This window comes from Camellia sinensis, chromosome 14 (assembly GCF_055761805.1).
Source record: "Camellia sinensis isolate YWXY chromosome 14, ASM5576180v1, whole genome shotgun sequence".
Classification (NCBI taxonomy): domain Eukaryota; kingdom Viridiplantae; phylum Streptophyta; class Magnoliopsida; order Ericales; family Theaceae; genus Camellia; species Camellia sinensis.
Genome location: NC_138974.1, coordinates 130,846,874 through 130,918,245, shown reverse-complemented (window position 1 = coordinate 130,918,245; position 71,372 = coordinate 130,846,874). Strand labels below are relative to the sequence as shown.

At 38.9% G+C, this 71,372-nt stretch overlaps 4 protein-coding genes across 10 annotated transcripts in view; 1 reads left to right on the top strand and 3 right to left on the bottom strand.

The window, feature by feature from the left end:
- LOC114286322 (homeobox protein LUMINIDEPENDENS) overlaps positions 1 to 971 on the bottom strand; it is a 17,079-nt gene extending 16,108 nt beyond the window's left edge. Inside the window, exon 1 of one of the 2 annotated variants that reach the window (XM_028229474.2) lies at positions 579 to 971. In XM_028229474.2, coding sequence (XP_028085275.2) covers positions 579 to 752 — 174 coding nt within the window. In that variant the 5' untranslated portion in view covers positions 753 to 971. The remainder of the gene's footprint in view (positions 1 to 578) is intronic. The other variant, XM_028229473.2, reaches the window with a different exon arrangement.
- Positions 972 to 43,533: 42,562 nt separating this feature from the next.
- On the top strand, positions 43,534 to 51,212 carry LOC114286324 (cullin-1). Of its 4 annotated transcripts, none has more exons than XM_028229475.2 (20): positions 43,534 to 43,880; positions 44,511 to 44,675; positions 44,847 to 44,946; positions 45,282 to 45,467; positions 45,634 to 45,681; positions 45,813 to 46,016; positions 46,133 to 46,210; positions 47,027 to 47,116; positions 47,216 to 47,296; positions 47,424 to 47,483; positions 48,188 to 48,217; positions 48,304 to 48,390; positions 48,475 to 48,624; positions 48,719 to 48,774; positions 49,021 to 49,141; positions 49,228 to 49,389; positions 49,522 to 49,665; positions 49,746 to 49,964; positions 50,064 to 50,231; positions 50,871 to 51,212. In XM_028229475.2, the coding sequence occupies exons 2-20, from the start codon at positions 44,539 to 44,541 to the stop codon at positions 50,970 to 50,972; spliced, it is 2,223 nt and encodes a 740-aa protein (XP_028085276.2). In that variant the 5' UTR covers positions 43,534 to 43,880; positions 44,511 to 44,538; the 3' UTR covers positions 50,973 to 51,212. The 4 variants fall into 4 exon arrangements, with proteins under 4 accessions (XP_028085276.2, XP_082760338.1, XP_028085278.2 ...); XM_082904212.1 differs by having other exon boundaries at positions 43,584 to 43,910; XM_028229477.2 differs by having other exon boundaries at positions 43,586 to 43,849.
- A 1,177-nt stretch (positions 51,213 to 52,389) lies between these two features.
- LOC114286290 (cysteine-tryptophan domain-containing zinc finger protein 3-like) lies at positions 52,390 to 67,486 on the bottom strand. 2 transcript variants are annotated; one of them, XM_082904209.1, is made up of 11 exons: positions 67,182 to 67,486; positions 65,755 to 67,079; positions 64,483 to 64,928; positions 62,548 to 64,391; positions 62,302 to 62,462; positions 61,388 to 61,548; positions 60,845 to 60,990; positions 60,377 to 60,537; positions 53,504 to 53,950; positions 53,314 to 53,381; positions 52,390 to 52,613 (listed from the first exon to the last, which is right to left on the bottom strand). In XM_082904209.1, the coding sequence occupies exons 2-7, from the start codon at positions 67,074 to 67,076 to the stop codon at positions 60,971 to 60,973; spliced, it is 3,954 nt and encodes a 1,317-aa protein (XP_082760335.1). In that variant the 5' UTR covers positions 67,077 to 67,079; positions 67,182 to 67,486; the 3' UTR covers positions 52,390 to 52,613; positions 53,314 to 53,381; positions 53,504 to 53,950; positions 60,377 to 60,537; positions 60,845 to 60,970. The 2 variants fall into 2 exon arrangements, with proteins under 2 accessions (XP_082760335.1, XP_028085244.2); XM_028229443.2 differs by lacking the exon at positions 60,845 to 60,990.
- A 39-nt stretch (positions 67,487 to 67,525) lies between these two features.
- Positions 67,526 to 70,750, bottom strand: LOC145806678 (cysteine-tryptophan domain-containing zinc finger protein 7-like). 2 transcript variants are annotated; one of them, XM_082904211.1, is made up of 3 exons: positions 70,172 to 70,721; positions 67,952 to 68,024; positions 67,526 to 67,655 (listed from the first exon to the last, which is right to left on the bottom strand). In XM_082904211.1, the coding sequence occupies exons 1-3, from the start codon at positions 70,328 to 70,330 to the stop codon at positions 67,627 to 67,629; spliced, it is 261 nt and encodes an 86-aa protein (XP_082760337.1). In that variant the 5' UTR covers positions 70,331 to 70,721; the 3' UTR covers positions 67,526 to 67,626. The 2 variants fall into 2 exon arrangements, with proteins under 2 accessions (XP_082760337.1, XP_082760336.1); XM_082904210.1 differs by having other exon boundaries at positions 67,564 to 67,847; positions 70,172 to 70,750.
- Positions 70,751 to 71,372: the final 622 nt, after the last annotated feature.

The following is a 71,372-nucleotide window of genomic DNA, read 5'->3' as shown; positions in this document are numbered from 1 at the left end:
ATTGGATCAATTTCTCAAAAAGCATCTAGTGTTGATTATTGCCTTTGCTGATGTGGCAAACTTGGCAAAGCCAAATTTTGGCTAAAGATTTGGCACTGGTGGGGCGCTTTTGGCTCACATTTACAGCACATTACTTAAAGATTTCGAATTTGACATCCACTTGTCAACCAACCACACAAGTTTCCATGCCACATATACAAGAAGTTTGAATTTGGCAAAATTTGCAATTCCCTCTTCAGCAGCCACCCAAACATGCTACATTACAACTCTGTTTATTGTCTTTCCTCAACATCTAAACAAATTGGGATCCAAGTTCAGAAATTTAATAAAGCAGCAGACAATTTTTGGTGCCAAAAAAAATAAAATAAAATAACTTTCCAATCAGGCGAACGAAGATAGTACATCAATTTGGCTTAATCAAGGTGAGTTCTTCAATTCTCAGAAACAAAACCAACATGACCCATTGAAATTCGACATTACCTTCTTTCGTTTCCTTTCCCTTTCCCACTGTTTCCCACCAATCAAACAGATGTCAAAAAGGACGCAAAAAAAAAGATCGAAACAAAAAAAAAACGCACCATTTCTTGAGAGAGAGGATTGACACCGGTGAGTTTACATTGGGTGAAAACGATGTTCTGGAGCTGATCGATCTGGCTATGGAAAAGCTCTTGCTGCGAGTCCAACAAGCCCTGAAACGACGGCGTGGAACCGCAAACGGCCAGTTCCAATTGGTTCTCCTTCAAGACCTCCATTGTCAATTGAATCTTCCGAGCCCAGCAATGAAAGATCAAAACAATCCTCCCATTAGAATTCCAAAGTCTATACAAATCTCTGACGCATTCGGAGTTATAACTAGGGCTAGGGTTTCGAATTGAGCAGAGAGAGAGAGAGAGAGAGAGAGAGATGTTTGGTTTGGGGGGCTATTCGAGAAGAGAGTGCCCGGAACGGTCGAAACCGGAAAGCCCAACAGCAATGACCCAATCAAAAGACGGCCCATTCACAGTTTTTTACACCCAAACCGGTCCATCTAACAATTTTTTTTTCAAAAAAAATTACACTCGTCTTCGTTAAATTTTGAAAATAAAAATACATTAAACTCCTTTTAACATAATGATATTAACTTTCCTGCCACTAATTATAACATTAAAATACATTAAACTCCTTTTAACATAATGATATTAACTTTCCTGCCACTAATTATAACATTAATGGAGTTAGCAAAAATAGTGAAATTACATTTTTACCCCCAATCCATTTGTCCAGTTTATGTATGTTTCTTGTTTTTGTTTTTTAATAATTTTTTAAACGATGTGTAAAAGAACTATGTTTCGTTTCAAAAAATTGCAACAAATTTATATTTTTCAAAATATTATAAACATTTGATTATTTTCAAAATAAATTTTTGTCAACTTCTTGCCTCCTCTATTCCATCCTACGGTTACATCAACTTTATAGTAACTCGCCAAATATATTATATTAATTTGAATATGTCTAGAAAATTGTACATGTTAACTAAGGGGTGGTTTGGGATGATCTAAATAAGTGTATTTTTTGACTTTTTATGAAATATAGGTTAAATATGAGTTGGGTTTGAAGTAATGTGATAGAGAGGTGATGTGACTTAAATAAAATAAGATAATGACTTTTTGACTTTTTGACTTTTTGATTTTTTAGTTTATGACAAACAAGGCTTAAGTAATTGGATATGTTATATAAGTGCACTTTTTGACCTTTTAATTAAAAAATTAGAGAAATATATATATATATATATATATTTGGGATAATTATTAACTTTTTACGAAAAGATATGTAATAAAATACTATAGTAAAATTAAAATGACTATTTTACCCTTTTAACTTTTTGACTTTTTGGATAGTTGAATTCAAAAAATTTCTCTAGTGACTTCCCCCACAAGCTACCCTTGAATAGTATAGACTTTTTAGTTTTTTTAATATTTTTTTGATTTTTTAGCTTTTTTAGTTTATCCAAGCCAAGCCTAAATTTATTATTTTGACAATGTTACCCCTCAATACATTTATGCTTTCAATTTTTCAAATTTCTCAGAGAAAAATTTGAAAATAAATAATTTGTAATAAATATATCTAAATTTATATATATATATATATATATATAGTAAATGAATAAAAACTACGACCAGACACTATTTAAGTTTTCCTTAGGGAATTGATAGGGTTTAAGTTATGTTTGTTTGACATGATTAAGGGATTATATTAGAAAACATGAAGCTTATAATTTTTTTTCTTTTTTGCTAATTTGGCGTAGTTCATATTTATTGCTGAGTATCAAATTTGTTTTTTCAACTTATAATTCAAAATATGTAGGGCATGTTTCGTAACGTTTACGTTTTCAGTTTATATTTACCAAAAGTTTATAAATTGATTTTTGTTTACTTTTTGTGTTTTTAGAAAAATATAAACTACAAACACATTTGGTTTAAACAAAATGTTTTAAAAAATTTAAAAATATAAAAAAGAGTGAGAAATGACAAGTGATGGCGGATGGTGGGTGGAGACGAGTGATGGCGGCGGAAGACGGTGGAGAAAAATGATGGCGGGTGGTGGTGGCGGAAGACAGTGGTGGAAAACGGTAGCAAGTGGGTGGTGGTGGTGGGTGGGTGGGTGACGGTGGCGGGTGGTGGGTGGTAGCGAGTGGATGGTGGCGGTGGTGGCGGGTGGTGGGTGGTGGCAGGTGGGTGGCAGATGGTGGGTGGTGGCGGGTGGGTGGGTAATAGTAGCGAGTGATAGGTGGTAGCGAGTGGGTGGTGGTGATGGTGGCGGATGGCAGGTGGGTGGCGGTTGCGGGTAGGTGTCGAGTGGTGGATGGGTGGGTGGGTGGGTGGGTGACGGTAGCGGGTGGTGGGTGGTAACGAGTGGGTGGTGGTGGTGGTAGCGGGTGGTGGTGGCAAGTGGGTGGCGGATGTCGGGTGGTGGTGGGTGGTAGGTGGCGGATGGGAGTGGTGGTGGGTGGTGACGGGTAGGTGGCGGGTGGTGGGTGGTAGCGAGGGGGTGGTGGTAGTGGTGGTGGGTGGTTGGTGGTGGTGGTGGCAGGTGGGTGGTGGTGGTGGTGGTGGTGGCTGGTGGTGGCGAGTGGCGGATGGTGGTGGCAGGTGGCTGGTGAGTGGTGGTGGCGGACGGTGGATGGTAGTGGCGGGTGGTGGCGAGTGGGTGACAGATGGGTGGTGAGTGATGGTGGTTGGTAGGCGGATGGTGGATGGTGGTGGTGGTGGTGGTGGCGGCGGGTGATGGTGGTGGTGGTGGTGGCGGGTGGATGGTGAATGGTGGTAGCAGGTGATGGTGGGTGGTGGTGGCGGAAGACGGTGGTAGAAAATGGTGGCGGGTGGTGGCTAGTGTTTGGTGGTAAAAAAAAAAAACTCAAAACGTAAACTCATTTTTTGAGTTTACATTTTTTGGCCAAATTTATAAACTGAGACCATTGATTTATAAATCAAAAATTTATCAAACAAGTTTTTATTTGAATTTTTTAAATTTTTATAAATATAAACTGAAAACGTAAGTGTTACCAAACCGCATCGTAGTATAACTATTATCACTCTGTTAGTAATATGAATAATACTCCCACCTGGAATTATTTTTTTAATTTACAGATATATATTTGATACATTGGATGTCCAGGTCAAACAAAACAAAACAAGCAAGCTAATGCCAATTTTAGAAGCATTCCTACGTAGCCAGCAAGCAATCCTTTAAGGGCATGTTTGATTGGAAGGATTAAAGTATGGGATTAGAATTATTAATCCGTGGGCCCAACCATCCTATGTTTGTTTTGACATTTGGTTTAGGACTATTAATCCAATGGATAATTAATCCAACAAATTTGTAGGATAATTAGTAATGGGGTAGGGGTGGGATAGTTAATACCACACTAATTTGATAGGATTATTAATACCTCACTATTAGTATTGTGAATCAAACATGGCCTAAAATTATTTAATTATTGATCACACTCTAATAAAATATAATACAATAATCTTGTGATATAAAGAAACACATATAAAATATGTTGTGAAATTTAGTATATAATAAAAAAATGAGCCCCACAGAATTTACTCATCTTATTTTTTGTCATGAAATAAATGTGGCTATAAAAAAATGAAAAAGAAAGATTGAGATGAGTCATGAATTTACAGCAAGGCAGTGAATACTTTAAATATTTCGATAAGAGAAAAGATAGGGATCATGAAAAAACTTTCATGAAACTGGTCATGAAAAATTTATAACCCTTGGATTACCTTGATTAGTGTGTGGTGTTTATTTTAAGTATAATCCAAGGGTCATAAATCTTTCATGATCATTTTCATGAAAGTTTTTTCATGATACCTACCATTGCTCTTTCGATAATTTAAGTATAATGTTAAAATTACTAAGAATGTAAATAATTTATTCACAATCAAACATTTATCTCTAACACAATTGATTTCACTATTTATAATTATATGCTTATAATTTATATATTATTGTATTCGTTGTTATTATCAATGTTTTTAGTATAGTTCATGTACAATGAAAATTGTGATACTCTTTTTTATTTTTGATTCAACCTTAGAGAAGAAAAATAATGAATTGTATAATTGAAAGAGAACAAATGGATGACAAAAAATACAAAAAAAAAAAAGTGTTATCTAATGGAACAATATTTTAATATAATCTATTTTAAAAAAAAAATTAATAAACTAAAGATAAACTAAAAATATTTTTGCAATGTATTAATTTTTTTGCATAAAGCTAACAAACTAGAAAAAAAAAAAAATCCAATTTACATACAATATTATGCATGCGAACATATATGATGCTTGACAATTAAGATATATTTCCTTTAATTAATTTATGTTCATGGTGCAACGTAGGAGTGCAGTCTACAGTTATTTGTGTATTATGTTTATTTTATATTTTTATATTATTTCTCCACAAAAAAAAAAAAGTTAACTATATATTTTTTCTTTATTTCTTATTTGTTTTTTAGATACTCTTAATTGTAATACCATGTTGTGGGGATATATTTTCTGAGTACCAACACGTGGCAAGGTGACGCCGACGTGTCAGCCGAGGTGCCACGTGTCCTGATCGTAACGCCGAGATGATCTCGACAAAGCCGATGTTATCTCCGAAGATATCGGAATCCGAGATAAAACAAATAAAGGATAAGAGTCCTAAGACGAAGAGGGGACTTGACCAAGATAAGGATAAAGCTCTTAGGGAGTTTATCTTTATCTCTTAAAGAGTCCAAAGTAAGCACTAAATTGGAGTTCATAGAAGTCATACTTCTAGTAGGACTTGGATTGAGTATATTATAAAAGAGAGGCACCCCCGTGGGTCTAAGGTATGCAATTTGTGTTTTGAGTATTAAGTTTTGCACTTGATTATCTTTGAGAGATATACTGACTTGATCGTCGGAGTGCCCCCGGGCGGAAGAACCACCGCCGGAGCCTTTTCTTTCTGTTTCAGGTTGCTGAAGCCATCTATTCTGCCTGTGCTCTCCAGTTGATCACTAAGCAGGCAGTGTGGTCAGATTTTCACCCACACAATTTGGCGCCGTCTGTAGGAACGAAGGAAGAATAGATGGCCAGTAACGGATAGCAGGAAAATATTGGGGATAACGCTCCCGCTGGGAGTGGCAGACCAATTGACCTTGACATTGAAGGAGACAACCACAATACAGAAGCCCGTGACCAGGGTCACAGAGAGAAAGACGTCATCCAGGAAGGCGACACGTCAAAAAGGACAGACCAAGGAAAGTACTACAATGAAGATAACCTCCAGGTATGGAGGGACAGATGCCTACGGAGGGATGAGGAAGTAAAAGAATTGGCAAACAAGTTGGCAGACCTTCAGTCAGTCGTCAACTTCATGATGCAGAATAATGTTATGCAGCCACCATACCCGCTGCAAGATACACCGATGCCAGCAACCAACGCCCAGAAGGGCGGAAGAAAAACAATCGCCGACGTCCCTCAGCATACCAGGAGCGGAAGGCATTCTCACCGGCCTTCCAGAGAAGTCGGGCGAGAAGAACCGAGACAAGAAGAGTCCCGAAAGACGCACCACACGAAGAATCCAGAGCCCAAAGAACATCGGCATGTTCAAAGGCAAGCACTCTGCTTTGACACAACCCATGGAGAAAGATCCAAACGGGCCCACCACGAGGACGAAAGCAGTGTAACAAAAAGACTAAAATCCATAGACAGCCGAGCTCTAGGGAGGAGTAAAGAAGACCTGAGGGACTACCTAAAAAGGAGGCAGCAGAATGTTGAAGCCGAGGTAAACTCCCCAGTAAAACCGAAGACAGCCTTCTCGGTGGAACTGAACAAATTTGAACCACCAAAGAGATTCAGTATGCCGAGGTTTCAAATTTATGATGGCAAGTCAGACCCAAACTTTCATGTTGGACTATACCTGAATTCAATGGCGTTATATAGTGGGAACGAGCCGTTGCTCTGCAAAGTATTCCCTTCATCCTTTGGGGAAATTGCATCTGATTGGTTCCATAAATTACCAAAGGGAAGCATAAAGACATGGAAAGGCCTGGCCGGGATGTTTGTGGCCAGGTTCGTGACCAACAAGCTACAACCCCGGAGGGTTGATGCTTTGATGGCTCTAAGAATCACCAAGGAAGAAGGCCTTAGGGCCTATGTGAAGAGGTACTACGAGGTATTCAACCGAATACCCGAATGCAACCAAGAGGTAGCAGTCGTGTCTTTCAAGAACGCCCTGAAAGATGACTGCCCGCTACGGAAGTCTTTGGCAAAAACATTGCCAAAAAGCATGGAAGAACTCATGGCAAGAATCGAGAAGTATGCCAGAGCCGAAGAAGATACATCGGAAAACAAAGAGATAAAGCAAGAAAAGGGAAACGGCTCGCCGAAGTGAAGCCGAGGCAACAATGGGCCGACCAAACAAGAAACAGAGTTGAGAAATAAACAGGCGGTAACGACGGTATTCCGGATCCCAATCCATAAAGTCTTAGATCAGATTCGAAATCAACCTTATTTCAGGGCTCCGACAAGAGCACCAGGGGAATTCATGGGCAGGAACGTTGGTAGACGTTGTGCCTACCACAATGAAGAAGGGCACCCAACTCAAGGTTGCAGAGCCTTGAAAGCACATTTGGAGGACCTGGTAAGACAAGGCCTTCTAAGGGACCTGGTCGATGAGGCCAGGACAAGGGAAAAACAGGCAAGGTTGCCTCAAGCACCAGCAGCACCGTCTCCCCCAGCACAACTACCACAAGCAGGAGGACCGAGGGTAGTTAATGTGATCCACTCAAGGGTCAACGAAAACGACGTCAGAGGAGAGACCCAGAGGGTAAGACATTTACAGCATATCTACCAAGTCGGGGAGAAGAGACATCGGCCAGAAGAATGCCAAGGGCCGATGATAGCCTTTACTGAAGCCGACCTCGAATTGGTCCAACATCCGCATAATGATGCCTTGGTAGTATCCCTCCAGGTTGGGGAGTGCCAAGTGAAACGCATCCTAATAGATCAAGGCAGCTCCTGTGACATCATGTATGTCAGATGTTACAAGGAGCTGGCCCTTCACCCTGATGACTTAGAACAATCCAGCGGCCCGATGGTCGGCTTTAATGGAACGCCGACATGGCCACTGGGCGCAACAAGCTTGGAGGTACAAGCCGGCACTAAGATGATCCAGACGGAATTTCTGGTAATTGACACGCCCTCACCATACAACATCATCTTGGGAAGGTCGTGGTTGCATGCAATGGAGGCAGTTCCCTCAACGTTGCATCAACTACTGCGGTTCCCAACAGATCATGGGATTGAAGAAGTCAGAGGGGATCAACTGCAAGCAAAAAATTGCTCCATGACAGCAATGAAATCCACCTGTAGTATACGGGAGCCAAGGAAAGCAGAAGTTGAAGATGAGGACATGGAGGTCCTAGAAGACGTCGGGAAGGAACCAGCCGAAAAGAGCGAAGAGGCGCTAAAAAAAGTTTTCGTCCAAGAGGACGACGAAGAGCGTTTCTTTCTTCTCGGCTCAAGCTTAGCTAGAGAAGAAGAGAAAGAACTGGAAGATTTTTTAAGGGCAAACATAGAGGTGTTCGCCTGGACACCTTATGAAATGTCAGGCATTGACCCCGAGGTCACTTACCACAAACTGAATGTCGACAGATCGGCAAAACCTGTGATTCAACGAGCCAGAAGACCGACGTTGATGCATGTCGAAGCAGTAGAAGAAGAGGTAGACAGACTCCTGGAGGCTAGGGCCATCCGAGAAGTTCAGTACCCAACATGGCTGTCCAACACAGTAGTAGTAAAAAAGAAGAATGGCAAATGGAGGGTTTGTGTAGACTTTACCAGCCTCAACAAAGCTTGCCCCAAAGACAGCTTTCCTCTGCCCAAAATCGACCAACTAGTAGACGCCACTTCAGGACATGAAAGGATGAGTTTTTTGGATGCATACAGAGGGTACCACCAGATTGCCATGTACCCTCCAGACGAGGAGAAGACCGCGTTCATCACCCCTAAAGGCCTGTACTGCTACAAGGTAATGCCTTTTGGGTTGAAAAACGCAGGAGCAACCTATCAGAGGTTAGTAACAAAGATGTTTAAGCACCTGATTGGCAAAACAGTAGAAGTCTACATCGACGACATGGTCGTGAAGACCAAGGAATCAAAGGGTCATCTTGCCGACCTAAAAGAGGTCTTTGACATACTCAAAAGATATCGGCTCCGACTCAACGCCTCAAAGTGCGCCTTTGGAGTTGGATCAGGTAAATTTTTAGGATATCTGGTAACAAGAAAGGGCATTGAGGCCAGCCCAGACCAAATCAAGGCCATCCTGGACTTACAGAGCCCGACATCGGCAAAGCAAGTTCAAGTGCTTACTGGAAGGGCCGCAGCCCTAAACAGATTCATCAGCAGAAGCTCAGATAAGTACAGACCCTTCTTCAACCTGGTGAAAAAAGCCACAGACTTCCTATGGACAGAAGAATGTGAAGCCGCCTTAACCAACCTAAAAAAGTACTTGACCACAACTCCGGTTCTTTCCAACCCAGCACCAGGGGAGGAACTGTTTTTGTACTTAGCGGTCTCAGAACACGCAGTCAGTGCAGTGCTAATCCGAGAGGAAAAATGTGAACAAAAGGCTGTTTATTATGTAAGTAAAACTTTGGCCGACGCAGAAACAAGATACCTACCACTGAAAAAATTAATGCTGGCCTTAGTAATATCTTCAAAGAAATTAAGCCATTACTTTCAGGCACACAAGATTGTGGTCCTAACAGAGCACCCACTGAAGTCCTTGTTGCAACAAGGAGACTTAACAGGAAGGATAGCAAAATGGGCAGTAACCCTGGGCCAGTTTGACCTGGAGTTTAGGCCGAGAACAGCAATAAAGAGCCAAGTTTTGGCCGACTTCGTCACAGAACTCACACCTGAAGCCGTCGCACATCGGGCTCCGTCGAGCCAAGATAAGCATTGTCCCAACAAGCAAAAAGAATCCCAGCCAAAGACAAAAAAGCAAGAGAAAGAGAAGCTCAGACCCTGCAGCATCTACATCGGCGATTCATTCAGACTATTCGTCGATGGAAGTTCAAACCGCCAGGGAGCAGGGGCAGGAGTACTGCTGATATCTCCAGATGGAGAAATAGTAGAACAGTCCATCCGTTTGGGGTTCAAAGCCTCCAACAATGAAGCAGAATATGAAGCATTAATTGCAGGGCTAAAGCTGGCAGCAGCAGTAGAGGCAGACGATGTAATTGTTTTTTGTGATTCACAACTCATTGTTAACCAGTCAACAGGAGAATTTGCAGCCAGAGACGAAAGAATGTCGGCATATGCAAAGGAAGTCATCAGACTGGCAGCCCTATTTCAGAACTGCAGATTACTCCAAGTTAGCCGAGATGACAACACCCACGCCGACGCGTTGGCTAACCTGGCCAGTTCAATTCAAACTGGAAGAACAAGGACAATTATGATCGACTACATGTCGGCCCCGAGCATAGATAAACAGAGCACCGAACAAGAAGCAATGTGCGTAGACTTGGGACCAAGCTGGATGGATGCAATCATTGCATTCCTAAAAGAGGGGAAGCTGCCAGAAAACCATAAGGAAGCACATAAAATCAGACTGAAGTCGGCCAGATTCAGCCTAACAGCAGAAGGCCATCTCTACAGAAGGTCCTTCACTGGGCCGCTTTTAAGGTGCGTACACCCTTTGCAGGTTGAAGATTTTCTTTACGAAATTCATGAAGGAATTTGTGGAAGCCATGCTGGGGGCAGATCATTAGCCCACAGGGCCATTACCCAGGGGTATTGGTGGCCCTATATGCAAAAGGATGCCGAAGCCTATGTGAAGAAGTGTGAACAATGCCAAAGGTTTGCACCTTTGATACATCAGCCAGCTGCTGACCTAAACCCAGTATCCAGCCCTTGGCCGTTTGCCCAATGGGGCATGGATCTGGTTGGACAACTTCCCCAGGCAACTGGACAGAGAAAATACTTGCTAGTAGCAACAGACTACTTTACAAAATGGATAGAGGCAGAACCTCTTGCCAAAATCCGAGATGTGGACGTCTAGAATTTTATATAGAGAAACATTATCACCAGATTTGTGATTCCAAGAGCAATAATTGCCGACAACGGAACACAGTTTGACAGCAAACTCATCAAGAACTTTTGTGCAAAATTCAAAATCAAGAATTATTTCTCAACACCAAGTTTTCCTCAAAGCAATGGGCAAGTAGAGGCATCCAACAAAGTAATACTGGATGGAATAAAGAAGAGGCTGCAGGCAGCAAAAGGAAAGTGGGTAGACGAGTTGCCCAACGTACTTTGGGCATATCGGACTACACCGAGAAGATCAACAGGAGAATCCCCCTTTGCCATGGCTTATGGCACAGAAGCAGTCATCCCATTGGAGATCGGCATCCCAGGGATCAGAACCCAGGGAGTAGATAATGGCACCAATGACGTACTCTTAGCCCGAGATCTGGATTTGTTGGAAGAACAAAGAGAGAAAGCTGCAATTCAGCTTGCAGTATACCAGCAATAGCTTGCCAGAGCTTACAACAAGAAGGTCAATCCAAGAGATTTTCAAGTCGGCGACCTAGTCCTGAGAAAAGTCGTCGGGAACAAGAAGGATCCCAGGGAAGGCAAGCTTGGCCCAAACTGGGAAGGACCCTACAGAATCACTTTAGTATTAGGCAATGGAGCTTATCGGCTTGAGGACAATGAGGGCAAAGCATTGCCCAGACCTTGGAATACTTGTAATTTGAAATTTTTCTATCATTAAATGTACATCATATTTTGGCCGATATCATCAATACAGTCTTTTCAGAATTCTTTCAACACAGATGATTGAGAAAGTTATGCATTGATGTTTATTGAAGACATAATTAATGTGAACCCAAGTCAAACTCAGGTTCACATTGGGGACCAAGAAAAGGCAGAGATTATTCCTTAACACTTATTGAAGTTAAGCCGAAATTATTCCTTAATTCACTTGTTGAAATTTGTAGCAATTTACAAGTTGAAATTAAACTAATTCCTTATCTTCACTTGTTGAAATTTGTAGCAATTTACAAGTTGAAGTTAAGCCGAGATTATTCCTTATCTTCACTTGTTGAAATTTGTAGCAATTTACAAGTTGAAGTTAAGCCGAGATTATTCCTTAATTCACTTGTTGAAATTTGTAGCAATTTACAAGTTGGAATTAAGCTGATTCCTTATCTTCACTTGTTGAAATTTGTAGCAATTTACAAGTTGAAGTTAAGCCGAGATTATTCCTTAATTCACTTGTTGAAATTTGTAGCAATTTACAAGTTGGAATTAAGCTGATTCCTTATATTCACTTGTTGAAATTTGTAACAATTTACAAGTTGAAGTTAAGCCAAAGTTATTGCTTAAGTTCTCATAGCAATATGCGGGTTGTTTAAACCCTAAGGAAGATGCTTAACACTTGTTGAAATTTGTAGCAATTTACAAGTTTATGTTATGCCGACATATGGTCACCAGCCGAGGTATACAGAAACTTACAAGTTGAAGTAAAGGCTAAGTATATGGTTTAAACACTTGTTGAAATTTATTTAACACTTAGAAAAGTTTACAGTATATGTTAACACTTGTTGAAATTTGTAGCAATTTACAAGTAAGTCAGACCGAAGTCCCTGTTTAATACTTGTTGAAACTTGAGAAGAAGCCTGCAAAGTTTACATTGAGTTGTATATGTTTTATACTTATTAAAATTTATGCAAGGTTTGCAGGTCAGTATCTTGCCGAAGTAAAAGTTTTGCAGCTATACCCGAAATATGTAGCCCCGAGAAGATTGCACAAAGGAAAATTTCTAAGTATAGAACTATGACAGAAGCAATCAACAGAACATCACAAGATTAAAAACATCTGTAAAAAGAACAGTTGCAGTTACATATTGAAAAGGCTACGTCAGCCATAAGAAGGAGTCTTACATTGTCTAGAAATTAAAAGAAAGTACAAAGTACAAAGAGCAGAAAAAGAAGAAAAAAGTACAAAAAGACGTTATCAAGACTCTTCAGTACTAGCAGCTGCGGGGAATGGGACCTCGGACGATTCTGGAAGAACCTCCTCGGCCACTTTTTCCGCTTGTATCTCGGCATCAATCTCTGCTAATGTGTTCTTAACACTTCTTTCTACCAAGAGAAGATCGGACGATAGCTGCTCAACAACAATTTCCTTGGCTGCCTCCTCAACCTCATCACCCTCCTCATCCAAGGTTAAGTCCGTAACTTGCTCAGGCGGTGGAAGGGACTTGGCTTCGACGGCATCCTTGGGTTTTCTCACCAAGGCTTCTTCATTGATCTGCTTATCTTCATCCTCGGCATCAGCCTCAGACTCTGATTCGCCTTCAGGTGGAGGTGGAGGAAATGGTAAAGGAATAGCGTCGGCCTGGTGCAATGGCGAGTCAGCAAGAAGATCAAGCTTCTTTATCAGGGACATCCAACCAAGAGAAAATCCCCTGTTGCATGCCTGCCTGACTTGAAGTTTATAATCCTCTGCGACGTCGGCCATACCCTGGGCATAGGCCTTTTCGTCGACCTCTTTGACTTCGGCCTCTTTGGTGGCCAGAGCTTGCTGAAGTTCTTTCTCCGCTTGGGCTTTCTTAGCCTCGGCCTCTCTTTTCTCAGCCTCAGCAACTTTTTTAACGGCCTCAGCGGATTCGGCCTTCTCAAGAGCTAAAGTTTGGGCCTTAGTAGCCGCCTCGGCCTGATCTTCCAATTTTTTCATCCTTGATTCAAGAGATTTGATCTCCTTCTTCATGGAAGATGCTTCCCTCTTCATATCAACCAATCTTTGCCGGTTTTCAAAAGATTGCATTGAAAATGAATGGGCGTGCTGAATGGGCGTGCTGAATGGCCTAAGGAAAAACAGAAGTGTTAGAAAATATTCTCAGTAAGAAACAGAAGGAAAAATCGCAAGAGCAAACAGGAACACTTACTGGAACGGAGTGTTGGAGCATGAGAGCGTAATTCTCATACTCGCTAAGCTTAGCATTTCGCTCCAAATCATTCGGAAGGAGAAGAGCAGTGCTGAGGGCGACACCAACGTTAATATCGTCGGCACTTTCACTAGCCATAATAGGCCTATCCTCCAGGGTTAGATCAGGGGCCCATGGAACGTCGGGCTTCTTGGATGCCGAGGTCGTCGCAGACGATGACCTTGGCCTCTTTGATTGTGTGGACCCTGAGGGTTGGGTTCCAACAGACCTCTTGGTGGAAGCAGAGGTTGATTTTTTGCTTTCTGCCAGCTGGGAGATAGGCAAAGCATCCTCAACCTCGGCGTCAGTAGCCTTGGGCTTGGGCTGAGCCTTTTTTACTCTCTTTGGCTTTGGTGGGAGCATCGCATGCGATGGTTCAGCATTAGCGTCGGTTGGAAGGTCGGCAAGAAGATCTTGAACGACAGGCCTTGGACGAACCATCTCAGCAGTCTTTACAAGTCTTCGTCGACGTTTACGTTCTGGAATAGGTATTAAGTAGGGGGCCGAAGTGGATGGAAGATCGGCTGGGTCAGAGGTGGATCCTTGATCTGTTCGGGATGAAGACGCAGTTACAGTTGTGGCAGTAGGAGGGGAAAGACTCTTTTTTTTCCTTCTCGGGACGTCGGGTAAAGTGGATTTATAAGTTGGAATAAAGTTCAGTAACAGGGGAGCCTTGCGCTTATGGATTGGAAGACCAAGAAGCTTCTTTAAATCTGGACCAAGGAAGAAGGATTGACGGAAGTTCTTTGGTGGTTGATGAAGACCTGCAGGACAAGCAAACAGACATTAGAAACAGACAAATTTTAAAGACTTAAATAAAAACAAAACACGTGAGAGGAACGGTTAGATATGCATGACAGCTCATGCACGTGGAAGAGTACGTTCGAAACCTTGTTCTCCGAAGACAACACATCGGTTGGAAGCGGATTATCTCGGCTAAACAGTTTCTCAGCCACAATGCAGAAAGAAATATCAATATAGGCTCCATCACCTCAGAATACCGAGGTAATAGCACCTAGGGGGCAGTTGTGGGGATATATTTTCTGAGTACCAACACGTGGCAAGGTGACGCCGACGTGTCAGCCGAGGTGCCACGTGTCCTGGTCGTAACGCCGAGGTGATCTCGACAAAGCCGATGTTATCTCCGAAGATATCGGAATCCGAGATAAAACAAATAAAGGACAAGAGTCCTAAAACGAAGAGGGGACTTAACCAAGATAAGGATAAAGCTCTTAGAGAGTTTATCTTTATCTCTTAAAGAGTCCAGAGTAAGCACTAAATTGGAGTTCATAGAAGTCATACTTCTAGTAGGACTTGGATTGAGTATATTATAAAAGAGAGGCACCCCGTGGGTCTAAGGTATGCAATTTATGTTTTGAGTATTAAGTTTTGCACTTGATTATCTTTGAGAGATATACTGACTTGATCGTCGGAGTGCCCCCGGGTGGAAGAACCACCGCCGGAGCCTTTTCTTTCTGTTTCAGGTTGCTGAAGCCATCTATTCTGCCTGTGCTCTCCAGTTGATCACTAAGCAGGCAATGTGGTCAGATTTTCACCCACACACATGTAATTATTCTAATCTAGGCATAGTTTGCCCTTCTCTTTTTTTCTTTTTTTAAAAGAAAAATATAGAGAAAGCACAAACAAATATTTATTCTAAGTTTTTTGTCCACACAAATAATTTTGTTTTAAGTAAAATATCATATTTATAGAGGAAAGCACAAACAATATTTTTTTGGGGTGAAGTGTTTAGTAATATAATTAGTTTTGTTTTAAGTAGTCTGATTGCTTATTATTTGTTTTTAATATATATGTATATATATATTGTATCCAAGTGGTGAGTAAAAAGGAAAAAATATGTTTGGGTTGGTTTTGAAAAGATTTGATTAAAAATATAAATAAATAAATAAAAAAGTGCTAACAAATTTTGGCTTTGTTCGGTAAACGGTTTGACATTTTAGCTATTAATCTGGGGCTAAAAAGTCTTATTTGGGTTGCATTTTTTAACTTTTATAAGATAAAAAATGAAATGATTATGATTTAGATGTAACATTTTTTCTTATTAACTTTTTAACTTATTTTATTTTTGTGTGACTATTTTAACTTGATAACTCCATGCCAAATGAGGGCTTTATATGATTTTTTTTAGCAAAAAATATATTTTTAATATTTATCTTCGTCAATATAGTTTCAATTTTAAAAAATATCAAATAAAGTGATTAATACTTTTTAATTTACATATTAAAGTGATTGGAATCTCACTTAATAATTTAGGGAGAATTATATATAAGTAGGAGTTGAGGAAAAAATTATCAATACATTGCATTCTCATAACTTTTCATTTGCACCCCACCATAGACACATTTGCACCCTTATATATTTGTAATTTTTTTTCCTAATTCTTGAAAGATTAACTCCCGATGGCAATTGATCGGAATACCCATGAGGGTGTTTATCACGCAAGAATATCGATTATCCGAAAGTTAGAAAGTATAAAATTTTTTGTTTTTCTTTTCAATGATTTCCAACCTTGCTGTTATACTCCTTGAATTTGTTTCATACAGCAACAGTCACCATGGTTCACCAAAAGATGTGTCTATAGATGTTTGAATTCAAACCATTAACTAACAGATGGTTTCAATATTCTTGCGGGGAAGATTTCTTTACAATTCAAGAGAGGAATGATCGAATGAAGTGAGTCACACCAAATTATGGTGTGGTCACTCCTTATTCTATCATCTCCCACTTGAACTCACCATAATAAGATGATAAACCTACGTTGAGCATTTTTAACCTTGGTACCAAAATTTGCCTCACGCCAACTTTTATCTACGAATTTACCTTATAAATTGACGTCCAATTGTGACTTGGCCATACGTGCGGACGTTTTTGCCACCAATCTGACTGCCCCCGTACGAATGTGTTCTCCCACCAACAACACACTCCAGATGACTTCAATTCGCTATATTTCAAATGAACGACATCAATTTTCAGTATTGGGTTCATAGTCCATACCCAATCACCATTGACGACTTCAACCACACACATTCTTCATGTGTCGACCTACGCTGAAATTATTGTTAAGTACTTCCTCTAAGGCCCATTCCTGAATGTTTTCCTTAACACACCTTATCAACGACTTTTTGCTAATTAAGCAGGCAACATCATCTAGTCAGCATGTTACATATCATGGACTTTACATCTCATACTAACTATGATGTCCGTATCTTGTCAGTTCCTCTATTTTATATAATTAGCTAAACCACCTAGTTAAGCATTTTTCAATCCCATATTAGCCACATATTCTTTGAATTTTTCCAGAGACAACCTTTTTTGGTCATAGGGTCAACCATAATTTCTTCTGAGAGTATATAATGGACTTTAATTTCTCTCATCTCCACTATATCTTGAATATAGTGATAATTAACATCAATATGTTTTCCTTTAGAGCTATTCGCTCCACTTTTGATTAACGAAATGGCGAACTGATTATCATAAAACATATTGACCGATCTGGCAAGTATACCTAATTGTAAACTGTCAAAAAATTGTTTTATCTAGACCATATTACTAACGGCTATGCTGCAAGCTATGCGTTCAGCTTCTATAGTGTACTTTGCAACACAACTCTATTTCTGACTTAACTAAGAAACTATCGTTCCACCAAACAAGAACACATGGCCACTAGTAGATTTTCTATCATCTACATCTCTTGCAAAATCTGTGTCAGTGTATCCTTTTATGTCTAGATCGCACAAACCAAAATATAATTTCAAATTCTTAGTGCCTTTTAAATAACTAAATATTCTTTTGACTGCTTGCCAATGTTCCTTACCTTGATTGGATTGAAACCTACTTACCAATCCGACTGCATGACAGATGTCATGTCTTATGCTTGCCATAGCATACATTAGGCTGCCTACTGCCTGAGCATATGGGACATTTCTCATTTCCTCAACGTCAGACTTAGTTTGAGGACTCATACTTTTACTAAGACTTTGTTCCTTGCAAACAGGCGTGCTTAAAGAATTAAAGTTATCCATATTAAATCTTTTGAACACCTTGTCCAGATATTTCTCTTGATCTAGATATAATAATTTTGAATTTCTATCTCTTGAAATTCTAATTCATAGAACATAGGTTGCAAGACCCATATCTTCTATTTCAAATCTAAATGCCAATAAAGTTTTGGTTTTTATGATCATATCTGAACAATTTTCTAATAACAATATGTCATCCACGTATAAAGACAATATTGCTAACTTGTCATCATTTTTCCAGATATAAACACAGTGATCTAATGGACTCACAACATAACCTATTTTTAACATGGCTTGGTGGAATTTCAAGTACCATTGTCTTCAAGATTGTTTGAGTCCATACAGAGATTTCTTCAACTTGTAGACTTTGTCCTCGTTGCCTTGGATTTGGAAACCATCAAGTTGCATCATATAAATTTCCTCCTTTAATTCTCCATTGAGAAAAGTTGTTTTAACATCTAATTAATGCAATTCCAAATCCATCCTAACTATTACCACCATTAAAATCCTTATTGAGGCAAATTTTGCAACAGGAGAATATGTATCTACGAAGTCTATTCCAGGTTGTTGAGTGAATCCCTTGGCTACTAACTTGGCCTTGTATTTCTCTAAACTTCCATCTACGTTGAATTTCTTTCTAAGAACCCATTTGCAACAAATGGCTTTTCTTCCATTCGGGAGATCAGTTAATTCCCAAACATCATTTTTCTTGATCGAGTCAAGTTCTTCATTCATTGCCTCGAGCCATTATATAACATCACTGCTACTCATTGCCTCGTTATAACTAGTAAGATCATCTACTAGGTGATTAAGTTTTTCAACTTTAAAAACATAATGATCTTTCAAAAACATAGATGAACGTCTTGTTCTCTTACTCTCACTTATCTCAGGATTCAAAGCAGGTAAAACAATAACATGGAGTTTTTGTTTCCTTCCACTACTAGATGGTCCTGGGAGAATTAATGGATCAAGTGACAAAGAAGGAAGAGTAGAATCCGGAGATACATCGAAGAGCAATTCAATTTGATCAATAGGAGTAACAAGATTAGTGGATTCAAGAAAAATAGCATCTCTACTTTCTATTAATCCACGTTCTGGATGGTAAAAACAATAACCACTCCCATTTTGAACATAGCCAATAAACTTGCATTCCCAAGTTTTACTTCCTAATTTATCCCTTAAAGGTTTAGGAATAAATACATGTGCTTTACATCCCCAAAATTTGAGATTTTGAATATTAGGTTTAGTACCATGCCAGCATTCATAAGGAGTTAGAGGTTTGGCTTTTGTTTTGGCTCTATTTAATATGTATGCAGTTGTAGACAAAGCTTCTCCCCAAAAATGAATAGGAAGATCAGCATGAACCATCATAGACCTTGTTATTTCCATTAGAGTATAATTTCGTCTTTCTGCAATTCTATTTTGTTGTGGTGTATATGGCATTATAAACAAATATTGTATACCATTATCCTTGCAGAAAGAATCCATAGCCTCATATTCGCCGCCTATATCATTATTTAAGTTTTTAATGGATTGATCAAGTTGCTTTTATACCTCTAATTTATATTCCTTAAACTTGTCAATTGCCTTTGATTTTTGTTTAAGAAGCTAGATGTGTTCATATCTTGAATAATCATCAACGAAAGTAATAAAGTATTCCATGCCTCGATAAGTTTTAGTTCTGAAAGGGCTACAAATGTCCGAATGAATTACTTCAAGTAATTTCGATGATTTCCAATGTTTTAAAAATGGCTTGCTAGTCATTTTGCTCTTGATACATGGTTCACATAGATCAAAATCATCGGAACATACTTTAGGCAATAGGCCACTTTTAAACATTTGAGACATTTTATTTTTATTAATGTAACCTAATCTTAGATGCCATAAATAAGAACAATTACTAGTAGAAACAGACAAATAATTAGAAATACATACTTTATTATTATCAATAGGAAGAGAGTACATGTCATTCACTCTTACACCTTTCACTAATACATTTCCTTTATTAATTAACATTGTGTTAAACCTAAAATTAATCTCAAAACCCTTTTGGGTTTAATATTGGAATTGAAATTAAATTTCGACGAGTGTTGGGTACATAAAGCTCATCATGAAGCACAATGGAAGTTCCAATAATAGAGAATTGATAGTTGTCGATGCCCAAAATATCACTATAGGAGCTTGTAGACACCCCATTTTTGACCGACCTTGAGACTCAGACGTCACCGATTGAGCACTTGGTGATATTGCATAATGTGCTCGTTCAGAAGTTTCAGAGTCGCGGCTGCGAGCCCCGCCTCCGGACTTCCGGACCTTCTTCGGTGCCTTGCCTCGGTTTGCGAATCAGACTCGGTTTTCTCTGTTTCTTTTCCTAAGGGGAGGGAGAGGTCCCGTAGACCATCTCTCAATGTCCATAGGCTACATTTGGTGGCCGTAGGCCATTTTGCCCATTTCGGAGTCCGGTTCCCGGTTTTCGGAGCCGTCAGGCCGTGTGCCTCGGTTCGGGACCGCCTAACCATCTCCGTTTGCTCTGATTTTTGGCATACATCTTATTTCATCCCTTTTGAGGGACACCGGGGGCTGAGAAACCCACTTCGAGGTCGAATACAATTTTCGGTGCTTAACAGCCCATTTCCGGGACCCCGAACTGCGTGTTTTGGCTCCGGAACATTCGTTTTGCAACGGTTTTCGCTCATTTTTGGCAGGTACCTCTGTTTTATCCCGAGGAAGGTCACTGAAGGGTGGGAGGCCAGCAATTGTTGCAGCAACCAGTTATCTCTCCTCCCGAGCCTCCCGGCGCCCGTTTTTCGCACTTCCGGGCTAATGTTGAACCCCTTGGACCTTTTTTCTTGAACTTTGAACCACATATCTGTGATCTACACACCTGGGAGGCCACTAAAAGTTCATGGCCGGCCATTAAGGTCACCTGACCCTTTTGACCCTTTTCTTCCGGGCTAATGTTGAACCCCTTGGACCTTTTTTCTTGAACTTTGAACCACATATCTGTGATCTACACACCTGGGAGGCCACTAAAAGTTCATGGCCGGCCAGTAAGTCAACTTGACCCTTTTGACCCCCTCTTTCCGAGCCATTGTTGAACCCCTTGGGCCCACTTTCTTGGAATTTCAATTACATGGTTGTGTTGTACACATATAGAGGTACCTCTTCAATACCTGGCCGGCCAGAAAATCTGGTTGACCCTTTTGACCCCTAGCCGGCCGGCTAGGGGGTGGGGCCGGCCGGCCACCTCCGACCAAAGTGAGCGGCCGGCCGTGCTCTCCTCACTGTGCCCTTTCCAGCTGTGGGGCAATATCCCCCAGATATTTTCTGTATCCGGGGGATATTTTGGGAGAGAGTTTTCCTCTCCATTTGACCCCCCTTTTACACCCCTTTCTTGACCATATAAACCAGCTGAGGGTCTTCTTCATAGAGGTTAGAAAAACTTTTCTTCAAAGCTCCATAGCCACCTCCATCTTCTTCTTCTTCAATTCTTCAAAAAACCCTAAGTCCATAACCTTCATTCCTTCTACACCACCAAGCTCTACCACCACCATCTCATTTCCAGCAGCAAGGAGGGATTCTTGAAGGCTAAAGAAGCTGCAAATCCATCCAAGAAGCAACAAAAATTCGAATCTTCAAGGGTAAGTTACACTTTTACCCTTTTGACCCTTTTTCTTGATCCATTTCTAAGCCTCACTTCCTTTTTGTTTCAAGCTCCGGCCCTAACTGAAAAGGGCCATATTTTGAGCTCATCTTCACTTCTCATTAAGGGCTCAACCCCGTTTGAGCCCTCCATGATACACTTGCTTCATTGACCATCTTGTATGTCATAGTTTTGCATGCTATTTTTGACCCATGAGAAATTTATTTTCGAGCATGTTGTAAACTGATATAAGGCTTATTTTGAGCCCCTCTTCAATATTGGAGAAGGGCTCAACATTGTTTGGTGTCTCTATGTGTCACTTGTAGTTATATCCCTTATTTGGCCCCATTTTTGCATAAATTAGTAGCCCTCTTTGCTTCTGTTTTTGGACCTTGGTCCGAACTGAAAGTGGCCTTGTTTTGGCCTATACTTCATGTTTCATTCACACTTTTTTTCTGTTTGGTGATTATTTTGTATACTTCATGTTTTAGCACCTTTTGAGCCTCATTTTGCATCATATTTTTAGCATGTTTGTATACTGATTTTGAGGCTGCCATATACTGTAAATGTTCATATTTTTGGTCCATCTTCAGTGTTGTAGAAGGAAATTTTTCAGTTTGGGTTTTGCTTATACCACTTGCTTCATTACCCCTCTTTTGGCCCCTATTCTTGCATGCTATTTTTCCCCTACCTATACTTGCTGTTTGGCCATGTTTATAACTGTGAAAGTGCATCTTTTGGGACTGTCTAGCTTCTGTCTTTGCATTGCATGTCCATATTGTGCATGTTTGGCATAGCTATAGGCCATTTCGGATGCCTAATGTTGCATTTCGGGACATTTCCTTGCATTTCATGTCATTTCGCCTCATTTCGGGACTGTTTTCCCCCATATTTTAGTGCTGAAATTTCGTTAGCATGCTTGCATATCATTTTTGCCATGTTTCATCGCATTTTGTCATTGCTTCGGTTTGCGTGCCCGTGTGCACGCATTTCGAGGCACTCCATTTTTATCCGACGGCATCCTATGTGAGTGTGGCTGAGGCTCACTCATGTTGGTATAAGCCCATTTGTCATTTTCATGCCATTTCATTGTATTTTATCATTACCACGGTTTGCGTGCCCGTGTGCACGCATTTCGAGGCACCTCATTTTTATCCGCCGGCATCTTATGTGAGTGTGGCTGAGGCTCTCTCATGTTAGTATAAGTCCATGTTGCATTTTCCATGTCATTCGCATCGCTTTTGCATCGCCTCGGTTTGCATGCCCGCGTGCACGCATTTCGAGGCACTTCATTTTTATCCGATCGGCATCCCATGTGAGTGTGGCTGAGGCTCACTCATGTTGGTATAAGCCCATTTGTCATTTCCATATCATTTCATCATATTCTGTCATTGCCTCGATTTGCGTGCCCGTGTGCACGTATTTCGAGACACATAGCATTGTCTCGGTTTGCGTGCCCGCGTGCACGTATTTTGAGACACATATCATTGCCTCGGTTTGCGTGCCCGCGTGCACGTATTTTGAGACACATATCATTGCCTCGGTTTGCGTGCCCGCGTGTACGTATTTCGAGACACATAGCATTGTCTCGGTATGCGTGCCCGCGTGCACGTATTTTGAGACACATATCATTGCCTCAGTTTGCGTGCCCGCGTACACGTATTTCGAGACACATAGCATTGCATCGGTTTGCGTGCCCGTGTGCATGCATTTTGAGACACTTCATTTACACAGCATTTTACCATTGCCTCGGTTTGCGTGCCCGCGTGCATGCATTTCGAGGCACCTCATTTTCATTACATTCTGTCATTTTCTCGGTTTGCGTGCCCGGGTACACGCATTTCGAGGCATTTCACTTTCATAGCATTGTGTATGTTAGGATTGTATATTAGTTGCATTTCATGCATATCATGCATGTTGCATCATGTCCGGAATAGGAGTTAGCCCGAGCACGGGAAACGAAGTACATTTCGTACTTCGAGTGACGGAATGTGTCTCAATTCCCAGTCACCGACACTCCGGATTATCCATGATGGAGTTAGGTTTTAGCTGTAGTTTCATGTGCATTCATCCTATATTGAGTTGTGCATTTCGACTCCTCGGCCATCATGCCTCGGTATGCGTGATTGGTGGCACGAGGATCGAGACATGCATATATCTGTACAAATACATTGCTATGCCCCTTTCCTGCTCTCTGTTGCAGCAAAATCAGGAATCAGCAACCTTTTGGGAATTGGCACGCATTTCAAGAACAGGTGTAAACAGAGGCTAATTGGGGCATTCCGGTGGATTTCCGCGCAAGACAATCCGGACATGCATCATCCACCAGAAGCAAGGCAGTCCCTGGCTTGCACGCCAGTTTTATTTGCTTTCTTAGTTAATTCTTTAACTAATTAGGATTTTGTAATATTTCGGACTGTAATATTCTTTTATTCGGGACTGTAATATTTGGACTGTATATTTATTCGGACCCTCTGCGCGAGGGCACAACTGTAATAAGTGTGCGTGAGTGTGATGTATGTCTTCCAACCCCACGTCTTTCTCCCTTTTATTTATCCGCTTTTGATGGTTAGATTAGGGCATGTTTAAATTAGCATACAGTATGACAGCATGTTTGCATCATCCATCTGTATTGCATGCACCGGGCTCGGCACATCATACTAACTGCATTGTACTTTCAAATCTAAATTGAATACATGATAGTTGTAGCATTTCATATACCACCTTAGAATAGCCGAGCCTGCTATAGTTGCATTTTGCATGTGTTGCATTAGGCATTTTTGTATACTTAGGATCATGTATGATTTCTAATTAACTTCCTTTTTTTGGCTTGGAGTACTCGGTAAGTTTTATGCTTTAGCATCCTTGCATGCGTGTGAGTGACTGCCATGAATAGCATGCTTACCATGAGGCTAATTGCTAATGTGATATAACTGCCTGAATGCCTGTGGGTGAAGGTTGGGTTATTTGAATTGGAATAATTCATCAAATGTGTGTTTTAAGCCCACTAGATAGTGACAAAATCATGTTTTCTAAGCCCACCCGAGGGTGGCAAATCCACGTCTTAGCCTACTTGCGGGTAGCACCATCAAACCATTTTCAAATAAACAAGCATGAAATGTTTTGTTCCAATTCGGACGACCCAGTCTATATTTATATGCTGCGAGCATCACATAGTAACCTAGGCTAATAACCGGAATAAGAAACTCACAATGTTTTCAAAAAATTGATATCATGGTTAGTAGAGGCCGGTCTATGACCGGGCGAGCGGGGGTGCTCACGAAGTGACCTTCCCCAATCGTACCCAAGTTCCCGAGCCGAGGCAACTTTGGTGATGACGGACACGTGGCCTTTTGGCACCGAGTCAGGGTTTCCTAAATTTCCCAAAATAAAATATTTAGGTGGTGACTCTGTATCTGGCAAAGCAGTCCATGTTTGGCACTTTTTTCAAAAATCTGTTTTCTCAAAACGATTTGCCGGATTTGGACTCTTTGGTTCAGATTTAGAACCGTGACTGCAAAAGTCGAGTCCGAGCTGTAGCGAGGTCCCCCGCGGGCTTGTTACAGTTTCTGGCGACTCTGCTGGGGATTTAGAGAACTTGACTCGAACTCTTGATATCTGTTTTTGACTACACTTGTGTGTTTCTTTGCATTGCATTTGCATTGGTGCGCCTAGGACACCGTGTTTGCCATCTGCTATTCCTGAACGGTTTGCCGGAGGCTTGTCTTGTCAAGGCATGACCATAAGGCTGACCGGTTGTGGGCTCTGCCAGTATGGGAACACAAACCCCGGTTTTACCGGGGCACCCTCTTTGACCATTCGACCTAGTGCATATTCGGATCCATAGTGACCATTCCAAATTAGGACAGGTTGCTTACCCGTTTATAGGTTGTTTGAAGCCGCTGTGTGCGTAATGAAACCCTAGCTCCTGACAAAATAGGACAGGGAAACCCTACCCCAACATAGGGGTGTTTTGGCTCTCACTTATCTGTTATGTGCTTTAGAGTGCGTCTCTACAGGAATGCATGTATCAGTATATGAGTTTGGGCATCAGGCCTGCGGGCACCAGTTTGCGAATTTTGGCATCAGGCCTGCGGGCATTACTATCAGTGTTTGGGAGTCAACTTTACCCGTGGGTTTCAGACTCAGATTTTGAGGCCGAATTTTGGGCAGAATTCAGTAGAGGGCACACTCATTCAACTATGCTCGTATCTGTTCAGGTGAAATCAGGCTGAGGTGCTGCCTGTTTTCTCTTTTGCTAGGTAGTCTTGGAACTGTCGCTTCAGAAGGCTCCGATATCCCCCGAGGTTCATCGAACTTGTGCTTATAGACTTTGTCAGGTCAGAGATTCAGTTCAAGGGTAATCAGTGTTCTTTCGCTGAGGCAAGGTAAAGAAAAGCCGGTCAGGGCTCATATGTTCATCTAATCCGTCAGTCGCCAGTCACATCACCTTTGTTCAGACTCAACAGGCCATGATGGCACAAGGTTCGGAGGAGTTTGCGGCTATGACAGCAGCGCTAAGTCAGGGAACTGCCATGCAGGCTGAGACCAGTATTGAAACGCAGCGCCCATCTGGGGCATCTGCCTCACATCCAGCTTTGGGACCCCAGCCGAACTTTGACCCAATTCCGCCAGTTCAAGACTTGCAGTGTCCGAATCCTCGAGAAGGGTCGACTCAAGCTCAGGTGCTCAGACCCCTGGTGCAGCCTAATGAGAAAACTCAACCCTTTAATGTTGATGAGTTCAATCCAACTGCAGTGAAAATTACAAACCTTGAGAAGCAATTCAAAAGGGCACAGGGCCTTAACTCCATTCCTGGCATTGAGGATGGGCACACCGAGGCTTCCATCCGGCTCCCAGACAGATTCAAAATGCCATATATCGACCGTTTCGACGGGTCTGGAGATCCAATGGTACATATCCGACTTTTCTTGGATGTCCTAAAACCGATGGGTCTGACTAAGCCACAAAAACTCTCTCTGTATGGAAGAACCCTGTCGGGTGTAGCAGCTACCTGGTATACCAAATTGGAGGATACAGTGAAGCAAAACTGGGAAGAACTGGCTGAGGCCTTTGTCGATCAGTATTCCTACAATACCCAAGTTGAAATGACCATCCAAGAGCTTGAAGCAACTCGCCAGAACCCAACAGAGCCTTTTGTGAAATTTGTTGCAAGGTGGAGAGCAAAGGCAGCACAAATGACAGATCGTCGCCCTTCTGAGAAGGATCAAGTGCAGATGATGGTCCGAAACCTCGAGCATGATATGTTGCAAAAGTTGATAGTCGCTCCACTATTCACTTTCAAAAGTTTGCATGAACTGGGGGTTCAAGTCGAGAATGCGTTCAACAGTGGGATCATTCCCAGGACAAGGGAACTAACAAGGAAGGTGATTTCAGGGAGTACCAATGCTGGTAGCAGCGCTATTCCCAAACCCACCGAAATCAATACAGTCACCACAGCCAACCCTTTTGCCAAACCAAGCCTACAAACAGCTGGCCCAGTCCGAGCTCAGGGTAGAACTTTCACCCCCCTCTATATGAGCCTGACTAGCACACTGAAAGCCTTGATGGAAAAAGGGCATCTCAAACCCCTCGATCCTCAACCTCTTCCCAACCCACTCCCAGCCAGACATAACCCCGCCAAGTATTGTATGTACCATCAGCAGCGCGGTCATGGCACCGACCGTTGCTACCGCCTTCGTCATGAGGTCCAAAATCTCATCGACAACCGGACGATAGCTCCACCTTCAGACCCCAATGACCAAACATCTCCTGCCTACCTCAATCACATCCACATACTGCCATCCACCTTTGACCCCAGTATATACATCACCCCGGCCCATCTACCCAAGCCTGAGGTGTTTATCCCATAAAGCATGGACTTATGCATGATGGGAACACCCGAACCTCGACCATCTCAAACCCATGAACCCACTACTTCTGAGTTGATGGGAATGATTAAAGATCTTCAAAAAACCGTGATGGATCTGGCCTCCGGGACATTGGCTCCATCATCGACCATACCACATACCGGGAACTTCATGTCAAAAGACTCCCCGATGTTGGGACGAGCTGCATTTGAGGAAGGCCAATCCCTTGGCAAAGTGGAAGCGACTGGTAAGAGCAAGGTAGGGGCAGGCATTGGTCCCCATGAACACCTTCGGTGGGATATTGAGGCTTTGAAAGCCGAAGGGCTGAACAAGCAGCAAGTACTCGCAGTTGTTGCAGAAATTGTAGATAACACTTTCGCCACTCAGCATGAGATTAGTCTGAATCAAGGGGCAATCCGGGAGAAGGGCCGCTGTACCAGGAATGTTCCTTTCAGCTCTAAACCCTTACTCGGAAGAGATCGGCAAACCAGGCCAGCACCTGCCAATCCCTTTGCTGGTGCACCCAGTAAAAATCCACAAACCTCAAAATACCCACCTCGAGGCCAGAGGGTGTTCGCACCACTATACATGTCTCTATCAGCGGCCTTTAGGATCTTGGTTAGAGAGGGGGATTTGAAGCCCCTGGAGCCGCAGCCATTACCAAAGAACCTCCCTCTCTCGCACAACCCAGCCGACTACTGTGCCTTCCATCAGCAAACCGGTCATGACACTGACGTGTGCTTTCGTCTCCATCACGAAATACAAGATCTAATCGACAATGGGGTCATCCCCGCACCAGGTCCTGCAAAGTCTATCGGCACTTGATCAGTGAACTTGTAGGGGATAATGTGATGTGATTGGAGGGATGAACCACCTGCGGGCAGCGCTCAGTTTACTCCAGATATGGTGGATGGCATGCACTGTTTTGAGCATTTGCGAACGCCGGTTTCTGACTCGGGTATTGGGTCAGTCTTGTTGTTTTGTTTTGAGTCTATCTTTTTGTTTTGAGTCAGTCTCTTTTTATTTTGGATCTGTCTTGTTGTATCGAGTCAGTCCTGTTGTACAGGAGTCGGGTGATTTCGGGGGGTGTTACCTCGGGCGTCACCATTTTGTTTTGTGTTTGTCTTTTCGTTTTGTTTTGAGTCTGTTTCTGCCAGGGAGCCAGTTGTACCAACAGATTTGAATGAAACAGCAGTAGTTTTTGCACTTCTATGTTCGCTTCTGCCGTGTGCTAGTTGTGACGGAATCTGAATGAAACAACAGTACTTTTCGCCTACTCTTCTGCACCCCGAAATCATTGCATTGACCTAAGTCTTTCAAAACTTTTTGAACACCACGGTGAAAACAAAGAGGAAGGAATTCCTCGGGATTTGCAAAACTTTGATCATTTGAGAGAAAGAGAGGCATGCTAAGCCCTTAATGAATGAAATCATGCTTATTAGCGTGAGTACTGAGAAGGATCCTGGCTTAATCCAGATTGGTTCTACACTATCTTCAGCGCGAGCGATTTGTCGCTTTCTTAAAAATTTTCAAAAACAAAATGTTTTGCACGGTCCTGCGAAGACTTGTGTGGAATCGCTCTTGAGATTGTGCAGCTTAGGATCGCTCTCAGCCTCGAGACTCAACCCCTTCGCTTCCAAACCTTGGAACTTGAATTCAGAAGGTTCAACGGTCGACTATGATGTGAGACCTGTGTGGCCGGATTTGAAGCAGCCCTCAAACAAGAGGCCAAGGAAGTCGGGTCAAGAAGATCAGATCTCATCAGGAGAAGCTTACGAAACTAGAACAGCAGCCATTCTCCTGGATTCAGATAATTTCAGGATCTCAAAACCATTTGGCATGGACTCGTTACACTTTTACCCTTGAGAGGCTCGCTGGGCCGAAAACCCGGAAGGGCGACCTTGGCAAAAGTTAGAGCAAGAGAAAAATAAAAAGAAAAAAAGAAGCAAAAAATGCAAAAAAAGAAAAAAAGAGAACAAAAAGAAAGATGCAAAGAAAAGAACAAAAAAAATCAAAAAAGGAAAAAAGAAATGAAAAGAATTGAAAAGAAAAGAAGAACAAAGCTCGCAAGGTCAGAAACCCGCAATGGGCGCCTTGGCAAAAGTTAGAGCCTAAAAAGGAGAGGTTAATACCCGAGTGTACCTTAACCCCGAACTACGTGAGGCTTGATTCCCATCTTTGGGATACGTAGGCAACTTCATTCTGAAGTCCAGCCGTAAAACAATTCAATTGTGTCCATGTAATGGTTTTGATCATCTTTGCCTTCTCTGTATCCGAGAGACAGATTGTGTTCGTCACTCTGAGGACTGCCAACAACGTGCTACGGTGCCATCCAAACAAGGGGCAACTTTCCGTTGCCAGTCAACGCGCCGTGGCGCCGTTCAAACAAGGGGCAACTTTCCGTTGCCGTTCAATGCGCTGCGGTGCTATCCAAACAAGGGGCAACTTTCCGTTGCCATTCAGAACGCTGCAGTGTCATTTCAAACAAGGGGCAACATTCCGTTGCCATGCAGTGTCCTTCAGACAAGGGGCAATTTTCCATTGCCATAGATCCGAGGTTGCGCATCTCAAGAGTAGGTCCCATGCTCGTTGAGCAGTGGTCGTTTGCGAAAATAGTTTTTGAGAATTTTTACTGAGGTTGACTAATCTTCTCGAAAAGTATTCCATTTTCAAAACTGGACCATTTCTTGGACCCAAAAAAGGAAAACTCTCAGTGCTCACTGCCTAACTTGCATGATTTTAAATCAGAAAATTGAACAAGTATGTTAATCTAACTCTCATTTTGGTCAAAAAAATTTTTAGGAGAAAACTAAAACAAAAAATGGTCAAAATGATGAACTAGGGGCACAGTTGAGTCAGGCTTCCTGTCTTTCCCATTGTCAACATACTTGCCAAGAAGGGCACTCTACCTGCCAGAATAGGGCACAACTGAAGTTAACAATAAAGGGCTGAAAGCTCTCTCATCCTCCAAGCAACGAGGTATCAAGCCAAGTGCGAAGCACGAACCGGAATGGGACAAGATATTCCACTCCCTTATCTGGGCAGATCTTATCACGTCCAAGCTCCCCAGCAAAGCATCATCAACTGATGTTAGCTGCGGATTTGCCGCACACCCAGTTGTAGCACAACCTTTCCGTGGAAGGAATTCACTAGCTGTGAGCGGAAGAAAGAGAATCTAGCAGAATGCTAGGGGCACGAGCCCACAGTTTGCTGTTCGTCCATCAACCACCCAGGGGAGGGATGAAAAATGAGAGAATGAAGAATAGAGAGATGTGCGATGAGAGGAAAAGTGAGAAGAGGGCTTTTTTTCAGAAAAACAAAGCTTGAGGGCCAAGTGATGTGAGAACCACAAATAAAAAAGGGTGGGAAACACTACCCGGTGAAACAGGCTCCCTGTGCACATTTGAGTGTCGTGTCTTTTTGTTTTATCTCGATTCTTGTTTTGAGTCGTTTCGAGTGTTACTCGATGTGTCTAGGTTGTGTGCCTTTTATTTCCTTGTTGAGTCGTTTGCTGTGTTCAGTCGTAGGCTCGATACCCGGTCGAGAGCTCATTTATCAATTCCAAAATAAAATCGTTTTGCGCTCCGAGTGCCGTGCCGTTCTCCACATCTGTGCAAAACGAGATTCATTCTTTCATAAAACCGCAGGGTTCAGCCCAAGTCATGTCAGAACAGCAAAACAAGGACCTATCTGGAGCTATATAAGTTCCGGACTACGAAGCAAAAGAAAATAGGGAAAATTTTGAGCATCTGAGTGTGTTTCACCTTCAGAAAATTCTGAGATTGCATTCTATATGTACCTCTTCAGGCCTTGCCAGTGCCCTGAAGAATGAGCGTGCCTCTACTCCAAGCTTAAGCATGCTTCAAGCCAGAACGGCAATTAAAGCAGCAGCAGTAGATGTTATCTCCCGCCAATATGAACAGGGTGTGCCCCTTTTGAGCTGAGTGTGTTGCAAAGTCCTCTAAGAGGTAAATCAGAGGCACCAGAGTACATATTTGATGCTTCTCTACTACATGGAATGTGAACTTTCATATACACTGTTGTTGCATGCGTGCCGCACATCGTTACGATTCATGCATAGAATATGCTTGCTTTCGATTCTGCATAGAATTTGCTTTCAATATTGCATAGAATATGCTCCTGTTTCTTGCATAGAAAATGCTCATATCTTTTGCATAGAAAATGCACTCTTCTATACTTGCATAGAATATGCTCGTATCTTTTGCATAGAAAATGCACTCTTCCATACTTGCATAGAATATGCTCGTATCTTTTGCATAGAAAATGCACTCTTCCATACTTGCATAGAATATGCTCGTATCTTTTGCATAGAAAATGCACCTCATTTGCATAGAACATGCATTCACTCGCACTATCTTGTGCACTTACACTTTGTATCTCACTAGCACTGTCTTGTACATCTTGTGGTTGTATCGCACTGTTAGTGCATTTCAATCGCGCTGTTTAGCGTGTCGCACTGTTTAGTGCATTTCAATCACGCTGTTTAGCGTATCGCACTGTTTAGTGCATTTCAATCACGTTGTTTAGCGTATCGCACTGTTAGTGCATTTCAATCGCGCTGTTTAGCGTATCGCACTGTCTAGTGCATTTCAATCGCACTGTCTAGTGCATTGCATTTCAATCACGCTGTTTAGCGTATCGCACTGTTTAGTGCATTTCAAATCAATCGCGCTGTTTAGCGTATCGCACTGTTTAGTGCATTTCAATCGCGCTGTTTAGCGTATCGCACTGTTTAGTGCATTTCAAAAATCACTCGCGCCATTTTGGGCATCGCACTGTTTTGTGCAGTTTACATTTCGCGCTATTTTACGCATCTCAATAGCACTTTCTTGTGCATTTTCGAATCAATCGCACTGTTTAGTGCATTTCAATCGCGCTGTTTAGCGTATCGCACGGTCCTGTGCATTTCAAATCACTCGCGCTTTCTTGCGCATTGCACTGTTTTGTGCACCTTACTTGCATTTTGCATGCATTCCATCGCGCTATCTTGCGCATCTCACCTGTACTTGTTAGTGCATTGTATCGCGCTATCTTGCGCACCTTATTTGTATCGCACTGTCTTGTGCACTCCCCGGTCTAGAAGACCTTAAATCCTCCGGTCTGCGGAGACCTTAAATCCTGCATCTTTATTCGCACTATCTTGTGCACTCCTGGTCTAGGAGACCTTAAATTCTCTAAAGGTGCAATTCCTTTGGTGTTAGTCGTGCCCGAACGACTCGTCATGGTCTGGTATAGCCACCTGCCTGTGTTTGCGGTGAGTTCCTAGGAGACCAACTGAGACGGTGGAAACTAGAGTTCGAATGGCTTATGCCTAGAACGCAAAGGTTCGAGATTTCCGAGACTAAAGTCTGGTTTAAATACCCAGGGGTATATCCTCGGCTTGAAATCTGTATGGAAGCCCCATAGGTTGAGATAGCATGTATGCACCTCAATTCTGGATACTGAACCAACCTAGTCTGTCACCCCGTTGGAGAATAGGGAAAGCTGCGACCTTGGTCAGGAAGAAAAGTAATACCTGCAGTTCAACCAAGAAGGAGCGAAAGATCCCCAGCAGCATGAGGTAAGTCATTGCCAATTGCCCCTGTAAGGTACCTTTACCTCTTAGCTATTACATTGCATTTTAGCCACTACGTTACAGTGCATTGCATGAATCCCCAACTCTTCAAACCGGCTTCGCGTAGCGTATAAGTCCACTCTTCAAACCGGCTTCGCGTGGCGTATAAGTCCAACTTTCAAATCGGCTTCGCGTAGCGTATAAGTCCACTCTTCAAATCGGCTTCGCGTAGCGTATAAGTCCACTCTTCAAATCGGCTTCGCGTAGCGTATAAGTCCAATTATCAAACCGGCTTCGCGTAGCGTATAAGTCCAATTATCAAAATCTCCCTGCATATCATTTCGCATTTTGCCCCCTGCCTGCGGGCACATTTCTGTTTATCTTGTATGTTTGTCTAAGTCTTCGGCCTTGTCAAAAATGGGTCGTCTCTGGGCTTTGACATTCACTCCCGTCACTTGTGACTTCCGAGTTCTGTCAAAGAGGGGCAACTGTAGACACCCCATTTTTGACCGACCTTGAGACTCAGACGTCACCGATTGAGCACTTGGTGATATTGCATAATGTGCTCGTTCAGAAGTTTCAGAGTCGCGGCTGCGAGCCCCGCCTCCGGACTTCCGGACCTTCTTCGGTGCCTTGCCTCGGTTTGCGAATCAGACTCGGTTTTCTCTGTTTCTTTTCCTAAGGGGAGGGAGAGGTCCCGTAGACCATCTCTCAATGTCCATAGGCTACATTTGGTGGCCGTAGGCCATTTTGCCCATTTCGGAGTCCGGTTCCCGGTTTTCGGAGCCGTCAGGCCGTGTGCCTCGGTTCGGGACCGCCTAACCATCTCCGTTTGCTCTGATTTTTGGCATACAACTTATTTCATCCCTTTTGAGGGACACTGGGGGCTGAGAAACCCACTTCGAGGTCGAATACAATTTTCGGTGCTTAACAGCCCATTTCTGGGACCCCGAACTGCGTGTTTTGGCTCCGGAACATTCGTTTTGCAACGGTTTTCGCTCATTTTTGGCAGGTACCTCTGTTTTATCCCGAGGAAGGTCACTGAAGGGTGGGAGGCCAGCAATTGTTGCAGCAACCAGTTATCTCTCCTCCCGAGCCTCCCGGCGCCCGTTTTTCGCACTTCCGGGCTAATGTTGAACCCCTTGGACCTTTTTTCTTGAACTTTGAACCACATATCTGTGATCTACACACCTGGGAGGCCACTAAAAGTTCATGGCCGGCCATTAAGGTCACCTGACCCTTTTGACCCTTTTCTTCCGGGCTAATGTTGAACCCCTTGGACCTTTTTTCTTGAACTTTGAACCACATATCTGTGATCTACACACCTGGGAGGCCACTAAAAGTTCATGGCCGGCCAGTAAGTCAACTTGACCCTTTTGACCCCCTCTTTCCGAGCCATTGTTGAACCCCTTGGGCCCACTTTCTTGGAATTTCAATTACATGGTTGTGTTGTACACATATAGAGGTACCTCTTCAATACCTGGCCGGCCAGAAAATCTGGTTGACCCTTTTGACCCCTAGCCGGCCGGCTAGGGGGTGTGGCCGGCCGGCCACCTCCGACCAAAGTGAGCGGCCGGCCGTGCTCTCCTCACTGTGCCCTTTCCAGCTGTGGGGCAATATCCCCCAGATATTTTCTGTATCCGGGGGATATTTTGGGAGAGAGTTTTCCTCTCCATTTGACCCCCCTTTTACACCCCTTTCTTGACCATATAAACCAGCTGAGGGTCTTCTTCATAGAGGTTAGAAAAACTTTTCTTCAAAGCTCCATAGCCACCTCCATCTTCTTCTTCTTCAATTCTTCAAAAAACCCTAAGTCCATAACCTTCATTCCTTCTACACCACCAAGCTCTACCACCACCATCTCATTTCCAGCAGCAAGGAGGGATTCTTGAAGGCTAAAGAAGCTGCAAATCCATCCAAGAAGCAACAAAAATTCGAATCTTCAAGGGTAAGTTACACTTTTACCCTTTTGACCCTTTTTCTTGATCCATTTCTAAGCCTCACTTCCTTTTTGTTTCAAGCTCCGGCCCTAACTGAAAAGGGCCATCTTTTGAGCTCATCTTCACTTCTCATTAAGGGCTCAACCCTGTTTGAGCCCTCCATGATACACTTGCTTCATTGACCATCTTGTATGTCATAGTTTTGCATGCTATTTTTGACCCATGAGCAATTTATTTTCGAGCATGTTGTAAACTGATATAAGGCTTATTTTGAGCCCCTCTTCAACATTGGAGAAGGGCTCAACATTGTTTGGTGTCTCTATGTGTCACTTGTAGTTATATCCCTTATTTGGCCCCATTTTTGCATAAATTAGTAGCCCTCTTTGCTTCTGTTTTTGGACCTTGGTCCGAACTGAAAGTGGCCTTGTTTTGGCCTATACTTCATGTTTCATTCACACTTTTTTTCTGTTTGGTGATTATTTTGTATACTTCATGTTTTAGCACCTTTTGAGCCTCATTTTGCATCATATTTTTAGCATGTTTGTATACTGATTTTGAGGCTGCCATATACTGTAAATGTTCATATTTTTGGTCCATCTTCAGTGTTGTAGAAGGAAATTTTTCAGTTTGGGTTTTTCTTATACCACTTGCTTCATTACCCCTCTTTTGGCCCCTATTCTTGCATGCTATTTTTCCCCTACCTATACTTGCTGTTTGGCCATGTTTATAACTGTGAAAGTGCATCTTTTGGGACTGTCTATCTTCTGTCTTTGCATTGCATGTCCATATTGTGCATGTTTGGCATAGCTATAGGCCATTTCGGATGCCTAATGTTGCATTTCGGGACATTTCCTTGCATTTCATGTCATTTCGCCTCATTTCGGGACTGTTTTCCCCCATATTTTAGTGCTGAAATTTCGTTAGCATGCTTGCATATCATTTTTGCCATGTTTCATCGCATTTTGTCATTGCTTCGGTTTGCGTGCCCGTGTGCACGCATTTCGAGGCACTCCATTTTTATCCGACGGCATCCTATGTGAGTGTGGCTGAGGCTCACTCATGTTGGTATAAGCCCATTTGTCATTTTCATGCCATTTCATTGTATTTTATCATTACCACGGTTTGCGTGCCTGTGTGCACGCATTTCGAGGCACATCATTTTTATCCGCCGGCATCTTATGTGAGTGTGGCTGAGGCTCTCTCATGTTAGTATAAGTCCATGTTGCATTTTCCATGTCATTCGCATCGCTTTTGCATCGCCTCGGTTTGCATGCCCGCGTGCACGCATTTCGAGGCACTTCATTTTTATCCGATCGGCATCCCATGTGAGTGTGGCTGAGGCTCACTCATGTTGGTATAAGCCCATTTGTCATTTCCATATCATTTCATCATATTCTGTCATTGCCTTGATTTGCGTGCCCGTGTGCACGTATTTCGAGACACATAGCATTGTCTCGGTTTGCGTGCCCGCGTGCACGTATTTCGAGACACATATCATTGCCTCGGTTTGCGTACCCGCGTGCACGTATTTTGAGACACATATCATTGCCTCGGTTTGCGTGCCCGCGTGCACGTATTTCGAGACACATAGTATTGTCTCGGTATGCGTGCCCGCGTGCACGTATTTTGAGACACATATCATTGCCTCAGTTTGCGTGCCCGCGTACACGTATTTCGAGACACATAGCATTGCATCGGTTTGCGTGCCCGTGTGCATGCATTTTGAGACACTTCATTTACACAGCATTTTACCATTGCCTCGGTTTGCGTGCCCGCGTGCATGCATTTCGAGGCACCTCATTTTCATTGCATTCTGTCATTTTCTCGGTTTGCGTGCCCGGGTACACGCATTTCGAGGCATTTCACTTTCATAGCATTGTGTATGTTAGGATTGTATATTAGTTGCATTTCATGCATATCATGCATGTTGCATCATGTCCGGAATAGGAGTTAGCCCGAGCACGGGAAACGAAGTACATTTCGTACTTCGAGTGACGGAATGTGTCTCAATTCCCAGTCACCGACACTCCAGATTATCCATGATGGAGTTAGGTTTTAGCTGTAGTTTCATGTGCATTCATCCTATATTGAGTTGTGCATTTCGACTCCTCGGCCATCATGCCTCGGTATGCGTGATTGGTGGCACGAGGATCGAGACATGCATATATCTGTGCAAATACATTGCTATGCCCCTTTCCTGCTCTCTGTTGCAGCAAAATCAGGAATCAGCAACCTTTTGGGAATTGGCACGCATTTCAAGAACAGGTGTAAACAGAGGCTAATTGGGGCATTCCGGTGGATTTCCGCGCAAGACAATCCGGACATGCATCATCCACCAGAAGCAAGGCAGTCCCTGGCTTGCACGCCAGTTTTATTTGCTTTCTTAGTTAATTCTTTAACTAATTAGGATTTTGTAATATTTCGGACTGTAATATTCTTTTATTCGGGACTGTAATATTTGGACTGTATATTTATTCGGACCCTCTGCGCGAGGGCACAACTGTAATAAGTGTGCGTGAGTGTGATGTATGTCTTCCAACCCCACGTCTTTCTCCCTTTTATTTATCCGCTTTTGATGGTTAGATTAGGGCATGTTTAAATTAGCATACAGTATGACAGCATGTTTGCATCATCCATCTGTATTGCATGCACCGGGCTCGGCACATCATACTAACTGCATTGTACTTTCAAATCTAAATTGAATACATGATAGTTGTAGCATTTCATATACCACCTTAGAATAGCCGAGCCTGCTATAGTTGCATTTTGCATGTGTTGCATTAGGCATTTTTGTATACTTAGGATCATGTATGATTTCTAATTAACTTCCTTTTTTTGGCTTGGAGTACTCGGTAAGTTTTATGCTTTAGCATCCTTGCATGCGTGTGAGTGACTGCCATGAATAGCATGCTTACCATGAGGCTAATTGCTAATGTGATATAACTGCCTGAATGCCTGTGGGTGAAGGTTGGGTTATTTGAATTGGAATAATTCATCAAATGTGTGTTTTAAGCCCACTAGATAGTGGCAAAATCATGTTTTCTAAGCCCACCCGAGGGTGGCAAATCCACGTCTTAGCCTACTTGCGGGTAGCACCATCAAACCATTTTCAAATAAACAAGCATGAAATGTTTTGTTCCAATTCGGACGACCCAGTCTATATTTATATGCTGCGAGCATCACATAGTAACCTAGGCTAATAACCGGAATAAGAAACTCACAATGTTTTCAAAAAATTGATATCATGGTTAGTAGAGGCCGGTCTATGACCGGGCGAGCGGGGGTGCTCACGAAGTGACCTTCCCCAATCGTACCCAAGTTCCCGAGCCGAGGCAACTTTGGTGATGACGGACACGTGGCCTTTTGGCACCGAGTCAGGGTTTCCTAAATTTCCCAAAATAAAATATTTAGGTGGCGACTCTGTATCTGGCAAAGCAGTCCATGTTTGGCACTTTTTTCAAAAATCTGTTTTCTCAAAACGATTTGCCGGATTTGGACTCTTTGGTTCAGATTTAGAACCGTGACTGCAAAAGTCGAGTCCGAGCTGTAGCGAGGTCCCCCGCGGGCTTGTTACAGAGCTGTTGCCTATGTAGATTATGTGTTCACCAATCTTCTTTTCAGTAAACTCCACGAATATGTCTTTTATTTTGCATGATATGCCTAGTTGTAGCAGAATTAATCCACCACGAATTTGATGAAGGTTCAAGCATCATTGCTTCAGAAACGGTCATGGCAATGGGATTATGATCCTTTTTATGCTTCTTCTGAGGACAAGTGGCTTTGATATGACCTTTTTTACTGCAATTGTAACATGGGCCAGCCTGATTCTTGTGATGTTGTTGTTTTTGCCATCCTTGCTGCTTTTTCCATCCTTTTTGGAGCCCTTTCTTCCATTTTTTTTTCTTGAAAGTAGTCTTTTTTCTTGTTAAATGGTGTGTGGGAATTATTTTGTGGTTGTGGTGAAGATTGTGCCATCAACAAGTTAGAAAACAAACCTTCTTTACGCCTTCGCTTCATTCTTTCTTCTTTCAAAACCAAGAGTACAGACAATATTACCATTGAAACCTCTCGTCCGCTATAAGTTAAAGATGTGACAACATAATCCCAAGACAATGGAAGACTATTAAGTATGGTAGTTACTTGCATCTTGTCTGACAAAGGATGATCAGCATTAGATAATTCTTCAGCAATTAATTCCATTTGATTAACATGATCACCAGCACTATCATTATCACTTATATAAGTGTTATTATATTTGTCAAAGAGCAATTGAATTTGAGTATCTGATTGAACTCCATATTTACTTTCTAGTGCTTCCATTAATTGTTTTGTAGTTTCATGTTCTTCGAATAGCGGAATAATGTTGTTTTTCATATTATGTAACATTGTTGCCTTTGCCATTGCATCATCTTCTACCCATTTATTTTGAAACCAATTGGAATCGTTATGTAGTTTATAAGTGGATAAAGTGTGCAATGTTTTTTCATGTGTAAAAAGATAAGAAATGTGGCGTTTCCATGCTCGAAAATTATTTCCATTAAGCATCTCAATTCTTGAAGAATCAATAACACTTTTAATAGCCATTCTCAATACAAATGTGTTACAATAAAAATACAAATGTGGATATTACAAAGAAAATAAACAAATAAACAAAAATAAATACAATAACAAGTCTTAATAAGGATAAGCCTTGTAGTTGTTGAGTCAACCCCTGTGATAAGCAAAAAATTGGTCATCTTGTCTTGGGTAAAAAGAATAATGAAAACTCAATGGCCTATTCTGTTTATGAGTCTTGTAAAAATAGTTACGAGCCCAAGGGACGATGCTTATTGAATATTTTTCTTTGGATGTTTTACTGTGAAACACCCTTGGATAGCCTCTTTATCTAATTATTTTTTTCGAAAATTTAGTACAATGACCCACTAAAAAATTCTTAGAAGAATTCTGGAGATTTTGGCTTTTGAATGACTGAAAACGACTTTGAAATGAGCGAAAATGGGCCCAAAAACCCCCGGTTCAGGACCTTGGCTGAACCAGTTGGGAGCGAATCGGCGTAACATGCGGGTCAGATGGGCGCGGGTCGCGTTGAGTAGACGGTTCGTGCTGGGCAGACGGGTGCAAGTCCGAGCTGGCACGCGGGTCATCGTGTTAGACGGACCACGTCTCTAGGTTGCTGTGCTGTTGGGTTACACCTATGTCTATGGGCTGCGCCTGTGGATTTTGGCCCAATTAAATTCTTTTTAATCTTTAGGCCCAAAGTAACTGACTTCCTTGCTGTAACTCTAATTTTTGGGGCTTTTCTTTTTATTTTTGAATTTGGCCGAATGAATGGACTTTTCAAAACAGAGGCTTCAATGACATTTTTGCACAGGTCGTCTTCTCCGGTGACGGGAGTCGACGACTAAACTGGAAATCCAATTCAATTTGGATACAATTAGGGTTTGATTACAAAACCCAATACTCAACTAAATATATATATTTGGTATTGATTTTTTTCCCCTAAGAAAAAAGAAGTGAGCGGCAGTAACACATTTTTCGGCAACAATGCCTTGGTGGGTTTCAATTGGTATTGATTGTTGCTTTGGATTTGACTTGGTCAATTCAAGAATTGGTGCCTTGGTTTGCTACTCTGCTTTGAAGCGGCTAGTTCGGTGTTCAGTGTTGATTTGGGTATATTATTTTGGGTCTTCTACAACTCTGATTTTGAAGACTTTTGTTCATCTATTTGACGAGGTCTTTTCTCTTGTTTATTTGTGATTATTTGGAATTCACCTAAGGGTGGTTTTGCGAGACCATTCGTATCTCGTTTGTAAACTTATTTGGTTGATAGTGGAATCGGATTTTCGATCTCGTGGACGTGGACGTACCTTACATTGAGGGAACCACGTAAAATTCTCGTGTTGCTTTTGATTTAATTTTTCCACATTAGCTTTTATTCCCATTGATTGATTTACTTGTGGGAAATCATATTTTCCCTAACACACTGAAATTCAAATTTTGGGGGTCAATCTTTTGCCCTTTTTCAAAACAAATTTCACCGTTATGATCAAAATTCTGAGACGAACAAGATGGTACTAAAGTGGTGACGCTAATTGAAACGAAAATTATTTTATAAAATTTTGTCCACTAGTACAATTCGGCCACATTTTCGGCAAGGTTCGGTACAATATCACCTCCAATGGTTATTTTCTTTGGATACTTCTCAGGGAATACAATACATTGATAATGATTAAATAAGCAAATGGAGTTTACTAATGCCAAAGCTTGTCGATCAATAACACTCAGAATTTTTGGTAAAAAGAGTTTAGAAAATTTTTGTTCTTTCGGACTGTATTTCGACATTTGCTATTATGTGTAAACCAGGCTCTGATACCACTGAAAGATTAACTCACAATGGCAATTGATTGGAATACCCGTGGGGTCGATTATCCAAAAGTTAGAAAGTAGAAAAAAATTTGTTTTTCTTTTCAATGATTTCCAACCTTGCTGTTATGCATTTATGTACACATTCAGTGACTTTTGGGAATAGTCATACTTCTTGAATTTGTTTCATACAGCAAGAGTCATCGGTTCACCAAAAGATGTGTCTATAGATATTTGAATTCAAACCAGTAACTAATAGATGGTTTCAACATTCTTGCGGGAAGGTTTCTTTACAATTCAATAGATGAATGATCGAATGAAGTGAGTCACACCAAATTATGGTGTAGTCACTCATTGTTCTATCATTTCCAACTTACATATGGCTCTCCCAATAATTTATAATAATGTTGGAATAAAAAATAATAAAAAAAAAAATTAAACATCTTTTTTTCTTCTCCTTAAGAGTTAAGACTCCTCAATCATAAAACCAAAGTCAAATTATTCCGAGAGCATGGTTACGTGGTATTCTATAATAGTATGATTGATAAAAAATATGAGGTATTAAATGTTTATGTTAGGTGATTGAGAAATATGAGAAGACATAATAAATGATAATTGATGAGAGAGTATAGTCATGTAGTACTCGGGAAATATTCTATAATTTTCCCTTTAGTTTATATATAAAATATAAATAAAGGGTAAATCACAAATACACCCCTTAAGGTTTGATTAAAATATGAATCGCTCCCTGTAATTTTGAAAATTACATTCCACCCCGAGGTTTTTAATTTTATAACAAATCGTCCATTTTATTAATAAATCATCAAGTCAATTAACAGTTTTTAATGATACTAGAAATATGTTTTAATTAATAATTTAGATAATTTTATTATTGTATAGGAAAGTAATTATGAATTTTATTTTTTAGTTAATTCTGTTAAATAAAAAATATTAACAATGAGGTATTTGTAATTTTTTAAATCACAAGGAATAATCTATACGTTAAACAAATCTCAATTGGTGTATTTTTAATTTACCCATAAATAAATTACACCCACTTCTTTGAAAATTTTAAAATTTCAAAAACATAATCAGTCTGATTATTTTAATATAATTACACTATTTTATTTTAAATTTGAATTCACAAGACAAATAAACTATTTTTATTAATATTTTGTTAGTAGTATAAATAAAAAAATACTATACTTTTTAAACTATTTATTTGAATTAATTTTAATCATTTTATTTTTATGAAGTACTAAAGATCAGATCAACATATGCCTGTGTTGACTTTTTGATTTTTTTGACTATTTTAGCATGGACTAAAAAACTTGGTTTGAGAAGAATTTTTTTTGACTTTTTGGCTTTTTTAATTTTTTTGTGAGAGAGAGTATAATGATTATGGGTTGGATCTGATATTTTGTTTGTTGTGACTAAAATAGCCTATTTTGTCTTTTGTGACTAAAATAGCCCAAAAGCCCTTGCCAAACGGAATAATAACTATACAAGAAATATATAAGTAATTGTATTATTTTAACAATGTTGTTATATACATCAATTAATATACTAACTACTATACCAATATTAGTTATAACATTATTATTAATTCTATTCATCATACAAATTATAAATATAAAAAATCTCTTAAATTATATAATATCAGATCATTAATTGATACACAAATCGATACATATAACTTTATTTATTTATTTTAACTACAGGTAGAGGTAAGTGCAATTAGGGGTGAGCAACGGATATACCGATCCGTCAAAACCGACCGAACCAAACCGATCTGCCGCATTTTGGATGGATGCGTGATGACGAGCGGACGGTTGCGGATTGATTTTCTCCAATCCGCCAATCTGGCGGACGGATGGCGGATTTGAGATTCTTTTGGCTGCAACCGAACCGCCAAACCGCGAGCACTCCTAATTTATAAGACTTTGTATTTTCAGTTTGTTTAAATATTTTGTTTGTGTTTTCAATTAAAAAAGAGTTTAAATATTCTGTTGAAAAAAAGTTTTCAACTTGAATATCTTTTTTGAATTAAAAAAATAAACGTATTATTTATCTATATTTTTTGGTTTTTAAATCTATCTCTAAAAATAATAAATAGAAAATATGATATATGTTGGTTGATTTTTGTTTTCAAAAACAGATATAGATGCAACAATATAGAGACATACAATCTCTACTACTGTTTTGTTCATGGTTTTGGTGGTTTGAATTATTTTTATATTTTAAGAACCACATATTGTAATACTTTATGTGAATGAGGCATGCAGTGATTGTGATATTTTTTTAAGTCATTGACTATAATACTTTTTTCTTCTTTTTTTGAGGAAGTGCATAAGTTGAATTATGTTGAAAATTTATAAAATTTTAAACCACCAAATCGATTCGCATCCATCCGCCAAACCGCCGAACCGCAGAACCGCTCAATCCACATCCGCCGGATTGGCGGACGGATGCGGATTGATTTTCTCAAATCCACCAATCTGGCGGACGGATGACGGATTGGAAGTTTCGTGGCCCCAACCGACCCGCGCCCACCCTAAGTGCAATTACACAAAGAAAAAAAAAAATAAAATAATTTTTTTTTTTAAAGTCTTACTAATATTCATCTGTCTCTCCCTTTGTCCACCGCCTCCCGTACCATTTCATGTTCCCTCGATAATACAGGGGAGGCCTTCGCCATGGCAACCCCGTTGAATCCTCACTCACTGACTCCCTCTCTGTATTTCATATTCTTCATCCTTCAATCGCTCTTTTGATTTCCAAGCCTATTTTCTTCGATTCTCGATCGTCCCTGGAACCTATTTCTAGGGTTTTAACCAGTCTCTTCGCGGTCTACGTTCCTGCAAACTCTCACCCTTGATTTCGAGACGCCGATTTCATTCCCCTTCGTGGTTTTTTTTTTTTTTTTTGGGTGTTGAACATGTATGTGCGTTTGTTTGTATACGTATTTAGGTTTGCTTGTTTATTCTATGTAGTATCAAATATGAATATTTATTGATTTTTATTCTTGAATTTGGTTTAGTTTTCTGTGAATTCATGTGAGTATCTGTTTTATGTCTGCTTGAACTTGCTCTGACGTTGTTTTTGTACTTATTTTCTTATTAAGAATTTTTATTTATCAATTTAGGGTTTGAATTTATGATTCTTGGTTCTTTAACTGGAGACTTGGGAAATTTTACTTTGCAAGTGTGGTTGAATTTCTGAATGTAATGTATATATATAGCCACCCATTTGCTTAGGTTTTAAATCTGAATACATGTTGGAATGGGCATTGTCTTTTGCCAATTTAGTTCAGTGCAAATTTGGGGTTACGTTTTATAGAGTTGTTGATATTGTCTATGTATTTGTGGTTCCAAAATTATGGTTCAGGTTACTAGGTTGAGATATGCATCATTGTGCCCTTTCTCATGAAGAAAAAAGAAGGGAAAAAGAGAAAAAGAAAGAAAGGAAGATATATTGTTCTGGACATAGTAGTAGTGGAGTTTATGCTATGTTCTGTCATATTATGCATTGTTTGATGGGATAATGATGATTTGATTATTTTGTTTGCAGATTTTTAGTTTGAGGGATTGGTGTAAATATGACAATGAATCAGCATAAGGCTATCGAGTTGGAGGAAGGGTGGGCTTATATGCAGACGGGGATCACAAAGCTGAAGAGAATTCTAGAAGGGTTGCCGGAGTCGTTCAGCTCTGATGACTATATGATGCTCTACACGTATCCATTATTATGATTTATTATTATTATTATTATTAATTTTTTTAATCATGCACTTGTTCTTATAATTTGTCCTCCCAAATAATACAAAGGAAAAGAAAAAGCATAGCAATCAAGAAAAAAATCTGTTGTTGTCTTAACCGAGTGATTTCTCCTTAATTATAATTACAGTACTATATACAACATGTGCACCCAAAAGTCTCCTCACGATTATTCTCAACAGCTATATGATAAATACAAAGAGGCTTTTGAAGAATACATCAATTCAACGGTGAGGAATTTTGTGGATTGTTACTACATGTTTATTAATACTATAAGTTATGAATATTCTGTTATGGAAATTGTTGCTTCATATGCATATTGTTACTGTTTGTTGCCATGGATTTGACACATACTCAGTGTTAGCATATATTTATTCATTGTGATAGTGGTCATGTAGTTAAGTGTTTTGTTATGCTGTTTCTCACATGCTAGCTTATTTTCTCTTTTTAGATTTAGAACTCATCATTACATTTTTCTGTTGCTCTGGAATTGTACTACTGCAAACAAAGAAGATAGTCTTTGTCATTATTCAATTACTGAGCTGCACTTTGTTTTCTTTATTAGGTGTTGCCATCTCTAAGGGAAAAGCATGATGAATTTATGTTGAGGGAGCTTGTAAGCATATGGGTAAATCATAAAGTGATGGTCAGGTGGCTTTCACGGTTCTTCCATTATCTCGATCGTTATTTCATTGCGAGGAGGTCGCTTCCTGGCCTCAATGATGTTGGACTCACTTGCTTCCGTGACCTGGTTTGTCTTGAGTTTTGCTATGCTTTTCTTTCTTATATTAGTTTGATTTGTAAATCTCAAACTAAAGTGACTAAGTTCTGCTAAAGTCATTGCTGTCTTAGTGTTGATTTTTTCTCACAAGTTAAAGTCATTCTTGTTATAAATGGCTATTTTATTTGAATTTTAGGTTTACCAGGAGTTGAAGGGTAAAGTCCGAGGTGCGGTTATCACACTTGTAAGTTTCTTGCTTCAAGCATGGAGCATGTTTTTTTCTATGTAACCAATTGAGGTTAATTACCAATGCTTCTGGACATGTTTGTTTTCCATGTAACCAATTGAGGTTAATTACCAATGCTTCTGGACCAGATTGACCAAGAACGGGAGGGAGAGCAAGTTGACAGAGCTTTATTGAAGAACATTTTGGGTATATTTGTTGAAATTGGAATGGGACAAAATGAATGTTATGAAAATGACTTTGAAGAAGACATGCTTAAAGATTCTGCTGCCTATTATTCACGGAAAGCATCAAACTGGATTGTTGAAGATTCTTGTCCTGGTTACATGTTGAAGGTTGCTTCTTCTTCTTTTTTTTAATTATTATTTTTTTAATTCAGTATAGTACTTCATTGTGAAGTGATTTTATGATCATTTTGGATGGAATTTGACACTTATTATGGAAACAATAGGCTGAGGAATGCTTGAAAAAGGAGAGGGATAGAGTGTCCCATTATTTGCACTCAAGTAGTGAGCCGAAGCTGGTGGAGGTAGATTTTTGATCTTTTATTAATTGTTAGAATTGTGGATCTTGTTCATCTAATATTGATCATTTGATGATGCCTTGATTAGAGCTGTATATTGTTTTGTTAATATCGAGACCTTTATACATTTGATTGTGGTTAGCCTTATGGATATGTTTTGTCTACAATTAAATTACTAGTATTAGTCATGGCTCTATAATTTCCACAATGAGTTTATTTTCTCGATTCCTCTTGTAGTGAACATATGTAAATTTCTGGTAGACTAATAAATCTATTCAAGTGCTTGAAATAATGTGAAATATTTGTAACAAAAAAACTAAGCCAATTGGAAGACAAAGATGAGCTTAGATAGTGACTTAATATGTTATATTTGCACAAACAAGCCCCATATGTGGAATTGAATGGTTGGATAGTTGTATGGATGCACAAATAAGTCTTTTTTTTCCCCTAACTTATTCGAATGTAGAATTTTTGGTTACTTGTTTGGTACAAGGGTTCATTATACGTATTGTGATGAGGGGAAAAAATTTATTGCAATTGGAGTCATAATGTCTAGTTTATAGCTTATAAGGATGGGGGCCTAAATTTCATCAAAACATTGTGAATTCATAACCATTCACATACCAACCTAGAGAAAGGACATATTAAACTAAAGAAAAACCATTTACACTTTATCTTCAGTTATAATGGTTCCATCAATTAGTTTTCCATATCCCTTTCACTTTCTCTATTGGTGTTCATTTTGCTGATGTTGTTGGATACTGTCGCTAACGTTTGAATAATTTTTTCTTCTTTTCTTTTCTTTCTCTTTTACTCCTGTAGAAAGTGCAGAATGAGTTGTTGGTGGTATACAGCACCCAATTACTTGAAAAGGAGAATTCTGGATGCCGTGCTTTGCTTAGAGATGATAAGGTATCGTCTGGAGTTGCGTTATTTTATTTTTTTAGAGAAATTTTTATACAGTTAGACATATATGGTGAATGGCATCTCCTTTTTATTTCCTCATCTTAGGTGGAGGACCTTTCTAGGATGTATAGGCTGTACTGTAATATTCCGAAAGGCTTGGATCCGGTTGCTAATATTTTTAAACAGGTTAGTTTATTTATTTATTGTTCTTCTTTTTTCTATTCAGTTTTCTGACATTATTTGCTGAGCAAAAGAAGCCTCTAGACATGATCATATTTCCTCTCACTGACACTTTGTGAGTGTCCTGATGCAGCATGTTACTGCTGAAGGTACGGCCTTGGTCCAACAGGCCGAAGATGCGACAAGTAAAAAGGTTGGTATCCTGTTCCATCTTTCTCCTACTGTTATGGATGTATGATGGCCTTGTTCTTATGATGTCGTATGGAGCACAAGTTGGAAAATGATTTTTATGCCTCACTAATATCTTCTTCTTCTTCTTCTTTTTTTAAAGTTTTGAAATAAAGATAGAAGTTAATTTTCAAAAATAAGAAAAAGGAAATATAAAAAAAGCCTGCTCTTGTGCTGGAGGGCTTCTGGTCTCTTGCTTGAACACAAATTATAAATTGCCAAATTATCCTCATTCGTTCTGATAAAATCAAGATTGTGAACCAAGTCACTTTTAGAGTTGCAGTATAGGCGGTTAATTCCTATTGCTTTTGCCATTCATTGATCTTTATTTCCCATTCTTGCATCTCTCTGCAAGACTTCTGTTCTGTCTCCTCCCTCCTGTTACTCTCAGGCATTGCACATCCACAACTAGTTGTGTATCCCACCTTGTGGGTCTTAATCTAACACTAACTTGCACAATATTTGTCAATTCATTTTGGTTAACTATGGCTCTCGTGGCCTAGGATTATAATTGCTCTTGGTAGGAATGAATGGTAAAAGAGTAACAGTCAGTCATAGAATTCGACTATAGAATTAATAATTGTTAATGAATAATGCGATTTTTCTTTAAAATTTTGATGGATAATTATATTATTGCATTTCAAAGTGTTAACGGCTATTTCTCCACAGGTACAGAATGCTGTTGTCTCACAGGAGCAGGTGATTTTTTCATTGCCTTAACATTCGGTATCTAATGTAGTTGAAGTTGGAAAGCACAGAAACTGATGTGGCAATCTCTTATTCAGGTTTTTGTCAGAAAAGTTATTGAGCTGCATGATAAGTATATGGCATATGTGAATGATTGTTTTGCAAACCACACTCTATTTCACAAGGTTTGTTTTGGAGAGTTGTGTTTCATGGTTTGGGTCCTTTGCTACATTTATATTTATAAAGTGAACCTTATTGGTTCTTTGTAGGCCCTGAAAGAGGCTTTTGAGGTTTTCTGCAACAAACAAGTTTCTGGCTGCTCTAGTGCAGAGCTGCTGGCTTCATTCTGTGATAATATTCTCAAGAAAGGTGGGAATGAAAAATTGAATGATGAAGCCATTGAGGACACATTAGACAAGGTGGCCTTCCTGTTTCTTTCATATCAATTTCTGTTTTTGTTGCATCTATTGACTTGTCATGGTAATCTTTAACGTGTTCATTTTATTCCTGCAGGTGGTAAAGTTGCTTGCTTATGTTAGTGATAAAGACCTTTATGCCGAATTCTACAGGTAAGCTGTCTGCTTCCTTCATATGTTTCAATTCTTTCTTGTAAAGGGATTTTTTAGGTCCCTACTACTGCTGCTGCTGCTGCTGCTGCTACTACTACTACAACTACTACTACTTTAAGGGATTTTTTAGGTTCCCACCACCACCACCACCACCACCACCACCACCGCCATCACTACTTCTTCTTCTTTCAGGGAATTTGTACGTAATTATCTTTTTTTTTTTTTTTCGTCTTTGCCTGTTGCCAGGAAAAAACTTTCTCGTCGTCTTCTTTTTGACAAGAGTGCTAATGATGATCATGAAAGACTTATCCTGACAAAGCTGAAGCAGCAATGTGGTGGACAGTTCACGTCAAAGATGGAGGGGATGGTGAGTTGATCGCAATTACTTTATTACCGTTTTTTTGTGCTTTTAGCTTGTGCTTTAATTGACATTTCATTGTTTTCTTCTTTCAGGTTACAGATTTAACATTAGCAAAGGAAAATCAGAACCATTTTAAGGAATATCTTGACAATAGCCCGAATACAAATCCCGGGATTGATTTGACTGTTACTGTCCTTACTACCGGATTCTGGCCAACTTATAAATCTTCTGATCTCAGTCTCCCTGCAGAGATGGTAGGATTTACTACTGTACTCTTACACAGGCAGAAGCATTATTATTATTATTATTATTACTATTACTATTATTATTATTATTATCAAGAGAGGGATTATCATATCTAACTTCCTCCCTTCCTCTCTCTCCAGGTGAAATGTGTTGAGGTTTTCAAGGAATTTTATCAGACAAAAACAAAACATAGAAAGCTTACTTGGATTTACTCATTGGGTACCTGCAACATAATCGGCAAGTTTGAGCCAAAAACTATAGAGTTGATCGTGGGAACTTATCAGGTAAATTCTTATTTGTAATGTACTTCGATTTGTACAAATCAGGGATTTGAACTTGCTCATAATTTTTTCATCGTTTTCAGGCTGCAGCTCTTTTGCTATTCAATGCTTCGGATAGATTGAGTTATTCAGAAATCAAGACCCAATTAAATTTGGCTGATGATGATTTAGTTAGATTGCTCCAGTCTCTGTCGTGTGCAAAGTACAAAATTGTTAATAAGGAACCAAACACTAAAACTGTTACTCCAAATGACTATTTTGAGTTCAACTTGAAGTTTACTGACAGAATGAGGAGGATCAGGGTTAGATATGCATCTTCTCTCCTTGCTATTTCCCGTTGCTTCTCTCTCTCTCTCTCTGAGCTTTTGAGATGATTCAAACTTTCTATTTATTTCAATCAGATTCCTCTCCCACCAGTGGATGAACGGAAGAAAGTAGTTGAAGATGTTGACAAGGACAGACGTTATGCTATCGACGCCTCAATTGTGCGCATAATGAAGAGTCGCAAAGTTTTGGGTCATCAACAATTAGTGATGGAATGTGTTGAGCAGTTAAGCCGTATGTTCAAGGTATGCCATTCCTCAAATATGTGAAATACAACCAAAAAGTTAGCATTTGGTATCATTTTCATTTTCTGCTTTATGTTCTTAAAACAGAATAAAATGGCTACTTATATGTAAAACATATTTGACATTGTTTCCAAATTTTTTATGAAAACACCCCTTTTTATGATAACCTTTTAAATTGATTTTTTGAAATTTTAAAAACATTTTTCCACACAAAATGAAAACATTGATGTTCCTTAACTTTTGTGGGCGGGACACAGAAAAGTTTTGGGCATCAAGTAAATATTTTTTTTGGGATAAGTATGTATCAAGTATCCGTTTTAATATATGGATACTTTTTGGTTCTCATCCGTAAATAAAGAGGGAAGAGTGAGATGCTGATAGCAAAGCAATTACACATAAAAAAAGGATTTTTGACCTTGACTGCTGCCAAGTCTTGTACATATTGAATCTTAATGTTGGTTGAGCAATTAATTGAGTATGAAATAAGGAGACTCTGTGGAACAAATTGTTTGTTTGTTTGTTTGTTTTGGTGGGTAAAAGTTGGGGAAGGGCTTGTTTTGGTGAACTTTGCCTGAGGTCAGATAATGTAATGCTGACAATAGTGTTTCTCATAAGTGCTTAATTGATGTGCTTGTGCAGCCCGACTTCAAGGCAATCAAGAAGCGGATTGAAGATCTGATCACCCGTGACTACTTGGAAAGAGACAAGGAAAACCCAAACTTGTTCCGGTACTTGGCTTGACGTAACCCATTGATCTAGGATTGAGCTGACACTTGGCACAAATTTGAAGTGCTGGCGAAGTGTAGGAGCAGAGAGTGAATGCGCATCACAAACCGCCATGATTCCCATTAGTTAGTTGCCTCCGTTGGTTATATACTTGAAAAATGAGTATACTTTTTTTTTCGTCATTTTTTGTTTGACATCAACCTTTATATAGTGAGTTTTGTGCAGTTGATATATGACAACTTTGTTTTTGGGGTAGTAGAAGGTATATTACCGCATCAAGATATGGGGGTTGCGAATTTGCTCCCAACAAAAGGATAGAAAAGACCTGGTGGTTGTGTTGCATCTTTGATTATAGTCTGGCCACCTGCAAAAAGACGGAGTCTCTGGCTCAGGCCAACTCTATTGCATTTTCCACTTGAAGTAGTTATAGTAAAATTTCAAAAAGTGATAAATAAAACAAAAAGGAAGAAATTTTGTAAGTTTGGGCATATTTGTATGTTTTGGGTGAGAATGTTAAATGAAGCCCTCAATGAAAACAAGAAGCAATGGGATGTCTGTGCTTCAAAAATAGAAGAAAACTTTTAGAGGGATTAGTTTTTTCTATTTTTTGAAGTCAAGAATTTGACGAGGTTGATCACACTTATTTCCTTCCCACACTTGGATTGTTAAATTGTTGAAGAGAACCCAAAATCTATTGTTCGGATCTTGATTTTTTGATTCAAGGATGGGCACCAGTCCCTCCTGTTAGCTCCACCAAAGCTGAAGGTTCATGTCATGGTTTGGGATCCAACTAAGGAAGTTATATATATATATTTTTTTGAATGTCTTTAGTTATTTTTTTGTCCCCAAAATTTGTTATTTTTTTTTTTTTTAAATTCACTAAATAGAAAAGAAAGGAGTAAATTATAAATACATATCTTGGGGTTTGTTTAAAATACAAATTGTTCTCTGTAGTTTGAAAAATTACAAATATCTCTTTATTAAAAATTTTATTTAACAAAATTAATTAAAAAATAAAATTCATAATTGTTCTCCTATACAATAATAAAATAACTTAAATTATTAATTGAAACATATTTTTAATATTATTAAAAATTGTTAATTGACTTGATAATTTATTAATAAAAAGAATAATTTGTAATGAAATTAGAAACCTCAGGAGGTGGAATGTAATTTTCAAAATTACAAGAACAATTCATATTTTAATCAAATCTTAATGAATATATTTGTAATTTACTCAAAAAAGAATTAAAAAAATCCTAGTTCACTGAGTAGAAATGTGAACTTTATTTTATTTTTAAAAAAAAATCACTAAAAATGAAGGGGGCAAAAAGATCAAAAAACAAAAACAAAAACAAAAAAAACCAATCCAAAACCACATTTAAGTAACAATTTCACATCAATTATAAACTACTGTTCTAATACCCGAATATAGTAAGTTTGAGACGAAACTTTTATTACGTAGAATGAAACAAATGGCATGTTTGTACATATAATGAGACAGTGATCAAGTCTCTGTTTATCTATTGTACAAAATCTACCAAAAGAAAAGAAAGAATACAACAGAAGAGATTGGGGGTGTGAAAATGAAGCACTTCATAAGTTGATGCTGATACCACAACAGTTGTTCCACTTGTTTACCTGTAACAAAAGATCCTATATAAACACGGTAAAGCAAAGCCGTATTAGAGAATGAGCTATAGGCCAAAACAACATTATACATAAAAATATTCCCAATATACCACTTTTCCCAAACTAATTCCAAAATTGTTGCAAGTTCTGTCAAATCAGGCATTCGGAGCCTATGGATGTTATGGGTTGGATGGATTTGGTTTGTTTATTTTGGGTATAATGCATTGAGTTTGAATTTGGCGATAAGCATCCAGTTTGGAGTTAAGAGCATTTACAACTTTAGACATAGAAGAGAAAGAGGAGAGCCGATAGAAAATAAGGGGTATTGAAAAATAGAGTCCTTTATGTTATGGGGGTGAAATTCCTAATGAGGCCTAAGGTTGGATGGGAAATCAAAACAACGAGTGAAATTCCTAATAAGGCCAAAAGTTGGATCGGAAATTAAAACAACGAGATTCAAACATAGAACAAGAAATTTTGCCTTTGGAGCTTCCAACTTCTTGTTTGCAAATGAAAGGACCACAAAACAAAAATAAAAAAGACCAGGTTTTCATCCTAAAGTTCATCAATATGGAAATTTTAATACAATTCCATTAGGGAAATATACTTTATTTTGGTAAGATGCTACACTTAAATTAAAAATGAGAAAAAAATCAGTAAACAAATAGGCAAAAACTTCATACTAGTAGCTACTAGTAAAGAATTAGCTAAAGAGCAACTTCACCTGTTAGATCAGCAACAATGTGATGATATGAAGCACTGGCACAATTTGTGTATTTCTATAGATAGCCACTGCCACCGAATCAAAGAGAGAAACAAAATGAGTACATAACTTAGTACAACCGGCCAAGAGTCCAACATAGGTAATTATGAATTTCATTAACCATTTGAAAAAGATAAATAAGAAAACTCACTAAGGCGGTGTGAATTCTACAAATTTGATTGGTATGATACAGATGTACAAAGGCACTGAACTGCTAACACCTGTTTCTTAACAGATATTACGTAATGCAGCAGAAAGATCCAGGTCATCCTCTTTCCTTTTCTTCCTTAATGATTGAAAACTGGAGGAAAAAAATTGGAAACTGGAAGGAAAAAAACCAAAGAAACAAAACCATTCCTTGGTTTGACATAATCTCAACTACAAGTTAACGACTAATTGCTTCCATTGCCAACCGTACCAAACGTAATAATTCGTCCACATCTTGGAAGCTGAAATCAAGAGCCCTTTTAACAAAAATTATATCTTCTCTGTGCTGAGCCCTTTTAATTGAAGTTATACCTTCTCTATGCTGAGCCTCTTCTGCAAAAGCAATTTGAGATTTCCTCGAGGATTCCATTGCAAAATTTACATCCTGTAGCTGCAGATATTCACCTTTTAAGAAGCTAAAAGCAAAAAAAATATACATATATATGTACATATTAGGTAGGGAGGCCATGGTTTATGTGTACGTGGTACTCGCCCCTGATGACTTTCAATATAGTATAGAATTTGAGCTGAAAGTAGAGAAATAGTTCAAACTGAAAGTAGTAAGTTCACAAGAAAGTAGAGTTGGAGTTGGAAGTAAGTAATACACAAAAGAAAAACAATTTAATAGAATTTACAAGTTTACAATTGCTTTACTAGTTTGGTCAAATGATGACTCACATATTTATAGACCTTCAAATCTTCTATACAAATGTCAACAATCCAATGGTGTGGAAACTATCTAGATTCTTCCATTATAACCAAATAATTGCCTCTCATATTTACAGACGTTCAAGGATTTATTTGATAGTCCAGATATGTATTAATATCAATGATATAGTAGTACGAAAGCTATTTAGATCCTTCCACCACTTTATGATGGAAAATTTCTACAACTATCTACCTAATTATAGGGATTTCTAAAAAATTTTACATCAATGTAGAATCAAATTCATAACTCAAATATTTGATAAAATCCTCAAGTTGTGACATTATCCCCACCTAATACGACCACATCCTTAATGCACATTCTTCGTGAAAGCTTTGGATATTCTCTTTGAATTGCTGTAGGAGTTTTGCTAACTCTCAACTTGTCAATTTCAAGTAGTCCACTCCATTTTCCTGTTACACAGCCTTGGGTAGAACTCACCCCAAAAGCTAGCTATTAAGGTGATGGTGCCCTCACGCTTATATGCTTAATATTACTTTAGTACTCAGGCGATGTGGGACTTCGCTTCACACCCCCCCTCATGCCTAGCATGAACACTCGGCAACACCTGCGGCGTGTAGGCCAGGGAGAGCCTGAGTACTAAAGTAATATTAAGCATATAAGCGTGAGGGCACCCTCACCTTAATAGCTAGCTTTTGGGGTGAGTTCTACCCTTAGTTGCAGGAAGCGGGAGCGGGGGCTGGAGCGGGGAAGCGTGAGCCGATAGAAGTTTCTTAGGTTGGGAGCGCCTTGGGAAGCGGTAATATATATATATATATATTTTAATACACATTAGAAGTTTTTTATAAATACTTTTATTTTAATACACATTAATTATTTTATTTATTTATTTATTTTTTTAAATAATGTGTTTTTGATAAATTTTCATTTTATTTTATTTAATATAGATTTTTTATTTATTTATTAATATGTATAAGTAAGTATATATTATGTTATATATACTCACAAAATAATATGATTTTATATATATTATTAATATTAATATGATTTTATATATATTATCTTATATATACTTATATATATATATATATAATATAAGAGATAAGAAGAAAGCTGGCTCTGTTCAGCAAAGAGAGAGAGAGAGAGCGAGAGGGAGAGACAGGCGAGACAGATGCAAGCGAGAGGGAGAGAGAGAGAAGACGATCGATGACTGGAGATCGATGACTGGAGTTCGACGACGAAGACTGGATGTTCATTCTTCTCAACTGGATGTTCAACGACGAAGATGATCGAAGGTTTGTCTTCTCACTCTCTTCCTTCACACTCTCTCTCCTCTGTCTCTCTCTCCTAGGGTTTTTGTTCTTCTTCACCAAACGAACCCATCTTGGCCAGGATCGCGTTTCTCTCTCTACGGAAACGCGATTCCTACACGTTTCTTTCTAAGAAAGGCGGAATCGCGTTTCTTACGAAGATTCGTCACCTATTAGGACGATTCCTGCAACTAAGGTTCTACCTAAGACCGTGTAACATTTCCTTGGTATTTTTAACACATCATTGGAATTCCTACTCATTCCAAACTTTTAAAATATCCAAATTCAAGACTTATAGCATAATCTTCTCTCAATAAATGCAAACTATAAAGATAGCATTTTAAGCAAGAGACTAAATTATTTACAATTGACCCATATAAACACTAACTTTATAGTCAATCAATAAAGAGATGACACATAAGCAAGAGAGTGGACTCTCTGATAGTGGGATTGATCTCTCAAATTAGTCTGTCATTACGGCTAGATATCGATCAAAAAAATATATTTTGTAAGTGGGTTGAGGAAAGATTAAAAACAAAGAGGAACAAATATGAGTTGCTTGGACTTTTTGGTTATTCAACATCACATTGTTGTCCTCGAACCCCTTACGGCCATTGATGGACACCTATTAATGACTTCATAATTTTATGAGACTATTCCTTTTGAATGAAAAACATGGAATTAATATGCCCAATGACTGCGGAAGGGAGGGGCATATTTTTGAAGATTTAATTTTAATTTCTACATTTAGATTTTAAATTTTTTGATAGAAATGGCAAGGAGACAAAAAAAAAAAAAAGAATAAAGAAAGATAAAAAGTTCATAATTCTAAAAGTTGGAGAATAACAATGTCTTCAAATAATAATACGTTTGAGAAAACTTCACAACAATTTCTGTGTCTTCATTTATTTGTAATTTTTTCTATTTTAATTAAAAATTTATTTATTTTGACGTACCTAATATAAATGTACTTAAAATTTTAATATTTATGAGAAATATGAAAAATTTCACTAAAAAACAAAAAATATGAAAATGTGCTTATTTTTTCTTTTCTTTTCTTTTATTTTTATTTTTAGTAAGCCTTTTTTTTTTTTTTTTTTCAAATTTCTTCACATTTAAAAAAAAATATTTTTTTGCTGTGTCTATTAAAAAAAAAAAACAATAAATACAAAAATCATGAAAAACAAAAACTAAAAAATAATTTTACTGTTTGAAAACCATACAATGTGTTTCGGGCCGTTTACTAATGTTTTCATTGGTTCATTAGAACCAAATGATAATTTCTTCAAAATATTCATTGTCATAATTGGCAAACTAAAAAATTACGGAGATCCATTGTAAATGAAATTATCATTTACCATTATAAAATAATTATTATTTCATAGAAAAATAAGAATGATCATTCGATTCCATTCCATTCAATCTTTTTTCAGTGAACCAAATATTACTTCAGATTATTCTCCAAAAAAAAAAAAAAAAAAATTATTCTCTCATAGAACTAAATGAAATAAAAGATTAAATATATGATAAGAATTTTGAATTATAACCATCCGTTTGTTTGGATGGAAAAACATTTTCCAGAAAATGTTTTTCGCATTTTCTGCCGTTTGGTATAATAGAAAACAGAAGTCAATGGAAAATACATTCTATGGTCAAGGGAAAACAAGCCTATTTGGGCGGAAAATGTTTTCTACTTTTAAAAGGCAGAAAACGTTTTCCAAACAAAAATTATATTAGTACCACTACATTACAACCACTACCACAGCACCACTGTTGCTGCCACCACCACAACCACCACCACTACCATCTCTACCTCCGCCCTAACCACTAATGCAACCATGAGTGCATTAATTTAAAAAACGTAACCAAACATAAAAAACTATTTTCTATGAAAAACATTTTCTGAAAAAAAAATTCTATGGAAAATGTTTTTCGGATTTTTTTTTTTCAGAAAATATTTTCCGTCGAAATAAATAAAACGATATTATATAATACAAGTTATATCATGTGCTAAATAGATAAAATAGAGAATTAGATGAAATAAGTGTACACTTTTTTATCATGTTTGATTATAATGGAATAAAAATGTGATTATTTTTTTATCATTGGTGTATTACTATTGTGTTAATGATAATATGGTAATTAAGGGTTGTTTGAAATGTTCTAAAGAAGTGCACTTTTTGACTTTTTATGAAATATGGGTTGAGTTTGAAGTGATGTGATAGAGAAGTGATGTGACTTAAATAGGATAGTGACTTTTTGACTTTTTTTGAAGATGCCAAACTTAGCCTATGTGAATGTAACATTTTCTTTTTTAAATTTCTTTTTGTAGTTGCCAAATAAATTTTTTTAAACTCTAACATGGTTGAATTTTTGTTAAAATAAAAATTGACACATAACTTGTCATTGTGAGGTAAATTGTAATTCTTAAATTGTAAAATCGAATTTGATAAAATTGAAAACTGAAAACTAAAAGCTGAAGACTGAAAATTAAGTAATAAAAATTTAAATGCTAAATTTTTTAAATTAAAAAGTTTTTCATTGAAAAATTAAGTGTCAAACTAAAACATATTGTTTAATATATACAGGATCAAATTTAAAAATTTAGGGTAAATTACAAATACACCCGTTGAGGTTTGCTTAAAATACGAATTGTCCCATGTGGTTTGGAAAATTACAAATACCTCCCTGTTAAAATTTTTTATTTCACAGAATTAATTAAAAAAGTGAAATTTCTAACTGTTCACCTATACAATTATAAAATTATCTGAATTATTAATTGAAATAAAATTTTAACATTATTAAAAACTGTTAATTAACTTGATGATTTATTAATAAAATGACTTATTTGCTATGAAATTAGAAACTTTAAAGGGCATAATGTAATTTTTAAAATCACAAGGGATAATTTGTAATTTAAGTAAGCCTCAGGGGATGTGTTTGTAATTTACCCTAAAATTTATTATTTTTAAATTGTAACTTTTAATTTTTATATTGCAACAACAATGACGACAATATCAATGGTGATGAAGGTAAAAACATAGTTGTTCAGGTGATAGTGGATGGATAATGTAGCGGATGTAAAAAAGATGGCGACAATGATGTAGTGATGGTGGTAGTTATGATAATGGTGACAATAGCTGTGGAGGTGAAGGGTAATTGTAATAGTGGTTGAGAGATGATGGTAATGCAATGGTGACTGTGATTATGGTGTGGTGGCAGCGGCAGTAAGAGTGGTGATGGTGGTGATGGTGGCGGTGGTAGAAGTGGTGGCAGCGGCAGCGGCGACGGTGATGTTTTAACCATGTATGTCTGTGCACAATTATTTATAAAGTCAAAAAGTCAAAAAGTCAAAAAAAAAATCAAAAAGCCAACAACCTGTGCTAAAATGTCAAAGATTCTCTTTGTCTCTCTATTTTTTGCACATCTTTTTGTAAAAAATCAAAAAATCATCCCAAAAATACTAGATTTTTTCCCTCATATTTTAGCCAAAACCAAAAATTTACTAAAATAGCCTATTCCCAACGAGGCCTGTCAGAATTAAGTAGATATCATATCACTTAAATTTTTTTTAACTTTTAGTCTATATTTTAAGCGCTATTTAAACTTTTAAGTGCTGCCCATTGTGATTATCAAACGGATTTAATTCATTTTCACTTAATACATTTATAAATTCAATCAGAATTAAGGGGTTGCTTGAGATGATCTAAATAAGTGTACTTTTTGACTTTTTATGAAATATGGGTTGGGTTGGGTTTTGATTGGGTTTGAAGTGATGTGTAAGAGAGGTGATGTGACTTAAATAAGATGATGTGACTTAAATAGGATAGTGACTTTTTGACTTTTTATCTTTTTCAAGGCATGCCAAACTTGGCCTAAGTAAATATCATATAACTTAAATTTTGTTAACTTTTAGTCTATATTTTAACAGCTATTTAAACTCTTAAGTGATACCCATTGTGATTATCAAACGGATTTAATTCATTTTCACTTAATGCATTCATTAAATTAAGTTATCAAATACCAAGTGTCAATTTTCTATCTATCTTCTCTACTATTATTAAGTAAAGGTTGAATTTGGTGTTCAAGCCCGTGGTTAATTCTCCTCATACCAAGTATCCCTCATATTTATAAATAAAATTTAAAAAAAAAAAAATTAGATAAATGGGAGTACCTTAAATCTTAAATTTGCTAAAAAAGACACTTATCACTTGACTAATACACAATATATAATAAATATTTTATTTTATTTTTACTTATTTAATTTGCACATATATCGCATGTGGCAACTGTTAGTATTCCATAAACCAAACTAAAGATAATTTTAGTAAACTAATTCGTTTGGGAAATGGATTGGCTTTTCGGCATTTTGGTTATTTTAACTTGGGGCTAAAAAGTCTCATTTGGGATGGGCTTTTTAGCTTTTTTTGACTTTTGTGAGAGAAAAAATGTAATGATTATGGGTTGGATGTGATATTTTGTCTTACTGAACTAAAAAGTCTATTTTGTTTTTTTGTGACTATTTTAGCCAAAAAGCCCAAAACCTCAACTTCCCAAACGAGCACAAAGAAAAACAACAATCGGACAAAATCAGGCCTAATTAAAAAAAGCACATGAAAAATATTATTAAAATTCCATTGCAATCCTAAGTAAAGGCTGGCATTTGATGAAAACAAAGGAACAAAATGGGCAACAACAACAAAAAGCAAGCCATGGCACGTTTACGTAAATGAAAGAGTCTCTTATATTATATTATAGATATATTAAACAGATATTCACCTTTTAAGAAGCTAAAAGCATATATATATATATATTAAACTGAATTTCTACGCATACTTACAAAGTTGAGCAGCCGCACCAAACTGGGGCAGTTGCCTGCAGCAATAACATGGTTTGCAGCAATGTGACGAGAGCTAACACCCTTGGTTATGGGAACCTTGTCTAATGTTGTTGGGTTGTTTAAGTTATCAACGTCGGAGGCAGAGGAAGAGGGAGATTCACCTAATAAAAGCAACAATGGGAAGCAGGTCATCAACTAAAAGAACTGGTGGGAGCCTAGCATCTCATCTACCACCAGCAAATCACCATCTTTAATATATGATAGAATGACAAAAATAAAAATCGCTAACTTTCACAAAAAAAATAAGCAAATAAATAAAAAGAAAAATGAGGCCACAATTGGGATAAAATTACAATGTACATGAGGAAATATTTGATATTTGGATATTGTTACCTTCAGTATTCTAAGCAGGGAACAGAAGGAAAGAAAAATGTGAATAGGAGAATCTACAGTTGATCGATAACCTACATGTTTGTACTAGAAAGAAGATACCACAAAAGATTTTTGTCCAGCGCAATAAATTTCCTGCTCTGATATTTCCAGTTACTTCAGTTTCTCTTATGGAAGTCATGATTTCAAATGAAATTATAGTACTTATTCATCGGCCTTTCCTCCTGTAAAGAGTGCAATGTCATATCATCACCAGATTCATGTAGAAAATTCCATTTCTAGATTTCAAATTTAAAGTTGAAGTGAAATTATATGCTTTATAAATTTAAGAAATGATTGCAGGGACAGAAGTCAGATTCTAAATGATGAATTACACTTACCACATTTTAGGGTAGTTTCTTGTTCAATTATAATAGGTGGGGAAAAAGATAAAAAAAAAAAAATGAACTACAGGGCATGGGTTCCAATTCTTCGGAGATGAATTTGGACAAACATAAAGTAGTGAAACTTTCATGTGAGATGAATAAAGAATTAAAAAAAAAATTTCATTCAATGCCATATTTCTCTGCCCAAATACTGACATATTGAACAGACTTTCCGATCAAAATTTATTCTAATTACCAGGAGGAACTATTTGCAAAGCTGTCTGCAACTCATGCCGATCTCTGCTTGCATTGGTATGCGAGTAATAAATTACTCTCATATATGCCACCTCCATGCATTTGTAGGCCGGAGCAGCAGCAGGAATGTCCTTGGATTTCTCATATTCATGAGCACAAAACCTATCAATTTAAGAATGAAATAGCAAGAAGACAAAGGAGAGGAAAATTGCATGAGCTTTTCACATTGCACAATGAAGAAATAATCCGTCAAAAATACAAGTAGAAGTTACTTTCTACCCTTAGTTTCAATTACAGTTCTGTAAAGAGTGATGCATTACAAATAGTGGGAAATGATCCATTACCACGTCGAATATATAGGAAAAATTCCTTTCCCCGAACTGGTTGAACAATATATGCACATGGTTATAAGAGAGGGTACAATGGAACTATAAAACACTTAAGAGAAGAAAATATAGAGAACAGTTGTGAAACCCAGAATGAGGTTTAGGGAATGCCTGTTCAAGGTGGTGTGGCATTGAAATATGCATTTTGACCTTAGTTGAAATATATAGAATCGCACTTTAAGATATAGGAAAGGGAGAAACAAAACCTCAACACAAGTTCAAGTGTCTAGATTTCCAAACACACAGGTATGCACATATGTTTCTTGGCCAGATAGTCACTGAGACAACATTTTGAGCATTTTGACCTTAGTTGAAATATATAGAATCGCACTTTAAGATATAGGAAAGGGAGAAACAAAACCTCAACACAAGTTCAAGTGTCTAGATTTCCAAACACACAAGTACGCACACATGCTTCTTGGCCAGATAGTCACTGAGACAATTCTACAAACCACCTTAAACAAATCACAAATAAAGCATACATCCCAAGGAGAAAAAGGTTGCTGATAGAGCTTTGAGTATTACTTACTCACAGAGTTTTGCTGTGCTACTATACATTTGCATTGACCGAATCATCTCGCCTTGCTTGGCACTCTCGCCATTGCTAGATTCCAATAAAGAGGCTCCATGAAGAAACTTAAGGGCTGCCTGGAAGTAAAGACCTGTACTTTCAACACTTAATCCAGAATTCTGCAAAAGATACCCAAGTAGTGCCAAGAGTTAGGAAGATGAATAAACCAATTCCACAGTTGAAGGGGGGAAAAAATCTAGCGACCTTAAGGCGATCAGCAGAGTGTTTAAGATCCTTTGCCTCCTTTACAATATTAGTGGCAGCCTGACAGGAGGAATCTCTTCTGGCAGGAATTGTGGCATCCGCATCCCTGACCCTATGGCCATTAATTGTTGGTTGTCTTGATCTAACCGGCTGATTTCCATTCTGGTTCTCAGGCCTTTTTGTGTGTTTTGAAGCCTTCAATGCATCATCACCCTCAGAAGCATCAATTAACAAACTGTTTCCTCCATTCTCTTTCTGGTGTCCAGGATTTAAATGGAGAGAATGTGTCACTGTCTCATTTTGACCTCTTCCAGAGGGTGGCAATGAGTGTGACTTTCCTCTTCCAGATACTTCAACCTGATCTGTTTTGTCAGAAAGATGCTTCTTTGAAGATCTTTCATCATGGTCGAGTTGTAGATTTTGCTTCTGATCCCGGCTACAAAGAGCATCTGCTCTAACATCCAAACCATCATTCCCTCCAAATTTTGATTGACTCTCACTTTCGCGATTCTCACCGGCCACTTCACCTGCAGACTCTTTCTTACCCATAAAATTCTTTTCAACCTTATCAGAATTAACCCCAAGTTTCTCCTGAACTTTGTTTTTTCTAGCCCCTGATTTTTCTTCATAAGGTGTATGATCTATAGATTCAGAAATCTTGACCTTACCCTTATCAAGTTCTGATTTAGAACTGCCATTCTTTTCCTTTGACCATGATGAAGATCCCTTCCCAGACTTCTTCGGATGAGACACATTAGCATGATACTGCATGTCATTCCCTCGTTCTTCATCACAGTGTTGATCTGAAGTATGTGGTTTGCCAGGGTGCTCAGTATCATTGCCAAAGGTATCAGTACTACCATTAGCAAAATGGCAATTTGCAAATTCAGGAGAATGTACAAACTGTATTTTAGCTTCCCTACCAGCTAAATGACCTATATCCCTCTCTTGAAAATCAAGCACAGCGGGCTTCATGGACCCACAATGGGTGACAAAAATTTCATCCTTCTTGACTGTCCCGGACCGGTTGCTCATTCTGTCATCTTTATTTGAACATCTTCTTGGAGTACCAGTAGCAAACAAACCAGCATCTCCAAATACATCTTTGCCCTCAAAGCTTCTTCTCGATGTAGATTTATATGAATTTGAAAACCTCAGAGGAGACGAAGAAACTGATTCTACTGGTGAGCCTTTCACTTCATGCATATTAGTTTCGTTCTTATGGGAGCCAGAAACTTTTGAAGAACTTGAATTGGCTGCCTGAGTAGGTTGTACCGATCCTAAATCCCTTCTCAAAGAATCCATAGCATCCAAGCTCCGTTGAGACAGAGTGCCCCCCAGATTTGGTCCCATTTGCTGCTCCTTTGTACTTCTACCTTTTTTCATGGTTCCATCAGAGCCTTTGCTTGTGCTGGTTTCTTTCCCTTCAGACTTGGAAACGCTTGCCTTCATTTCCTTCCTGTGAATGTTTTCACTTGTATGTTCCATTTTCCTCTTCCTTGTAACACCTTTATCATCAATTTTTTCCATATATGGAGATCCATCATCTGAAGTAACCTGAAATTGGCCTTTTGGACTTCTAGGAGGAACTTTTGAGCCGTTATCTGCCTCACACTTTCTGTCCTTAAGAGAATGGCAATCGTCTTTGTGCTGATCATTCTGAGATGCATTTACTGAAAAACCACTACTTGAGCTAGGACCCACCTTCCCCACAGGTCCATCATTGTCATGCATCCAATCTTCATCAGTAAAACGCATACCATCTAACTTAATTTTCTTAGAAATTCTGAAACAATCTTGATCGGTGTCCCATTTGCTTTTGATCTTGGAGGAACTAGTTTCACCTATGCACATTACATCAATGAAGAAATTACCTTTTTTTTTTAGAAAAAGGAGTTCAACAAAAGCAAAAAAAGCCTACTTAAAATGCAATACCTCCATCAGAATGTCGTTCAAGTAGTTTATTCTTCTCTTTCTGTTTATGTCTATGTTTCTCAACAACACTAGACTTGTTTAAATACATAGGTTCAATTTCATTCGCTACAGGAGCCTGGTTCACACCATTTAAGCTTCTACTTTTCACTGCTGCCTGAAGGTTCTTCTTCATAGAGTTAAAAAGTTGTGGAGGACCATCTTGGCTCGTTGCAGCCAATACTTCTTTTATTCTATTTTTCTTCTTTCCACCTTTAGGCACTGCATGGAAACCAAGACTTCGGTGGTTTTGATCAAAACGACTGTCATCAGTCATGGATAGTCCAGGTAGAACACCAGCACGATGACAATGCTGATTAATTTGTTTGTCAGGAGCAGGAACTTGGTATAGAGGCATTAGAGCTTTAGTTGTCTCCTCCTCGCTAATACTACACCGGTTCATTCCAGGCCTAGATAAATTATTAAGACAGTGAAGTGATCAAGATCCACAACAGAGAGGCATTGGAACCAACGTATAACTTTTTCACTAGAGTACAAAATTTTTAATCAAGAACGAGTATGCATTTTCACTAGCCTATATGATTACCCAAGGTATTCCAAATTGTAACTATATTATTAGTCTCCTTTTTCCCAATTTGACGAGTTTACTATAAAAGGTTATTATGCTGTTTGATTCTAGGCCTACGTACATTAAAGCAGTAAAGAGATCAAGCGTCACAAGACAGAGAAACTGGAACCTATTTATTATCTTTAGGGAAAATTCCCAATTCCCCCTATGGTATAGCCTACAGGCCATGTCCACATAAACCCACTATCATTTGAAAATAAATAACCACTTGACCTCCTGTGGCTTGTTGACTTGACTGAAATGCAGTTATCACATTTTCCATCCAAACTAACAGGAAGTGCATCTCAAGCGTCTATGTTGAAAGTAGAACATGTTTAAGACAAAAAATACCCTTATAAATCTTCAAAATTAGAAAAAATGTCATTTTCTTCTTCTGCCCCTCTCTCACTCCCGCAACCTCCATTGCCCCACTTCCACCCCACTCCTAATTTCCACTTTCCCACACTCCAAACCCACCACTCCCTTCACTGTCCTCATTGGTTTAATAATAATTTCTCTACATACATTAAGTTGCCAAGAACAAAATTTATGGAGAAACCGAACCAAGTTTTCTTTTTCTTCAGGAAAAAAGGGTTTCTATCTATGTGAAAACGACTGCAAGATGTTACCAACTATCAAAACTATAATGATAATGTGTTAGAACTTACAGCCAGTTAAGCATGCTACAAAGCCACTTCTCGGGAAGGCTTTCGGGATTTGTACCAAGTGGAAGAAGCCGCCATTTCTGACATTTGTCGCAGCAGACCCAATTGTCATTGGCTAGGGGATCCAATGTTCCAGGCGCTGCATCAGAAATGGATCCATTTCCAGTGATTGGAGCGGCATTCAAAGCTTCTTTTGAATATGCCTCTGATGTAGATGGCTTATCCATTTTCTTGCCATTTAACCTTTCTTTCAATGTTCTATTAGATGCAAATGTGCTTCTCTCAACAGACTCAAAGGTCTTCGGCTTATCAATTGAAAGCATTTCAGCCAAATCCCCATGATTATCTCCATCTTCTAGTTCTATGTCCCCAAAGAAGTCTCTGTATCTATTTCTGGCCTTTCCATTATCCTTCTGTAATTTGGAGTCCTCTATTTCACTTTTAGACAAATAGTTATTGGCATGCATGCTTTTCTTATTTTTGGGCACCAAAGAAGAGTCCATCCTTGAGCTGTCTTTTGGAACCTCTGCCCCTTGAGCACTATGACTTCGACTTCCTTTCGATTTCTTTTTCCCTCCAGAGGATGAATGCTCCTTCCCAGAAGCCAGTTGCATATCATCTTCTTCATGAGATGCAGGTTTCTTACTAGCCTTCTGCTCCAAAGGATCACTGAATTCAGCATTTTGAGTTTTTCTCCCCTTACAAACATTTGAGTCAGTTTTGGAAGAAACATCAGCTCTTTCTCCTTTGAAATTTCCCTCTTTCCTTGGATAAACTGAAATGTCATTATGAAAATCTGCTTTCTTGTCTTCCCAAAGCTTATCAGCTGAAGCAATGTTTCCACTAGGCTTCTCAACCAAACCAATCTCTTGGGTGGATACTGCCTCCAAGGTATTCCCTTCAGCTAAATTAGAGAAGGATCCTTCCTTCACCTTATTAGCTACCCTGAAGTTATCAACTGCTTTAGCGGTACCCTTTGCAGAGTTGTCAACATTAGAATATGAATTAGATAGAAGTGGGAGCTTCAGAGCATTAGCAACGAGTTCTTCACAAGCCAAAGTGTCAATATCCGTTTCTTTCTCACCAATGCCATTTTGAATGTCCTTATCATTGAGATTCTTTTTCTCAAACGACTTTGATTTCTTGCCACCTAAAACTTTGTCTTCACCCCTCGCAGAATCAGATCCATTTGAACTTTCTTGGCCACCCTTCAGTAAAAATCTAGGCTTACTTTCTCCTTTAAGCTTTTCCTTTTCAGTCAAGTAAGCCAGATCATCAGGGAGAGGGGATAACAATAAGTTGCCATGCACTGGAAATGATGTCATAATCTGCTCCAACATATTAGCAAAACCAATATAATCCGATCACTTCTGGGTCAATTCAGGAACAAAGAAAATGGAAAACTAAAACAATGTAGGGAGAAGACTTACCTGAATAATACTAGTGGGGGATTCATCTGGGGCATCCTGATGTTCATGAGGTAACCCTCCACTGTCAGTGGGGCTGTCTTCCAATTATGACGCAGGAGAGTTATCCAAACCAAGACCACTGTATAATTCAGCATTTTTTTGAGTCAACAAATTATCAGAACCCACTTTGATACAGACCTTCAGAGTCTTCTGATCAGATGGCTGATCATAGCTTTTCCCAAGTTCACATCTTGAAGTGGACTCCTCAGTACAATGAGCGAATGACACCCCTACATCTGTTTTTGCTGAATCATTAACAGAAGCCCTCACTAAAGGTAGTGATGCAGCAGTTGCAGAAGCTTGTCCATGTTTCGCCAACTGAGATGCATTTGATGATGGAACTACAGAGTTATGACGGCCACCCTGTATAAGGACACAACTCAAGTGCTCATGCAAAGTAGAATTCCTATATTAGCCCAGACGGTGGTACTCCTCCTTTAAAATGAAAGAACAGTTTATGAAAACAAAATAAGTCCCAAATTTAATAAATATCTACCTCCAGATGCAAATTGTTTGGCGATCTGGGTGTGTTGCAGTTATGAACTTTTAGTGGTGTCTTTGGACGAGACCAAACCGGAGGGCGCTGATAGGCAGGTAGAAATGAACCGTAACCACCAAATTTTGCCCCTGTTAAAATGCGTAAATCCCCAATACATCACTTCAATTATAACTCCACATAAATGTGGCTCTTCTAATTCGACAAGCTCTGTAGTTTTGTTTGTTTCACTTACCCAAGTTTTCAGCAGAAACTCCACCTTCAAAATCTTTTTGAAAATGCCCCAGAACATCATGAAGTTTCTCATCCTTCAAAAACAAAAACTTATCAGATGCATTAAATCATACAGCATTCAAGACATCCTAAACCTCAGACTAATAGATAAATATAGATCATATGTAGAGACACTACGTAGCACAGCCACCAATGTTTATACTGGAAAGAAGTTAATTTTATGACCCCATTATAGGTGAACAAACAGGCACCCGTCAGTTATCATAAAGCTTCCAACAAGCATTCAAAATAGTTAAAGGGGAAATCAAATTCTCTGGTGTTCAAACAGGTTAAACTGTCCTAAATGAAAGGGAAAGAATTAGCATCAAATGACTCCGAGAGTAATCAAGGCACACCACACAACCGATCAAAGGAAATTTGAATAAATTCATCGTATTAATTGAATAACTCACACATTATTTCCTGCCTAAATAAAACTATACACTTAACGTTATCTGTACGGAAAGGAAATAATTCTCCTCGTATAATCCTGTTGACTAAGTCCACGCTCCTCCGTACAACGTCGCTTTGTCACTTGTAAACACAAACGAGAGCTAGCCAGCGGGTGTGTGCCGAAAACCTCTCCGATGCCTAAGTCAGAAAACTTGACAAATAGACAAAGCTCAATGTATTCAGGAAGCAAAATTGTATGTTGTGTTATCTTACCTCCTCCAAGGTGATGCTTGTGAGCTTTTATAGGTTTCGAGTGGCACAATCCTAGTAGGACTTTTATTTCTTCATGCAGAGTCCTCCTAGGATTCATACTCCTAAAGGATAATGCTTATCCTTTTACACCCCCACTGCTTAAACCAAGTGGGATGGTTTTTACTACGGCCGAACTACTATTTGACCGAAGTTAACTAGCTAAGCTGAGCCATGAGGTAGGCCGAACTATCCTTAGTTCGGCCCTTCTTTTTATTCCTCATATCGGTTCTCCCTTGCATGAATCATGATATGTTGGGACCGAGCTACCAAGTAGCAAGGTATTGACCGATCTATCCAGGATACGTCATGACCGGACTAACTCGGAGACCGGACTAACTCAAGTTGCCCAAACCGAAGTAACTTCATCTTTTTTGACCGAAGTAACTTTATTTCTCATGGGCCGGAGTAACTTCTCGGCCCATTTTACCCAGTCCTTCGTACTTTGGGCCATAAAGTCCATTTTATAGCTCGGCCCAATTTTCACCAAGAATTACCCTCTCAATTGCCCCTTAATTCCATCTGTACAGCATGATTGGGATTACCTAGTGACCAGCCGAGCTAACGTCTATAAGCTTTTCCAACCGAACTAAAAAATCACTCAGCCTCTCCAACTGAGCCCATTTTACTCCGGTTCTACACGTTCGGTCAAAACGTCTCTTCAATCACTGACTGTAACGCTTCACTTTTCAATGACACGTGGCAGGCTCTGATAGGCTGTGAGCAGCTGTCACGCCGCCCTCGTACTACGAAAATTTTGAACAGTTCCCGCTTTTTTTCCCTCTCTCCCTTTTCACAAAACAGCCCTTTCATCTTTGGATCATTCACCTATTCTATTCATCTTCTCTCTTCGTGCCTCTGCTTTTCCAACTACCAAGCTCGTGTTCATTTGCCGTTACTGTTTCCATCTCCAGTCCTCTTTTCTTCAATCTTGGTAAGCAAACCTACTTTCCTGTTTTAATTGAATAACTCACACATTATTTCCTGCCTAAATAAAACTATACACTTAACGTTATCCATATTGGATCAAGTAGAATACAGATAATAAAACCATTATCTGCTTTCATAACCAACAAAACAAACCCAAGTAATTAAACAAATCGCTTTATCACTAAAAAACAAAAAATTCCCATGTTCACACAGAAATATCATCCAAAATGTACCAAATTTATTAATAAAACCATTATCCCCGTTCATAACCAACAAAACAAACCCAAGTAATTAAAGCAAATCGCTTTATTACTAAAAAAAAAAAAATCCCATGTTCACACAGAAATATCATCCAAAATGTACCAAATTTATAAATTAAACCAAGGTTTAGTGTTCAAAAAAATACAACCCCTTAAAACTGAGATTTACATGTTTGATATAAGGCAGGGTCAATTCAAAATTCAACAAGAGAAGCAATATTTCTCTCGAGATAGAAGAATAAATAAAAGATCTAAACTTTGGGAAGTGAAGGAACAACAATAAGCCTTACAATGTAAGAGAGAGCAACATCAGGGTCAATGGTTGAATCATCATTGTATTGGTAAGAGCAAGTCTCGCCTTCTTCAAGCTCAGTCTCTTCCATCTCTGCACCACCATCATACCCTAGCCTTAACCCCTTCCTCCCATCCCTGCTCCCCACAGAAATCATACGAAAATACAACCCAAAAACCTTTCAAACTCTCCAAACCATCCCTGACCAATTCATTCCTATGCAACCTTACCACGAAAACGAAAACTTTCTTTGACCCACCTCAGAAAATCGAAAACCCACCAAAAGCCATCATCAAATTTCCCTGAATCGATCGAGATTGTCGAATTCACGGACCAAACAATCCCAACGAATATTCACGAATAAACCAAACAATATTCGCTGAAAAAAACTGAGTTTGACGAAATTTGACCCAAATTGGTGGGTTTTGAAACCCCAAGACCTTGGATCATCTTATTCGATCTCTTAAGCTCAAATCGATGAGCAGGGAGAGAGAGAGAGAGAGAGACAAAGAAGGAGAGCGGAAAGGGAGAGGGAAGACTCTGGTTTTTGGTGTACAGCAGCCGCATTTTTTATTTTATTCTTAAAATAATATATATATATATATATATTTACGTACAAGATAGGCCGTTCTAGGCAGAATTAGGGGTGGGCGCGGGTTGGTTGCGGCCACGGAACCTCCAATCCGCCATCCGTCCGCCAGATTGGCGGATTGAAGAAAATCAATCCGCATCCGTCCGCCAATCCGACGGATGTGGATTGAGCGGATTGGCGGTTTGGCGGATGGATGCGAATCGGTTTGGTGGTTTAAAATTTTATAAATTTTTAACATAATTCAACTTGTGCACTTCCTCAAAAAAAAAAAAAAAAAGAGTATTACAATCAATGACTTAAAAAAGTATTACAATCACTGTATGCCTTATTCAAAGAAAGAAAGTTTAAAACTTTAGAATATCACGATCATTCCATGCCTCATCCACATATTACAATCACAGCATGATTCATCTACATAAAGTATTATAATCTGTGATTCTTAAAATATAATAACAATTCAAACCACCAAAATCATGAACAGAGCAGTGTCTACATATGTTTTTGAAAACAAAAACCAACCAGCATATATCATATTTTCTATTTATTATTTTTAGAGTTAAATTTAAAAACTAAAAAATATAGATGAATAATACGTTTATTTTTCTCA

Excerpts from the sequence above, each read along its gene's own strand:
- LOC114286324 (XM_028229475.2), top strand. The coding sequence starts at position 44,539 with ATGACAATGAATCAGCATAAGGCTATCGAGTTGGAGGAAGGGTGGGCT. Across the intron at positions 48,391-48,474 it reads ACCACACTCTATTTCACAAG|GCCCTGAAAGAGGCTTTTGA; the intron begins GTTTGTTTTGGA and ends GGTTCTTTGTAG. Across the intron at positions 49,142-49,227 it reads CGTCAAAGATGGAGGGGATG|GTTACAGATTTAACATTAGC; the intron begins GTGAGTTGATCG and ends TTCTTCTTTCAG.
- LOC114286290 (XM_028229443.2), bottom strand. The coding sequence starts at position 67,076 with ATGACATCATTTCCAGTGCATGGCAACTTATTGTTATCCCCTCTCCCT. Across the intron at positions 64,929-65,754 it reads TGTAGCATGCTTAACTGGCT|GCCTGGAATGAACCGGTGTA; the intron begins GTAAGTTCTAAC and ends TAATTTATCTAG. Across the intron at positions 60,538-61,387 it reads TTTGCAAATAGTTCCTCCTG|GTGAATCTCCCTCTTCCTCT; the intron begins GTAATTAGAATA and ends TGCTTTTATTAG.
- LOC145806678 (XM_082904210.1), bottom strand. The coding sequence starts at position 70,330 with ATGATTTCTGTGGGGAGCAGGGATGGGAGGAAGGGGTTAAGGCTAGGG. Across the intron at positions 68,025-70,171 it reads ATGTTGCTCTCTCTTACATT|GATGAGAAACTTCATGATGT; the intron begins GTAAGGCTTATT and ends TTGTTTTTGAAG. Across the intron at positions 67,848-67,951 it reads AGTTTCTGCTGAAAACTTGG|GGGCAAAATTTGGTGGTTAC; the intron begins GTAAGTGAAACA and ends GCATTTTAACAG.